Source organism: Xenopus laevis, chromosome 2L (assembly GCF_017654675.1).
Source record: "Xenopus laevis strain J_2021 chromosome 2L, Xenopus_laevis_v10.1, whole genome shotgun sequence".
Classification (NCBI taxonomy): Eukaryota; Metazoa; Chordata; class Amphibia; order Anura; family Pipidae; genus Xenopus; species Xenopus laevis.
The window spans coordinates 140,581,228-140,653,316 of NC_054373.1; the positions used below are offsets into that span (position 1 = coordinate 140,581,228).

The 72,089-nt window shown below is 36.4% G+C and overlaps 1 protein-coding gene across 1 annotated transcript; it reads right to left on the bottom strand.

Annotated features, from left to right (window-relative positions):
• Positions 1–2,684: 2,684 nt before the first annotated feature.
• siah3.L (siah E3 ubiquitin protein ligase family member 3 L homeolog) lies at positions 2,685–54,569 on the bottom strand. The gene is made up of 2 exons (XM_018247333.2): positions 54,103–54,569; positions 2,685–3,672 (listed from the first exon to the last, which is right to left on the bottom strand). The coding sequence occupies exons 1-2, from the start codon at positions 54,235–54,237 to the stop codon at positions 3,082–3,084; spliced, it is 726 nt and encodes a 241-aa protein (XP_018102822.1). The 5' UTR covers positions 54,238–54,569; the 3' UTR covers positions 2,685–3,081.
• Positions 54,570–72,089: the final 17,520 nt, after the last annotated feature.

Below are 72,089 nucleotides of genomic sequence, written 5' to 3' on the forward strand. Positions count from 1 at the left end.
ATGTATGTGGTTAGGTATGTGTTACTTGCAGGATATCTCAAAATTTCATCCACGTTCACTTGTTGATGGTAATCGACCTGGTTGTTGAGCTGCGTGATTTGTTTCTAAGTTTAGGAGTCTCTCAGCTCTAGGGAAGAAGCTGTTCCTGACTTCTTAACTTATTTTCAAGAATCTTTAATGCTGCCCTTTTCTTAGTGTGTGCTGGTAGCCCTTTTAGTTTAAGAGACTATCGGCAGGGTGGGTTGAATCACTTATAATTCATTGTAGCCTACTCTTGTAGCATGCTAGTTCTAGCGAAAGATTCTAGAAATCAAAAACTAGCATTTATTTGAAACTAGAAATGACCAGAGGAGAAACTGAATAGCAATAAAAGTTAATTGAGAACACAATGGTTGTGTAAATGTGGCAAACTATCAATATATTGATATCGCCACACAAAGGGTTGAATTTCAAATTTAAAAAACCTCTAAATCGACCAACCAAAATTTATAAAAAAAAAATTAAAAAAAATAGTTTTGCTGCTGAATAGTCCGTATTCATTCGAATTTGTCCGATTCAAATTCGTCCGAATTCAAATCATACAAATTGAATTACTAGCATATTCAAATCGTACGATTCAAAGTTTTTTCCAAAAATACCTTTGATTTTTCAAAGTCTACCAATTGACTCCAAATAGGAGATCCCTCATAGGCTAAAACAGCAATTCGGCATGTTTTAGATGGCGAATGGTTGAAGTAGAATTTTTAAAGAGACAGTATATGATAAATTTTGACAGTCAAATTTTCTAATTTTTTTCAAATTCAAATCGAATTTGGACTATTCCCTAATCGAAGTACACAAAAATTGGCTTGAAATTCAAATTTTTGTTGTATAGAAGCTACTTGAATTACCCTAATGGTATTTCATTACCAGAGGGTTATTCTAGCAGAGCTTAGAAGCTTATAATTTTGTAAATGCAAACATGTACAGTATCCTTTGGAATGGCAAGAAACAGGGAAAGAAAGATAGCTATTTCTTGGAGAATTCATTTTCAGTTGAGGCCAAAATTGAACAGGATGGAATCATTTCTTTTTAAAAGAATTTGCTATGAACACAACATTTACATACATTTAGAGGGTTGTTTAGTCCGAATTTATCTCAATATTTTCTGAAAAAAACTCAGACCAAATCTGCACAGGTTTTTTTGGGCTTATTTATTAATAAACTTTCCCGAAAATTTTGTTGAGGAAAAAAAATTCTAAGAAATCTGATTTTCAAGATTTTTTCAGATTTTTCACCCGGAAACTCGGAATATTGCACGAAAACTTCGGCGTGTTGCCAAAAACCCAGGGCACATCAAAAAATCATTGTTACTTTTCCCATTGACTTATATGCAACCTCGACAGGTCTTTTCCATCCTTGGGGTTAAATAAATTTTGAAAAAAAATCAAGATTTTTTAAAAGTCCGATTTTATTTAAAAAAATCACGAATTTTTCATGATTTTTGCATTCGGAGTTTAGTAAACAACCCTCTTAGATTTTTATACATTTTTCAGTTTACATATAAAATATTAGGTGCATGATAAAAATTGAAGAGTTTGGAGTCCATGAAAGAAGATATCTCATTTTGATTCTCAAAAAAAATATAAAATGTCAAGCATGCTGTAAAGCAGTGACATGAACTTTATGTACAACTACATAAGAGATGAAAAACTTTTTATTTTTTCTTTAACAATGAATCTATTAAGTAAATATTTCTTCAGACACCATCCAAGTGTTTGCTTCTTGCAATGCACAGTGTTTTTCCATAGTAATATATATTAATATCAATGATTTGTCATATGATATGTAATAGCAGAGAATGACTGTTTTTATATAATTACTTTTTATTACAATTTATCCCATGTAAAAGATAATTAAAACTGTAGAGAAAATTCTCTGCACAACATTGTTGAGTTCCCTATATACAATTTTCAAAAAAGTCAGTCCAAAATTCTTTAATTATTATGTGCAAACGTGTGTAGAAAATTATGTTTGAATGTGTACATATTAATTTTAATATTCATTATTAGCTCACATTTTTTATATTCATTTCCAATAGGCTTCTTTTCCATTTTGGTCATTTTAGGAAAATAATTTTCTTTAATCAGCAATTTGTAGTCCAACTATGAGTTTATTACATATGGGCAACAGAACAGCTCCCTGGTAGACACGAGAAGCAGTTAGGCCAGGGCCAGACAATGGCAGATCCACTGCCCCGCTGTGCTTCCACTCCAGGTCTGCCTTCACTCAAAAGCATTATTTCCACTCAGGTGCAGGCAGGCGCAGTGGATTTCCATGCCCAAACATGAATATTGCATTTTGAGCCGAAATGCACCCGCACTTGAAAAGGCAGGGGGGAGCAGCAAGACAGCCTCCGCTATCCTAACATCGTCTGGCACATCATCTGGCCCTAGCCTTAATAATAAAAACCCAAGTCCCACTGTGGCTAGTAGAAACAATAACTTGTCTGAAAGCAGTTGCATTGTAAAGTGTTGGCTCTTTCTGAAAGCACAGGATCTGGCACAATGACGTAAGATGGATGCCTACATACCAATATTACAACTAAAAAATATACTTGTTGGTTCAGAAATACAATTTTATTAAATAGAGAGAATTATTTGCAATGTAAACAGTGTAATTTAGAAATAACTACACCATAAAAATCAAGACAGAATTCCTTTTAATAATAAACATATTTTCAAATTAAAACAATATTTACCAGCCTGCTCAACTCACAGGAGTTTCCAAACATATGTTTATATACAGTATACACATATATAAATGTCTGTGTGTGTGTGCGTTCAGTTATATACATATACATTTATTCAACTTGGTATAAAAACGCAATTTGCCTTACTGTAAATCTTTGCACAAAAGAACTGCCATTTTCGTGAACATGAAAGTTGTTTATAAATGTTGTCAGGGCAACTTATATCTGAAAACATTTAAGTCAAAATGGAATTTCTTTTACAGAAAGACCCCCCCACAAGCAATAAAAAGCTCATATGACCCAAGACCAAGCATTATAAAATACATTTTGTATGGATAATGGGAAAAAAATCATTTTTCAGCTTCGACAGGACAAGGTTTGCTGGCAGCTATTGCAATTCCAATAGCCAGGCTGCCATTATCAGAAAAAAGCTGAGCCACTGAGGCATTAAGTATCAGGCAATCTCCATCTGTAATTACAGAGTCAACACAGTCTAAAACTGAACGGGGAGTGGATTCCCATGTCAATCTCCTTCTGTTTCTGTTCAGCTCCAGTTTGTAGTTAAAATTCTGTGCTTGAGCGGAAGTGCCAATCAGCATCATGGTAGCAAAGAATTGTGGGTAGCCTTGATATTTCTCTTGCTTCCGAAGTACCAGCAGAAAGTGGTGACCCAGGCAAGAATGTGTAATTATCCAATCCACCGGTGCTGGAAGATGCATGTCCGTAGCTAGGAATACAATCTCTGTTCCATGAAGAATGTTAATTGTGTGAGATTGTGTCAGATGAGAAACAATAACCTCCAAGTGGCCTTCCCATTTGCAAGAGTACAAAGGGCAAGTGCAAGAAGTTAACTGTGGGTCACTGACTGACTGATGGCAAATATATTGGTCCTTTCTTTGTGAGGAATCCTCCTTAGGGATGGCATTTCTATTAGAACCATTCTGAAAGGCACAAAATATAAGTGTTAAAAACAGGTGACAGTTATAAACTTAAATTAAGCTCTCAATTATATAAAATGCTGAATTAAACGTAAACAATAGTGAGAGGAGAATAAATTCGCCAGGCATGAATTTGTGGCAAATTTTTATGTTTCGCTGAGAAATTTGCACAACATCAAAAAAATGTTTGCGTGCGTCAGAATAGTTGCGTGCATAAAAATTGTTGCTCATAAAAATTATTCGGACACCCATTGACTCTTGGGCTAGTTGTAAGCTTAATGATATATAAAACTATATTCAAATGAAATATTTGAATCAATAAGTAAATCAGTTTGCTGTTGGTCTAAACCCAATGTTAATAAGTAATTAATATGAGGTATACCACATATTTACTTAAGAATTCATCATTTTAGCATAATAGTTCTTGAGTTTAAAATTAAAAAATGTACATTAAGTTCAACCTTCATTTATATGGTTTATAATTAGTTTTAGTTGGTAAAGTTAAGTCAGTCTTCAGTTTTTTCAAGGGAGAAAAATCCTTTCTGTATCCAAATTAGCAATTAAACCAGTCTGTGCTGAAAACTTCATTTTTTATACATTTCAACAGACAAATGAATCAGAAAGCTTCATATATATATGTATAGCACAGAACTGAAATTGATACGTTTATTTTCCCATTAGATTCTCAGGAGACACTCTAGTGTAAGGTTTTTGACTTAAAGAATTTGTGCATCATTGATGGACTTGAAGGTCAAGCATTGCCCATTGCAAGATAATACAAAATCAAGGTATTAGCCACTGGAGGTTTAGGAAATGGAAGTCTGCATACAAGCCAAGTAAGTACTTAAAGTGCATTATTTTCTAGCTAACACAAATCTGACAAGTACTTATGGTAAAAAATGTCATGTTTTTGCAAACAAATCTAGCAAATGTATGTAGGCTACGGAATGGAAAAAGCATCAAAGGTCTTCATGTTCCTCATTTGTAATACAATTATATTGATAATGCAAAGTGAGGCAAGCAACCCAACCTAACAAATTATTCAAGAATCATATATGAATGCTTTTACTTCCTTGGCTTAAAGTGGTGATTCACCTTTAGGTTAACTTCTAGTATTTTTATTTCAGACGGGGGTAATTGACACAGGCAGCCAATAAACTATTGCTCTGTGAGGCAACAAATGTATTTTTATTGTTACTTTGTATCACTTAATTTTCTATTCGGGCCATCTTGTTTTCCTATCCCTGTCTCTTATTCAATACCACTGCCTCATTACTAGGATCATTTGGAATTTCCAAAACTGGAGAGATGCTGACCAAAAGTGAAATTCTGTAATTCAAAAATGAAAAATAATAAACGAAGCCCACTTGCAAGTTGTCTCAGAATATCACTCTCTACATCATACTAAAAGTTAATTTAAAGGTAAACAACCCCTTTATAGAATGCCAGTTTTCTTACACACCCTGATTTGTATGTATTATATATCAGTCCCTTATTCTGGAACACAACGTGGCTCTTGACTTTTTCGATGCGGCTGATTAACTAATATATGTACCTCAATCTCAGACAATCTGAAGCAAGGAAACGAGAGAAAGAGATCTTAATATTGCTCATTTTTGTTTGCATTGATTGCTTCTTTTCCATAATATTTTTGTTTTTTAAATAAAAAGTTTGGCATTTAAAAAAAACAACTGTGGAAAAAAACTAATTGCAAGAAAAAGTGAGTGAGATTAAGGGGGTTACTTACTTAATTTGAATTTATCTGATCAGGCTTTTTGGGGCAAAAACTTGAATTTTTGTTGAAAAAAACCCTCAAATTTTTCAAGATTTATTATATCCTGTGCTGAAAAAAGCCAGAATCCAAAAATCTGTCATCTCAGACCGTTGAGGTTATGTAGAAGTCAATGGGTGATGTCCCTATCCAATTTGAAGATATCATGGTTTGTGCTGGGTTTAGCCTGATAATACACTAAATGAGGTGCTTTCTGGCAAAACCGCGAAAAATAAAGCGATTCAGGAAAAAAGTCAGATTTGGGGTTTTGCTCAATTTTATCTGTTTTTTCCCTGATCCAATTTATTTGAGGTATTTTATTAATAAATAAGGCAAAATTGGGCATGGGAGTTTGTCGAGTTTTTTTAATTTCAATTAGGAGATAATTTCCCCCTAAAATAACCCACTAAAATGCATTTTCTTACTTCAGATTGCCTGAACGCCAGGTACGGACATATATAAATTAGCCCATTAATGTGTATGTAAACATTCGGGATAATCTTATTGTTACCTTACAGGAATTCAGAAGAATACTCAGATCCAGTCAGCATTCACAATGTTTGAAGAATTACAATGAAGCCAGTTCAGCAGATTAGTACAAGGTACTTTGAGTGATATGCTGTATGATTCTGAATCAGTAAACACCATACACTTAATTTGCAAATGGAGATAATAAAAATGGGGGATTTGTGTGGATTTCAGTGAAATGGAGATCAAAAGCAGGCTCTTCGTTTAATTGACACATATGATACAGACAGTGGCCAGAACAGAATGAGTCTAAATACTGAGACTTGACACTGACCTTGGCTTTCATCCTGCCTTTTTAAAGTACGAATGCAGATTATTACACAAAATTAAATGTTTGCTGAGGGCCACCGAAATCTGATCATTTCATGTCAGAAATCGGTTCTATAAATGGAATAATGCTGGATGTGATTTTCAAATACTCAGTACCATAGAGTATGAAAGGAAAATTTAGCCTGACCATGGTGTTCAGAAAATAATGCTTTTCAGCTCTGCTATTTATTATTTTCTTTCAACATTCCATAGATAGGCTGTGTGTATCTTTTCCCCTACATGTTTCCTGATTTTTCTATATAAACAGAATTACAAAGCAGCTTGAGATACAACACATTTCACATGTCTGCTTAATACACGCAGTGCTTAGATTTCCTTTATACATTAGGATTTCAACTATTGCAAATCTTTTAATGTCGCTTCTTTATGTGCATGTGTTTTGACCTGACGTTTTCAAACAGTTATTTATAACCGTAGGAGCACCATGACCCTGCTGGGGCAGAACATTGTTTCCGTGGTTACAACTACATTTTTTTCATATCTCCTCCTCCTTGACCATCTTTTGAAACCTTCATTTGTGCATGTACCCCCTTAAAGGAGAAGGAAAGCTATTGAGGCAGTTTATTGGCAATAGATTAACCACATTAGTCCAAGCTAGAACACTATGGGGGTATTTACTAAACTCCAAATGCAGACATCACGAAAAATTCCTGATTTCTTTTTATAAAATCAGAATTTTAAAAAAATCACGCATTTTTTGGAATTTATTAAACCCCGAGGATGGAAAAGTCCTAATCTGAAAATCTGACATCTCAGACCTGTCGAGGTTGCACATAAGTCAATGGGAGAAGTCCCAATAATTTTTTGATGCGCGCTGGGTTTTGTGCAATACCCCAAAGTTTTGAGGTGAAAATTTTAAAAAAATTGTGAAAATCGGATGAAAAAATCCGAAAAAATCATGAAAATCTGATTTTTTAATGCAAAGCAAATTTTTGGGAAAATGTAATAATAAATAAGCATAAAAAAAACCCAAGCAGATTTGATCGGAGTTTGTAGCAGAAGACATCACTTCCTGCCTGAGTCTCTCCCTGCTCACTCATAGCTCTGGGCTCAGATTACAGCAGGGATAGGAGGAGGGAGAAGGGAGGAGGAGAGGAGCAAACTGAGCATGCTCAAGCCCATGCTTTGGAGGTTTACGCTGAGAGAAGGAAGTCTGATACAGAAGCCCATGTGTACACAATAGAAGGAAAGAAATGCTGTGTTTCTTTTGACAGAGGACTCAGCGCAGTATTACTTTGAGAGTTTACTGGTGTATTTATATAGATCTTTCGGATCAAGCTTACTTCGTTTTAACCTTTTTTTCTCCTTTAACACTGTGCATTCAGACATCCAAAAGTAGACAAGCTCTTTTGGGCAGGGCCCCTTTACCTCTTTTTTCAGTTATTGGTTGTTATTAATTTTTATGTTTTATGTAATCTGTATGATCATTGTATACACCCATTTATTGTACAGCACTGCTGCACTTTATAAAGGCATGCTACTACTAATTCTAGTAATAAAACTAGGTGTGAATCCTGCATACACTTACATAATTGTTTGTACTGCGGTTTCTTATCCTTGTCTGTACTAATATGCTAAGTATAAAGACCACTGGAGGATTATTATTTGACAAGTGCAGGATTACACTTATTACATGGGCAGGCTATGTTTGTAACTGAAATCTTCAAATGCTCTTATTCATTTAATTTTCTGTTCCTAAACACTATGGGGCAGATTTATTATGTAATATAAAAAAAACGCAGAATACTGTCACCACACATAGCCTGGCATCACCATGTAAAAAAGGCGTAACGTTTTATGTACTTTTTCTTTGAGCAACTTCTGCTAGAACTAACTACAAGCAGTGTAAAATAATGGCAGCAAATTTGGCATTCGAATGACATAAAATAAAAAACACCTTTATATATTCCACATTTATTTTCCTCATCTTTTTACACTGTTTTACACAGCATATTAAATAGGCCCCTGTGTCCATATGTTTTGTGTTTTTATAAATTGCACTTACAGTGGTCTTGCATATACAAGCAGGGACCTTGTTAGAGCTTTATAAAGATAGACAAATACACTTATTGCCTTAATTTTACACAGATATGGGATCCGTTATTCAGAAACCTCAGAATTACGGAATGTCAATCTCCCATAGACTCCATTTTATACAAATAATCCAAATTTTTAAAAATTATTTCCTGTTTCTCCATAAAAATTTAACAGTTCTTGATCCCAACTTAGATATAATTAATCCTTATTGGAACCAAACCCGTACTATTGGGTTTATTTAGGGGGTTACTTACTAAACTCCAATAGGGATTTTTGGGGCAAAATGTGAATTTTTTCGAGATTTATTAAAGCCAGTTGCAGCAAAAAGACTGAATCTGAAAATCTCAGACCTGCCGCGGTTGTGTATAAGTCAATGGCAGAGGTCCCTATACTATTTTGATGTTTCTGTGGTCTGCGCTGGAATTAGCCACAAAAACCTACCTTTTTGGACAGAAATTGGAAAAAATTCTAAGCGATTTGGGAAAAAAATATATTTTATTGAGTTTTTACCCGAACCAATGAAATTGAGTGTTTTTAATAATAAATTAGGTTAAATTGTGGATTTTAGTTTGGTCTGACTTTTTTTATTTTAATAATTAGCACAATTTGCATTTTAGTAATAACCCTTCCCATGTTTACATGATTTTCTAGTAGACTTAAGGTATGAAGATCCAAATAACAGAAAGATCCATTATCCAGAAAACCCCAGGTCCCACACATTCTGGATACCAGGTCTTATACCTGTACCTGTAAAGTCAAGGCAATCCTTGATGTCTCTAGCTACAACATTCAGTATATGCCTCATTCTGCAGTACTGCTGCATGATATAATTAAAGAGTCGCAAGTTGACATTGAATCGTACACTCTGGGTAGATTCATAAAGATTAATGGGACAGATTAATCTTAATACAGAGTTTACAGTGAATGCTAAGGGCTATCCTATGCCAATGCTTGACATTTGTAGGAGACAATGGTATAACTAACACTGGAAATGGATCAACTGGATGTCTGCACAAGGCAAGCTGCACCAATATGGAGAAAATCAAATTAAACTGTGTCATCCTTTATCTGGTGCCAATATCACACTCACCCAACATTGTCATTTGGCCAATTCACCAATCCCAGATACAACACCCCAAGCAGTAGGTTCAGACCTGTGGCTACAGGGCACTCGTCAGGCTTATTACTGGTACCTAGTACAATTCTGGCAGATAATTTCCAGTTGGTGAATTTTATATGAAGTCATTTAAGCCTATTAATAGGCATTGGTGTCTCAGGGTTGCACAAGATTTGACTTAGTGCTACGATAAATATGTAGGTACAGAAATATGATTCCCTTTGAATGCATTATTTAAATCAGTGCTGAATTTGTATTGTCAAACAAATCACATTTTAAATATAAATGTAAAGACATTTGCAAAGCACAATATACAGTGGAAATAATTGTACAAATAATGTCAGTCTGAATGCACCGTCCTCTGAATGTGGATTTTTTTCTATATATGCTGTGCCTGACCCAATCGATTTATCATAAAAAGAGCAGTAATGCATTTGGAACGTCATATTCTTTTAATTCCATTTCAATATCCAGCTTCTACTCTTCTTAAAGTTTTATATTAGTAGTAGCCTGGATGTGTCTGCATTAGTAACATGCAACAATATATTAGGGGAGTCTGTTGTAGCAGACAAATAGCCATTATACAAATAGATGCACTTTGTTTCTAATTCAGAATGTAATTTGTAATCTGTAGATGCAATGTGCATATCTGCCTGTAATTGCTGGGGCAAATGAACACAATCTCATGTATCATTTATTTAGGAAAGAAAACAGAAAACATTATATGCTTCTTTTAAATATATGTTAATGAGGCTAATTTATCATCCCTGGGCAGTAACCCAAGGCAACCAATCAAAATGCTTTCATTGTCCTGCTTGCAGCTATTTGAAAAACGGTAATCACTGAGTGGATGCTATGGGTAAATGCTCAGCTACCTCTTAGCCCAGTGTTGATAAATAATATTTTTTTAACATTATACCCATCAATTGTTATTGGCCTATTCCTCTCAATGAAACTTGTATGAGATCGAAAAGCAAAAGAGGACATAGCTTTTTTCAGAACCCTGCTGAGTCTGTTTTTACAGTTTCTCGCTGTGCACAAATGCCAATTTCTCTGAGATTTTTTACTACTCTACTACTCATACATTTTTATCTGAAATATTAAGGGGCCGATTCACTAAGGGTCGAATTTCGAAGTTAAAAATACTTCGAAATTCGACCCTCGGATTGAAATCCTTCGACTTCGAATATCGAAGTCGAAGGATTTAGCGCTAATCCTGCGATCGATCGATCGAAGGATTTTCCGTTCCATCGAACGATTAAATCCTTCGAATCGAACGATTCGAAGGATTTTAATCCAACGATCGAAGGAAAATAACATTGACTTCGGTAGCTTTTAGCTGCCGAAGTAGGGGGTCGAAGTTTTTTTTAAAGGGGAAGTACTTCGACTATCGAATGGTCGAATAGTCGAACGATTTATCGTTCGATTCGTTCGATTTCGTTCGAATTCGAACGAATTTAACCAATTCGATGGTCGAAGTACCCAAAAAATACTTCGAAATTCGAAGTATTTTTCATTCGAATCCTTCACTCGAGCTTAGTGAATCTGCCCCTATATGTCATGGCAGAAAAAAAATGCACAGAGCAGTGAATTATATAGTGAATAAAGTACCCCCTTTTGTAAAATATAGGGATATTATAAGTTACCGAGGAGTTTCATGACCATATAAAAACACGAGGCCGAAGGCTGAGTGTTTTTATACAGGTCATGGAACTCCGAGGTAACTTCTAATATCCTCATATTTTACAACTGGGGGTACTTTATTTATTATAATACACAAATTTCAATGAGTCATGTGACAGAAATGACATCAGAACTCACCGTTTATAACTGATGACATCAGAACTCACCGTTTATAAGGATATAATTTACAGGATATTCATGGCTTTTGTGTATTATATAAAAATAACTGATAGTTTACTCCCCTGTGACACCAATAGCAAATATGCTAAACTGAGATTGAGGTCATTTTTTCTCATCCTTTTTATTTCATTCTTATTCTATTTACACCAACGAGGAACCAGTTAACTAGCATTTTTTTTTAAATAGACCAACTCTGCATTTGGGCAGGGGATATTTGAATTTTAGTGTTACATTGGAACTGTATTGGTAGCATCTTTAATTGAGAAAAAGCCTCTTTATAGTTCCCTTGTAAGAGCTCACCTTTAGTATACATAGTACTTTGGGATATTAATGACCTGGGAAAAGTGCAGAGATGTGTAATTAAACTAGTAAAAGTAAAGGGTTTTTAATTCCCTAATGCCTTTATGATGCACTTTTATATTCTTGGACAAGCAAAATATCCAGGGCTATAGTTAACATATGTATATATAGGTGTATTGTATATGTGTGCATATTTATAGTGATGGGCTAATAAATCCGCCAGGCACAGATTCACATTGAATTTCCACGTTACGCTACCGGCAAATGTTTTTGCTGAACTACAGTGAAAATTCGCCGGTGAAAAATCCGCTGCATCAAAATTGTTGCATGCATAAAAATGAACGCTCCTCAAAATTATCTAGATGCCCATTGACTTTAATGCATTTGGACAAAATAGTCGCACATGTAAAAATTTTTGCTCGCGTTAAAATTGATGCACGCCAAGATTATTTTGAAGCCCATTGACTTTAATGTGTTTTGTGAATTTTTTGCCAGATTCGCCCATCACTACATATTTATATTACTACATATTGAGAAAGAAAACAAGGAGGGTAGAGTTGGCAATAGTGGTGGGGATTTCTTGCCTGTTGTGATTCAATGATGTTAGAGAATACAGTGGTGGCTTGAACTTGCTGGATAAATGACTTTTTTCAAGCGTGTTACTAACAATTTTTCCTCATTTCAACTGGTGAAATATTTTTTAAATAAAAATTGACAATCCACTATTATAATCCCATTATAAATGGTTTAAACAGGAGTTTGAGAAAGGAATAAGAAAAACAAAACCAGTACTGACAGTACCAGCTTGTAGAACCAGTAGAGATCCCACTAGGATTGGATCTCTTTGGCAGTTGTAAGACAAAAGCAATTATGTGCTAACACATATAGTAAATGTCTTGTCCATACAGTCTCCCCACCATTGCTTTGAGAATTCTCAGCTCCTGGCACCTTCTTGGTCCTTGTCAAATTTAGCATACGCTGTAATGTCCAATCAGTAGATTATAGTAAAGCCTTTTATTACAAGAGAAGCTCAATAATTGGACTGTAAAGTGAACAACAATTAATTGATTATAAAACCTTTGTATTATTAATCTCTTCTCTCCATATTTGCATGATATATGAATGAAGTTTCCATGCCATTACAAACAGACAATAATAGTTAATTGGGAGCAACACCAGTATTATTGCAATAGCATCAACATGCCAAGGTAGTCCTGATCTAACCAAGTGATATCATTAGTAGATTATAGTAGTCTGTGTGTTATCATCCTTAGTTGTGCAGACTTCAAATAGGCAACTCATATGTTTTTAATCTCCACTTAAAAACATTTTAAAAAAATCTGCCCATGTTAATCCTACCCTTGTATGAAAACAACCGCAAGAGTAGTTTAAAATGGCGTTTTTGGAAAATGTTTGGCTCTGCTCACGATGTAAAATCATTCAATGGCCAATATTATATCGCTCATTGTTTGAAAAAAGGCATGTGTTTGCAAACTTTGAGAGGAAGTTGCTGAGATCTGAAATCGGTCAAAAGGGATGCAAACAGTGAAAATCTTGCCCGCTAAGGTTCACAATCATCTCTGTGAACGTTTTTTGGACACACAGCGTGGTCCGCTGCACGGTTTTCAAAAAAAGATGACCGCTGCATAAATACGCTAACGGTTTCAAGCTTAGGCAGTGGCACCTTACGCTAGTGTATTTACACAGTGGCCGGCTTTTTGAAAACCACGCCGTGGACCGCATCTGCATGTGTCCATAGAATAAGAATTTTTATAAAAACAGCTGTCCAAGAAATATTATTCAACCAGTGCTATGTCAAAAGAAATACCCTAGCCTGTGCCCTGGAAACATGTCAATACACATGAGGTTCTCATGCAAAATCGAGCACTACTCCTATTAAAGAACTGCCAGTTTTGAAGATTGAATTGTATTATTTTATGCATGTTTGAGTTTTCTGATAAGGACAAGCAAAAAAAGAACAAACCCTCGAAGCAGTGGCAGACCTGCTCTATTAATAAAGATAAATAATCACCACAGGAAATATCCACCTTAGACATTTCATATACAAAAAGCCTTGCTGGGGTATAATTATTCTTTGTCTGCTCAGTGTGAATTGAAGATATAATTAATTTAACATCCTTAGGTAAACAATGTAGAGGCTGCAAACCTTTGGGGATATTGACATCTCTAACATTTTAATAATGTCACTATATGAATACCAATTCTCACATCTAATACACATTCTGCAATGACTTACTCTAACCAGGCTCTTAATGCAACATTAGCAATTACACTAATTAAAAATAATGAACTTTCACTCGCATTCTACTAAACCTCTTAGTTGAAGTCATGGTCCTTAAGCTCTGTCCAACCATAAATGCCTCTATTAAATGGCACATTTTGAAATCTCCTTTAAAATGATGTTGAATATTGGGAGAGGAAATCTGAAAGAAAAAGGATAGGATTCAACACTCTCACTTAGCAAGCCATTAACTGCGGTAATGTCTTCAGCACATTACATTAACCTTTCACAGCTAATAGTAAATAATAACAAGGTTAGGCTGAAAGTTGCTTCACTGCATTTTCTAAATAGGGCTATCATTGGAATTAAATATCTGAACATATGGTTGACTCAATGGAAGCCCCTGATAATTACATTGCAGCAGTTATAAACTGTTGAAATTACCATATAAGAATATATTATGACTAATAGCCAATTCTTATGTATATGATGCAGTTGATGTTAACTACAATCCTAGGACAATAGCACATGGGACATTTTGTCCCTGCTACAAAACCTTAAGAACTTACTTTCATTGATGACATTATCGTCAAATGTGTTAGCTATTTAGCACGAGTGGGATTCTTGCCCTAAAAGACCCAAGGACATCAAAAGAATTAAATTGCCATTGCTTGTGCCATTACCATTAAACAATGTGGTGCTTATGTTGCTGACCATTTCTCGGTAAGTAATACTAAGCGAAAATAAATACAGGTATGGGATCCATTATCTGGAAGCCCGTTATCCAGAAAGCTCTGAATTATGGAAAGGCAGCTTCCCATATACTCCATTTTATCCAAATAATCCAGATTTTTAAAAATGAATTCCCTTTTCTCTGCAATAATACAATAGTACCTTGTATTTGATCCAAACTAAGATATCATTAATCCTTATTAGAAGCAAAACCAGCCTATTGGGTTTATTTAATGTTTACCTGATTTACTAGTATTTAAAGAGATACTGACACCAGAAATTAAACTCTTTTTTACATCTTTCATAATATTGCCTTTGAAAAAATGTATAACTTTATCATAAAGTATTTGCTCAATGCTTTTACATTACCTTTCTTACCCCCTGTTCCTCAATGAGGGGCTGCCATATTTGTGCAGCAGTAGCCCGTTAGCATTAGAATCTCAGGTTGCCAAAACAGTCAGGTTTAGAAACTTCCACTAACAATTGCTTACAAAAACAAACCTCTCAGCAAAAACGATCAACATGACCTATAGGTAACTTTTAATGTACATTGATATTTTAAAAAGTAGTTTTTTTAATGTCAGTTTCACTTTAAAGTGTTAAGATCCAAATTATGGAAATATCCATTATCCAGGTCTCGAGCATTATAGATAATAGGTTCCATACATGTAGTATAACAGTGGCTTAAAAATATTCATTCATTTACAGTAGGGGTCCCCAACCTTTTTTACCCGTGAGCCACATTCAAAAATAAAAAGAGTTGGGGAGCAACACAGGCATGCAAAAACTTCCTTGGGTGCCAAATAAGAACTGTGATTGGCTATTTGGTGGCCTCTATGTGGACTGTCAACCTACAGGAGTCTCTGTTTGGCAGTACACATGGTTTTTATGTAAAAAAAACTTGCCTCCAAGCCTGGAATTCAAAAATAAGTGCCTGCTTTGAGGCCACTGGGATCAACATCCAAGGGGTTGGAGAGCAACATGTTGCTCACGAGATACTGGTTGGGGATCACTAATCTACAGTATTTTTTTATCAAAATTCATGCAGCCGCTATAGAGTGACAAGCAGAAATAAACTACACATTTCCATAGAGTCATACTGTATCATCTTCCACTCTAGTTAGTCTATCATATTGGGTATCGTGCCATAACCTAGGCACACAGTTTAAATGGTCAGCACTTTCTTTAGGCAACAGAGTTGCAAGTATGGCTAAACTGTGGATATTTGCTAAAATATATTCTACAATTGAAAAAGTTCTTCCGCTATAAAGAACACATGTTTACATATACAAGATAGGCATGAATATCATGTCATATCAAATGAATAGCTTTTATTTCTAGTATAACTGGTCCATCGCGTGTAGAAAGGAATGCTAAGGATTTAGTTATCCAATATGACTAAAGCACTGGGAAGCATATGTACACCAGGGTGTATTAAAATAAAAAGTGCAAGGCCACCTCTTTTTTGTGTTTTTTTTTTTTTTGTAAAAAGAGTTTACATTGTGCTTTTCTTCTTTGTCTCTCTAATTTACAGCAGATTAATTAATTCCTCACTGCCACTATATTTGCTAGCCCAGTAACCCTTACTTCAAAAGTTCTAGATGTAACCTGATCAGAAGCAATTGCATTGGATACTTGGGGGTTATTTATCAATCACAAATAATTCAGACTTTTTTTTGGAATTTATTATACCCCAAGTCTGAAAAAAGTCAGAATCCAAAAATCCACCATCTCCCAGCTGTAGGGGTCCTGTAGAAGTAAATGGCAAAGATCCCATTTCAATATCATGATCCACACTGAGTTTTGGGCAAAAATCTGATTTTTTTGAATTTTGGCACTAAAAGTAAGATTTTGGTGGGAAAATTGGACTTTTGGTGGGAAAATTCAATTTTTTCGGATTTTTTGCCCGGACCGATTTTAGTGAGCTTTTTCTATGATAAATAAAGTCCAATCAGTAATTCGGAGTTGGTCGCACTTTTTTAATAGAAATAATGAGATAAATTTGGACTGATGAATACCCCCTTTGAGTTGGGCTTTAAGAGGTTTCTGGATAAAAACATATTGATATAACATTTGTGCATTACACACTGCACTTGCGTTAAATGACCCCTTCAGTGATGAGCGAAACAAAATGATCAACGAGTGGCAAAAATTCGTGAAAAAATTCTCAGATAGCAAACTGCGGTTCTTCACCACAAACCCGTGGCTGGAGAAAAAATTAGCTCATCACTAGACCCCTTAAGTTTTTTTGATTTTGCTATTCAGATTCGAAGAGAGATTGTACATAATTAACAGAAAGCATGGATACTACTGAATCAGTTTTGGAACTGATAACATTATTCACTTCTAACCTTTCTGGCTGGAAAAAATGACTGCAAAAATAGCCAAAGAATACATTTAATCTCTAGTGTGCGGAGAAAAAGAATGATAATATCCAGACTTGCACGTTAAGAATAGAAAGATTATTTCCCAGACTTACCAGAGAACAGGATTTATTTTTCTTTATTAAACTTTGAACACTTTTGCTCTGTAATTGTGTTTTCTAACTTTTAGATAGATGACACATAATTCTGTTCTTTCTAGAGGAAGTGTTTCAATATGCGGTGAGCATTTATCTATTCTGTAGTTATTTCTGTGTTTAAATTTACAGTACCTGTACTGAGAAGTTGAAACATTTGAATTTCAGTAGAAGTGCTTTTATTAATCATTACAATAAGCATTGTTATATGCAGTGTCGGATTAGTCCACCTGGATACCTGGAAAACTCCCTGTGGAGTCAATGGGCTTTCCTACTCATTACCATTAGGCCCTCCAATGAACTTTATGGTCTTTCCCTATTTCTGTATGGGAATTAAGAAATAGCTCTGAATGAAGCTGTTAAAGCAAGCATTTCAGCTCAAGGTAAAATGAACCTAGTAAGCAACTGTTTCATGTACAGTAAGCAGTTAAAATATTGAGAAAAATGGTGAATGATGTTTGATGTATTTATATCTAACTTTATCTGAAGACTGCATTAAAGTTGTGGAACGTTTGGGGTCTTTTAAATAGCCCAATATTGTAATTGTGAACAGTATAGATTGGCTGCTTTTTATTCTTAAACATTCTCATGCACTAATTCCTATGATATTCAATTGGGGTTATGCAATAAAAGACACTACGTTTTCCAAGGAGCAGTAACCCATAGCAACCAATCAGCAGGTAGAGTTTATTAGTTACCTGTTTAAATGCAAAGTAATTAACACAACAAACTCATAGCTTTTCCAATCATAAAAATATTTCGGATGGGAGTCCTGTTTTAGAAAAATTATTCGATCTTGCCAATACGTCACTAAATTAGGAGTTATGAATGGGATATATATATATAGATATAAAACATAAATGTTGTATTTATAAGTAACAACACACCTATCTAACAAAACCAACACACCTATCACCAACAAAACCAACACACCTATCTAAAATGTAATGGCAGGACACTACCGGGCTATGATATGTCATTTTTACTAGGGATGCACCGAATCCAGGATTCGGTTCGGGATTCGGCCAGGATTCGGCCTTTTTCAGCAGGATTTGGATTCGGCCGAATCCTTCTGCCCAGCCGAAGCGAATCCGAATCCTAATTTACATATGCAAATTAGGGGCGGGAGGGAAATTGCATGACTTTTTGTCAGAAAACAAGGAAGTAAAAAATGTTTTCCCCCTTCCCACCCCTAATTTGCATATGCAAATTAGGGTTCGGATTCGATTCGGTTCGGTATTCGGCCGAATCTTTCACGAAGGATTCGGGGGTTCGGCCGAATCCAAAAAAGTGGATTCAGTGCATCCCTAATTTTTACCCATATAATCATCACATTCCTTCATTGAAATTTAACTGAACTGAAACCTACCAACTATCTCCTAAAGAAAGCTTCTACATGCAAAATACAATCATGAATAGGAATATAGAATGGGGAACCCATGGACCTATTTTATTGTCCTTTTTAAAGTCCAGGCTTGAAGGAAATCATTGTCTTCTGTGCCACAATGTTTGACAGTATGGGACGTATTCTTGACCCTCTACTAGTTAATGTTCTCCCCAACTGTTACTCAGTAATTGGTTTCATGCATATCATTGCTGATCGTCTGTTTCAAAAATGGTTTCACAATGCTAAGCTCAGTAAATGAAAAAAAAAAAGAAAATGAAACAAGATTTTTTAAAGATCATGACACTAGTCAATAGAATGGATTTACATTTCAGGGACAAGGTGTTAGATAGGAGTTCAGGTAAAGTGGCAATGAATTATTGTTATAAAACATAGCAACTAAAGCTAAATCTCATGCTAAGTTAAGTTTCTGTTTAAGGTTAATTCTGTGGCATCATGCAGTGTGTGAGCGTGTGTAAAATAATAAATACAGCCTCTAAAACTATGCACTGTCAATATGGTTTATAATGCATATTTGCTGATACCTTCAGAAATGAACTTCGCAACGTAACAAAGGGCATAAATGCATCCTTACATGTCTTTATTATTATTATCATTTGTTCAATGCTTTTTGTCCATTTTAAGGTATACATCAACATTTCACGTAATGAAAAACTACATAAGGTCAAGAAATGATTAATTAACAATATCAGTATATTGTGTTTCCTATAATATTTCTTCTTGTTTTCAAAACTAGATTGGGCTCTGGGATTGCCTGCAAACTGCAAATCCGATTTTAATTCTTACTCTTTTTTATTTTGATGTTTTTGGCTCAGAAAAAAAAACCTCAAATTGAAATTTCACATAGTATACTACATCTAACTATACCAATATAGTAATCTATGTAAAGCTTTAAAATGTTAGATAATGCAAAATGCATTGTATTTCTTCATTTACTTGAGTCCCCATTGACATAAGATTTACCACAAATAGTTTTAATGCTCTCAATAGGAATTTAATGCCTCCAAATTATACCTACGAGCTTGAAACTAAAGATCTAAGATAAATATTGTGCCAAGAGCTAAGACAATTATTTATCATATATTTAACAAGAAATGAAAATGCTTCAGCTCCTTCATATTTTCTTTTCCTACATATGCTAATAGGATTTAGTAAAGTCTCTTGGATGAAGACAATCTCTTTGACACAGCCAAAGTATCCACAGCTGAAAATTAAGTTATCAAAACTAAAAGTGTCTGTGTGAGAGATTTGCTAACATCAGTATCACCGGAATCCTTTTCATTATGCAGAATTCTCCTGAAGCCTAATTCATACACTGCCGTTATATCTTCATGACAACTCTGAGAGCTATTTTTGCATTCATTAAATACTAGTAGTGTATAATAGTGGATCTCAGATTGTATCCAAATATCATATTATTATACAGAGTTTGAATAGATTTGCATTTATACTAATAGTAGAGAAAAAAAACATATAAAAATAAGTGACATAAAAAAAAAACACTGGTGTGGTTTCAAGATTTTCCCTTTGGGTTTTAGGATGAAATACTTTGATACAATTCAAAATATCTGTTTTTAGAAGCAGGAGACAAAACAAGTTAAATTATGAGAGTAGATATCAGACTGTTAAATGTTAACTTTTACTTTGCTGCTTGATGAGTATTGATAAAACTGCCAATTAAACCCATGATCCTCTTCTTGAGCTTAATAACGAATAGGCAATAGTGATTATTATATGGCACCATTGTTTTCTGCAGAGCTTTAAAGAGTAAGGCGACAAAACGGTTTACATACAAACATTTTACCATTTTGTTAGGGTATAATAGGTGATGTCCATACTCAGAGTTTGCAATCTAAGACAGAGAGGAATGAGACATGTAGTGAATGTAAACCAATGTGGTTGTAGACATCCTGTTGGTTAGGATAGAAATAGTATGTGGATAGTGCATAGTTAATAATGGAAAACCAGTAGTTAGCGTGTGTGTGAACAGCAAAGGGGTTATGGTTACGTTTCTGATGGCTTCTGTGGTCTGGAGGTTCTTGGATTGTGTAATAGTATGGGGAAAGGGTGCAGCACAAAACATCTTGGATGCTGAAGTGAGAAGAAGTAGTGAAGTGAAGAAGAGAGGGGAAGAGAGAAGAAGGAGAGAAGATGTGCAGACCATGTTTTGTCTGGTGATAACATGACATCATTATTTTATCTCTGGTGTTTTCTTAATAAAGGGTCATTTTGTTATTTTACATGCCATCCAATAAGGCTATTAAAACTATTTAAAAATAAAGATAAAACAACAGAATTACAAGCTAGTACCTTATTATAATTAAAAAGCTAACCAAAAAATAAAAAAATTACAATTTGTTTTAATATGCATTTTTTTGGAGCTTCTTGTACAATGGGTTTACAGATAATAATAATTTCCATACACCATATTAAAAGGAACATATTTTTTTGTTTACTTTTAAGTCATTTTCAATAGTAGTTTTTTCATTAAACCTACCGTGATTTACAACTTACTTGGCAGCCTACTTAACACATTTCAACACTTCAGACTATGCAAATATCATCTAATGGAATAATTATTTATTTTATCCTTTACTTCTCCTCTATAGTTATAATCCCACAGTTATGAAATTCTATATTAAATACAAGAGTAGTCATCTATACTTCAAAGACATTCACATGATTTTACTTTTTATATTTTCTGCAAGTATAAAAACCAGGCTTCATTCTAAATTCTATGTCAGGAATTATCAACGATTTTCTTCTGAAGGTCATTCTTAACATTTAATTGCTGCAATTCTTTTTATTTTTAATGCGATTTTTGCAATTTTGGAATTCTTGCATTGTTAAGTATATGTCAGTCTAGTAATGAGTCACTGGTTGTCAGATTATAGACTTGGGGGCCCATTTACTTAGTTCGAGTGAAGGAATAGAGGAAAAATAGTTTGGATTTCGAATGTTTTTTTTGGCTACTTCGACCATCGAATGGGCTACTTCGACATTCGACAACGACCTTCGACTTCGAATCGAACGATTCGAACTAAAAATCGTTCGACTATTCGACCATTCGATAGTCGAAGTACTGTCTCTTTAAAAAATTCTTCGACCCCCTAGTTCGCCACCTAGAACCTACCGAGGCCAATGTTAGCCTATGGGGAAGGTCCCCATAGGCTTCCTAACAATTTTCTGATCGAAGGAATATCCTTCGATCGATGGATTTAAATCCTTCAAATCGTTTGATTCGAAGGATTTAATCCTTCGATTGAACGATTATTCCTTCGATCGTAGGCATAGCGCAAAATCCTTCGACTTCGATATTCGAAGTCGAAGGATTTTACTTCGACGGTCGGATATCGAGGGTTAATTAACCCTCGATATTAGACCCTAGGTAAATGTGCCCCTTATAGTTATATAGATGTGGGAAGACAGGACAGAGAATAATGGAAGCGATTAAAAGGGTGGTTCACCTTAAAGTTAACTTTTAGTATGTTATAGAATGGCTAATTCTAAAAAGCTTTTCAATCAGTCTTAATTTTTTCATAGTTTTTTTTTAATTATTTGCCTTCTTCTTCTTCTAACTCTTTCCAGCTTTCAAACGGGGGTTCACTGACCCCATTTAAAAATAAATATATGGTTGCTAGAGTAATTTGGACCGTAGCAATCATATTGCTGAAATTTCAAACTTGAGAACTGCTGAATAAAAATTTAAATATCTCAAAAACCACAAAAAATTAAACCAATTACAAATTGTTTCAAAGTATCACTTTCTACATTGTATTAAAAGTTAACTCAAAGGTGAACAGCCCCCTTTATAGAGATACTGATATCAGAAAAGAACCTTTTTTATTATCTATCATAACTAGTGATGGGCAAATTTATTCGGCAGGCACGAATTTGCGGCGAATTCCCGGCATTCGCCACCGGCTAATAAATTTGCAAAACCGCTGTGAAAATTCACAGGCGTCAAAAAAATGGACGCCAGCATCCGTTTTTTTGGACACTGGCGCATTTTCGCCAGTGAATGTGCACTGGCTTCCAAAAACTAGACGCCGGAGCCATTTCGCAAATTTTTCTGCGAAATGGCCCAAATGAAAGTATTTGCCTGATGCTTTTCCATTACCTTTCTTACTACCCTGTTCCTGTATGAGGGGGCTACCATATTTATAACAGCAGGAGTCCGTTAGCATTAGAAAATCTAACTGACAGGTTAAGAAGGGACAGTCAGGTTGGCAAAACAGTCAAGTGTAGGAACTTCAAGTAACAATTACCTACAAAAGTAGAACTATCAGCGAAAAACGATCAACATGATCTATAGGTAACTTTAAATGCAGATTAATATTTTCAGAAGAAAATTGTTAGTGTCAGTATCACTAGGATCAAAGTTAGCCACACACTGATCTTTAATACTTTTTACATTTTACAATGTAGATACAAAATTGTGAGTAAGTAAGCAAATAAGAACCACCATGTAGAAACACATGCAAAGAGTGGTTTGCCAACCTTTACACTTTAAAATTGGTGCAGTAACACATGCTCTTTTGCTCAGCCTCTGGCTAAGTGTCCTGGCAATTGCCATTACTTGGATGGCTACAGGCCATTTAGATTTTAAATTTAGTTTTATTGGCACTTGCAATGTTCTCATCTTTTATTTGGCTGCAGTTTAATCTATTGAGGAAATTAAAATTGTTTAGTACTAGTGTTCATGGAATTCATTATCATTTCAGCTGGCAGATGAATAACTGCTGATCCATTATTTCTTTTAGAGAAAGTGCCACGAGGTCACCATTTTGTTTTCTTAACAGAAGCGATTTCAAGGTTGCTGTTGGCCTGTCAGGGAATAGAATTTAAAAATAGCTAATGTGACGTCTCCTCTATTAGATGATTTATTTATTCACAGTGTGAACTGTAGGTGCATACATTATAAAGGACAATGTTTCTAGCATCCAATTGCAGGAGTGCATTACTGGCTGATCTATTTCAGTATTTTGCCTTTCTCAAAATGTGGAGATCTATTTTTTTGAGGTTGAATTTTAGTGGTTTTAGATGTTTTTGAAACCACAACTAAACTCACTTTTTCTAAATCCACAAATCTCGTGATATATATTAAAAGCTCCCAACAAAAAAGTACGAAAGGAAAAAAATGCTGAAGGATCTGAAAGAAATAAGAATACATCTAAAACATCTAAAATTCAAGTTTTTTGGACAATTCCTGGTGAAAAACAAATCCAAAACCCTCTAAAATCCAAACTGATTTAAAATGGCCCAATAGGATCAGTGCAGCTCCCACTGACTTTTATTGGACCTCAACAACTTTTAACCTGGCAAAGTTTTGTATTAGAGGTTTTTGGGTTTTTAAACGTAATAAATCTCAATGCGATATTTGCCATGTAAAACCCATTTTATGTCTAGTTGACAACCCCTTTTATTTAATTTAATTTATTCCTAGTTAATGTGAGTATTTGGACATTCATTTATTATTTATTATATGTTACTTTTTGACTGTATGGGAAAAAGAAATACTAAAAAGTAAAAAAAAAAATATATGCATTCAAATTAACGTATTTTTTAAAGGATCTGTAATGCGTACAGGTATGGGATCTGTTATCTGGAAACCCGTTATCCTGAAAGCTCCAAATCATGGGAAGACCATCTCCCACAGACTCCATTTTAATCAAATAATTCTAATTTTTAAAAATTATTTTCTTTTTTACTGTTATAATAAAACAGTACCTCGTACTTGATCCCAATTAATATGGATAATAAATCCATATTGGAGGCAAAACAATCCTACAGTCTACAATGGAGATCCTCATTACAGAAAGATACCTTTATCCTGAGAGTCCCAGATCCCGAGCATTCTAAATAACAGGTCCCATAATTGTATTTCTTTTCGTGGTTGTTTCCGAGCATCTTGCCTCAATGTTTATAAAAGCTTTAATTCTGTCCAGATTGCATTTGTGTATTTAGAAAGTTAAGCAAAATGTTTTGGTCATTATCCATTAACTAATAGGAAAATTTAAATAAATGTGTTCATTTTACAGTGTATTTTTTCTTTTTTTAGATTTGTATTACTTTTTAATATGGGCAAATGCTCAGTATGGAATTTATATATAAGCTGTTCAAGCAGCTTACACGATTACTGGCAACATAATCATAAACCTAATCTGCTAAATTGTGTGCCTTTTATCTCAGTATTCCTAGCCCTGGTCCTAATGCTGATAGCTGATAGCAATCTGGAATCTTTTATGGTGAATTCTAAAGGTTAGTGACATTTTGTTATAGTAAAACCAAGCTCTATGGAGTTGGACAAGCCAAAGTACCTTCTCATTATGTTATTTTTTTGGGAAGTGGGATCTTGGACATCTTCCATTAACCAACTGAACTGTTGTGCCGCTCATTGTTTTGTACTGATAAAGACATCCGTGCTCTGAATTATATTACTGCTAAAGTCTGGTATGAAAGATTTGATGGTTAATTGCCCTTGCTGGTTGCTGCCAACATATACAACATCCACTGTCTTACATTATGGGGCCGATTCACTAATTTCGAGTGAAGGATTCAAAGTAAAAAAACTTCGAATTTTGAAGTGTTTTTTGGGCTACTTCGACCATCGAATGGGCTACTTCGACTTTCGACTACGACTTCGAATCGAACGATTCGAACTAAAAATCGTTCGACTATTCGACCAATCGATAATCGAAGTACTTAAAAAAAACTTCGACCCCCTAGTTCGCCATCTAAAACCTACCGAACTCAATGTTAGCCTATGGGGAAGGTCCCCATAGGCTTTCCTAAGTTTTTTTGATTGAAGGATATTCCTTCGATCATTGGATTAAAATCCTTCGAATCGAACGATTCGAATGATTTAATAGTTTGATCGAAGGAATAATCCTTCGATCCTTCGATCGTTCGATCGTACTATCTGCGCTAAATCCTTCGACTTCGATATTCGAAGTCGAAGGATTTTAATTCCCAGTCGAATATCGAGGGTTAATTAACCCTCGATATTCGACCCTTGGTGAATAGGGATGTAGCGAACCGCCGATAATGTGTTCGCGAACACCGGCAAAAATTGCGAACAGTTCGCGAACAGTTCGCGAACTTCGAACATCCGAAAATCGTTCGATTCGAACGATCGAAGGATTTTAATCGTTCGATCGAACGATTTTCGTTCGAATCGAACGAAAATCGTTCGATTTTAGCAATCGAATGGTCGAATGGTCGAACGATTTTGACGCGAACGCCTATTGGCGAACGTCGCGCGACGTTCGCGAACTTGCGGCGGACGCGAACAGCCGATGTTCGCGCGAACAAGTTCGCCGGCGAACAGTCCGCGACATCCCTATTGGTGAATCGGCCCCTTTGTGTGTGTACCTAAAAGACATTTGTTATTCAGCTTTGAATGTACAGAATGCAATTCTGTTCCTGCTGTTTCAAGTTGTTCTCTGATGTCTGAAACCTGTGCTTCTTGTACATCATTATCAATCAAGAATTATGGATATGTTTTAAAGGAATGAGCCTAGGACTAAGAATGGTGATATGTATTCAGAAGAATATAGCCTTTGTCTTCAGTGCATATGAGTTATTTCTCCCCTTTACTGTGAAATGAAGTCACCATTACATATTTGTCTCCTGAGACTACACCGAGTGTGTGAGACAGAGAAAACTGCTTGAACCACATTAATGCCTGAACTTAGATATTATTTAAATATATAGGGAAAACTATGCTCCATTTGTAAAATGTTAGGATGGCATATAAAGGGCAGGCATGTGACATATACTCATATAGGTCATGGGACTCCATGTTGATTTCTTATATTCTTATAGTTTTAAAGGGTACATTTTTTTTATACAATTTATAGGTTTAATGCCACAGAAGAATTACAAGCATCATGTGGCACAATTGACATCACAAAACACTGATTATAACATCACAATACAGTTATATTTTTCAAGTTATTTATGGTTATTGTGTTTTATATGATATTTTATCAAATTATTCTATTATGTACTGATTTTGAAAGTAAGTTTAGGATAAAACTCATCTCTGTTGTAAATGATAAGGATATTAGAAGTCACAGAGCCTTTCTGTGACTGGACAATTTTCTTTATAGTGCTTGTGGAACTCCTCTGTGACATCTAATATCCTTTTATTTTGAGGTTTATATTATCCACAAGTTTTAGTGCATCATGTTGCCCAAGTGATATTAATAAGCACTAATTTTAACTGATGACATTGCACAGTTCATGTAGTGAATAAAGTATTATCTCTTGTAAAATATAAGTATATTATAAGTTACCGAAGGGTTCCACGACCATATAAAAATAACAGGTCATGGAACTCCCAGGTGACTTCTAATATCCTTATATTTTGCAACAGGGGGTACTTTATTTATTATAATTAGGGATGTCGTGGACTGTTCGCCCGCGAACTAGTTCGCGCGAACATCGGGTGTTCGCGTCCGCCGAATGTTCGCGAACGTCGCGCGACGTTCGCCAATTTGGGTTTGCCTTAGCTGGCGCTTATTTTTGCCCTCTCACCCCAGACCAGCAGATACATGGCAGCCAATCAGGAAGCTCTCCCTCCTGGACCACCCCCACACGCCCTGGACCACTCCCCTTCCATATATAAACTGAAGCCCTGCAGCGTTTTTTCATTCTGCCTGTGTGTGCTTGGAAGAGCTAGTGTAGGGAGAGAGCTGTTAGTGATTTGAGGGACAGTTGATAGTAACTTTGCTGGCTAGTAATCTACTTGATACTGCTCTGTATTGTAGGGACAGAACTCTGCAGGGATTTGAGGGACATTTTAGGTTAGGTAGCTTTGCTGGCTAGTAATCTACCTTCTACTACAGTGCTCTGTATGTAGCTGCTGTGGGCACTGCTGCTGATCTCTCATCTGCTGACTGCTGCCTGTAACCCAATAGTCCTTGTAAGGACTGCTTTTATTTTCTTTTTTGTTTTTTTACTTTGCTACTATAAGAGCCCAGTGCTATTAGTCTAGCTGTGTTGGGGAGTGGGACTGGTGTGCTGCTCCTAGTAGTTCAGCACCAACCAGAGTAATTTTTTTTTTTAATATATATATATATTTTTTTATTTTACTTATCTCACTGTTCTTTAACGTGTCCAGTGCTGTTTGCTGTTCTTCATAGTAGTGCACCAATAGTAGTGCACTTGCAGGCATTATTTGCCCAGTGTGTTCTTCAAACAACTGCCAGCTAGCTGTGTGAGCTTGTTCACATTCTGTCTAAATATCAATAATAATACCGTCTCCAGAAACACCACCTGAGTGACGTTTTTCAAGCAGCAATAATATATTCCGTATCCACTGCTGTAGTGTATACGTTGACCTTGCAGGCATTGTTTCAATTTGTTTGCCCAGTGTGTTCTTCATTTTCAAACAACTGCCACCTAGCTGTGTGAGCTTGTTCACCTTCTGTCTAAATATCAATAATAATACCGTCTCCAGAAACATCACCTGAGTGACGTAGTGGGATTTCTGCCCTTTACAGCACAAAACACAGCGCTGTGTCAACAATGTATTTTTCAGAAACATTTTTGCCCTTGATCCCCCTCTGGCATGCCACTGTCCAGGTCGTTGCACCCTTTAAACAACTTTAAAATCATTTTTCTGGCCAGAAATGTCTTTTCTAGCTTTTAAAATTCGCCTTCCCATTGAAGTCTATGGGGTTCGCGACGTTCGCGAACCGTTCGCATTTTTGTCCGGAAGTTCGCGAACATTTTTTCCGACGTTCACTACATCCCTAATTATAATACACAAGTTTCAGTGAGTCAGATGACAGAAATAACATCACTAAGCTCTGATTATAACCAATGACTAAGCACCAGGAGTATTCATGGTTCTTGTATATTATATATAGGAAATTATGTACTCCCTATTGTAAAATATAAACATATTATATCAGGTATGGGACCTGTTATCCAAATGGCATGGGACATGGGGTTTTCTGGATAGCAGATAATTAAACATTAATTAAACCCAAAAGGCTGGTTTTGCTTCCAAAAGGGATTAATTTATATCTCAGTTGGTATCAAGAACAAAGTACTGTTTTATTATTATTATTATTATTATTATTAAAGAGAAAAAAGGAATTATTTTTTTTTTTACATTTGGATTGTGGAGTCTATGGGAGATGGCACTTCTGTAATTCAGAGCTTTCTGGATACATGTTTTCAAGATAACTGATCCCATACTGGTATAAGCCTATTTAAAGTTAGTGCGGAATTTTATGAACAGACAATACATTTATACAGGTCATAGGACTTCAAAGTGACATCTAATATCCTCATATTTGACATTTTACGTAATTTATAATACAGGTATAGGATCCCTTATCCGGAAAATTTTACTTATTTATTTATTTAGTATATATGCTAATCACTTAAAGGTGTGTGTACACATTTGGAAAATACTACACCATATTGACGGAAATCTCTCTTTTCTCTTTTATTCTCTTTTTCTGTTTTTCGTGGATCTGACCTCGTGCTGTGAGCGCCGGTTTTCCTTTGAAATTTTGAATCCTTCCCTTATCCGGAAACCCGATATCCAGAAAGCTCCGAATTACGGAATGGCTCCCATAGACTCCATTTTATCCAAATAATCCAAATTTTTAAAAATGATTTCCTTTTTCTAATAAAACAGTAGCTTGTACTTGATCCAAACTAAGATATAATTGATCCTTATTGGAAGCAAAACCAGCCTATTGGGTTTATTTAATGTTTAAATGAATTTCTAGTAGACTTAAGGCATGAAGGCCCAAATTACGGAAAGATCCATTATCCGGAAAACCCCAGGTCCCCAGCATTCTGGATAACAGGTCCCATACCTGTACAAACATTTCACTGAGTCATATAACACTAAGCACCAGTTATAAGAATATAATTTACTGTATATTCCTGGCTCCTATTATATAATACATTATAAGGATATACTACAGGGGACTCATGGCTCTTGTATTTTATATATAAAATAAGGCACATTCTCTGACAAAATGATTAAATATTATCATCAACATTCCAGAGAAAACAATTGAATATTCTGTATTAAAATGATTATGTCCATTGGCATGAGAAGACCTTTAATTGAACATTTCAAACCATGGTTTACTTTATTAGGAAAAAGCATGAATCAGTAACATAAACAAATAATCAAAAAGCAAAGAAAATATTATTGTTGATGGGAATATCAGACATTCAGAGTGTTAATGATTCAACGGCACTGAAGGCGATGGTTGAACTTCCCTGGACAAGTACGTGACTTTCAGACAAACATCTATCACTTCCTATTAATGGGTTAGTTGTATGAAAGGCCTCAATTGGTATGCCACTTACAGTGGAATCCATTTACAAAAATGATTTGGAAATACATTGCCAAAAGCCATTCTGTCACTGGGGATGTTATGTATATCTCACTGACTGCACTTTAATGGGATAACAAAGTTATCCATAAGGATCATTATCATAAAAGCATGACTGAAGCATTTGCTTCTGTCACTCATGATTCTTGATTAAAACTGGGAGGCTCTAGCACGTGTCCATCGCTTTGTCTTGGAAGCAAAATCAAATCGTAGATTTCTGCAGAGTTGTCAAGTTGCTGTAAATGCTTTAGCTCAGATTGACAGCTCTCTGGTTCCAGTTCCACACTACTAGACAGGAAGAGATATGGCATATAGCGAACTGATGGTGCAGAAAGAAAACAACAACCAGCAGAGCCTCTAACGATAAACTTTCATGGAGAAAGTCCCTTCATTTATATGGAAACTCAGGATGCTTGGGTGGCTCTCCTCTTAAATAAAATGTTATGTAAACAAACTGTCATTTCAGAAGCCATCATAGCAGGCTTACATTTAGCATGACACTTATTAATATTTATGGCATGCTTAAAAATTGATCTGCCTGGAAAGCCAAGTGTGACAAATTGCTTTTTGGACATGTTAAATTTGCCGACAGAAACAACAATGAATTTGAACTTCACATGCCACTAACAGACATACATATAGGAACAGAACTATAGGTACATTTACACTTTGATATTAAGTCAAAACCTGTATTTTCAAAAGACAAAGCAATATTTTTCTCAAACTTTGGGACACACATCACTGGCATCCTCCTTTAGATCTACATTGGAAAATTAGACTTTATCTTACTGGATTGTCAGCACTGGATTCACTGAATGGACAAGAACTTTAGTCTGGGTTCCTTGTGCAACAGTAATAATATGGAAAGTTATATTTCCTACAACACTTAACTGCTTGTATCTGCCTTGAAAAAAGTCCTACTTTGTATCATGATATTGGAAAAATAAAAGGATAAGGTGATTTATTGTTGATATTATTATTAGTGCCTAGTTGATTCTTACTCCGGACACCCATATCAATAGTGCTGTGCCAATGCCCGAGTGTTTTTATACAGGTCATGGAACTTCGAGGTGACTTCTAATATCCTCATATTTTGCAACAGGGGGTGCTTTATTTATTATAATACACGCGTTTCAGTGAGTCAGGTGACAGAAATGACATCACTAAGCTCTGATATAACCAATGACATCACTAAGCACCGTTTATAAGGATATCATTTACAGGATATTCATGGTTTTGTGTATTATATAGGAAATAATGTACTCCCTATTGTAAAATATAAGCATATTAGAAGACAAATAAAAAGGTATGGGACCTGTTATCCAGATGGCATGGGATCTGGGGTTTTCTGGATAACAGATCTTACCTTTATTTGGATTTTCATACATAAAGTCTACTATAAAATTATTTAAACATTAATTAAACCCAATAGGCTGGTTTTGCTTCCAATAAGGATTCATTTTATCTTAGTTGGGATCAAATACAAAGTACTGTTTTATTATTATTACAGAGAAAAAAAAGATATTTTTTTAACATTTGGATTATTTGGATAAAATGGAGTCTATGGGAGATGAACTTTTTCAGAGCTTTCTGGATAAATGTTTTCCAGATAACTGATCCCATATGGGTATAAGCGTATGATAAATTTATCCAGGGAATGGGACTTCGAAGTGACATCTAAATCCTCATCTTAAAAATAAGAGTATTAGGTGATTTATTGTTGATATTATTATCAGTGCCTAGTTGATTCTGTCTCCTGACGCCCATATGAATAGCGCTGTACCACATTCTAATATCTTGTTTTTGGGTCCCTGGCTTCTCAGATACACATTTTTGTGAATGCTCAGTGGTCCCCAACCAGTGGCTTGGGAGCAACATGTTGCCCTCTAACCCTTGTATGTTGCTCCCAGTGGCCTCAAAGCAGGTGTTATTTTTGAATTCCAGGCTTGAAGACAAGTTTTGGTTGTATAAAAACTAGGTGTGCTGCCAAATAGAGCATTCTTTAGACTGCCAGTCCACATAGAGGCTACCAAATAGTCAATCACAACCATTATTTGGTATCCCTCAATTATCAAGAATTTCACTGGCAATCAGGTCAAATCCGAGCAGGGACAAGCCCTTGCTACATTTATTTGCGAAGATGCAATGTTTTGGGGGTAAACCCCATTTGTTAAGCATGACAAAGGGGTTTACCCCAAAGCATTGCACCTTCGCAAATTGACGTAGTAAGGGCTTTGTCCCTACTCGGATTTGACCTGCGTGCCAGTGAAATTATTTATACTTATGAATTTGGAGGTTACAGAAGCCTTCTTCACCAAGCACAGGGCATTCGCTTTATGCAGAGCCAGTGTGTGCAAGTGTGGTGACTTTTCATCATTCTTTGGTATCCCTCAAGAACATTTTTCATGCTTGTTGTGCTTCCTAAGTCAGTTTATATTTTAATGTGGCTCACAGGTAAAAAAGGTTGGGGACTCTTGCTTTCCCTTTTGCTTTCACTCATCCCAATCATTACTGTTCAATTCATTTGGACTGCTCTTAATGTGTCCAAAAGAAGGCAGCTTCACCCTCCTTATTTGTGCTTTAGGAGCAACCCAATGAAAATCAGCTAGGCCGTGATCCGTTTAAAAGCAGTTAGATTGTGGTCTTGTGGCTTTCTATGGCTATAGAACAACTTAGTGATTTCTTATATTTTTATAATCGACAAGATAGGCATTTTACTGTGTCCATATTATCCTTATGAATGTGGCTCTGAGAGCAATGCTGATAGCTCTGTCAGCACTTCCAAAGCGGTGCCTGTCAGCATTACTGTGGATGCAGCTGGGCCTGTGTGCCTCTCCGTACCTCTGACACCTCATATTTCAGTACCTTTGACAGTTCATCCATAGAGACACCTGTCAGCATTGCTATGTCTTCTGTGACAATCACCCATATTGGTGCATGAAAAATATTCCTCTTTTTTTGTCAGCATTTTTAAGTGAGAGAAACCACAGATCACTAAAATCCACAAGGATTTAAAGGGATGGGCATGACTGAAAATTGAATTTTGGTTCGACAGGGCAGATATTTCAGGTTAGTGGCTCATAAATGGCTTCTCCAGAATTAATTTTTTTGATATAAACATTTATCTCCAGTATGAATGCAAGAATCCATGAGAAAACAAGATTTTCAAGAGATCCTTGTAAATAAGGAAAAAAGTTAAATCTATTTCACACAAATGTGGTATGTGGAAATGTCAGTAGTAGGGAGATGTTGATCTGTGGTTGGCCACTAGGACGGGTTATGCTGACTTATAAATAGGTGGAACACATGTTAAATCATAAGCACTTGTGAAAGGGTGGCATATGGCGACCGTAACTGATTAAATAAAGATATTGATTGGTGTGACACACATACCAGCTCTTTGGGAGTCCTTTTCTAGAACAGCTTTGTAATATAACTGTTTTGAAAAGCAATCAGCAGACTTTCTACATGCAGGAATGTTTTTCTTATAGTAGTAGGGAGCAGTCCTGGTATCGGAATTCTGTGACTTGTGTACTACAGCATGGACATTGTGCTGGGAGTTTAACATGGGAGAAGGGCTGCTAGGAATTATACATGACACTGAAAGAACTAAAGGGGAAAATTCCTGGTATATTGGAAATAATTTAATTAAATCATATTGCATATAATTTACTTTAACTTCTTCATACAGTATATGGCCCTCCTAGAGCACTACTGCTGTTCTCAACTGATCTTGATTCCCAAAAATTAACAGTGAGCTCTCAAGAAACAAAAAATATCACAAACCCCATTATAGGTTTAAAAACCTAGAGCTATAGCCTTGGGGCCTCTTTGATCATTTAATACGTCTAGCTGTAGATTGAATATGCTGGTAGATGCAAGCAATGCTGTAAGTGTCATCATTTATTATTCCTTCCTTTACTGTGAGTGTAACTTATGCCCTGTGGGAAGTAGGTACTCCTATTTGGCCCAGGGGTAGTATGGGCAGTCTGTTCCTTCGTTTATAAGAAGGTAAGGGGCCTGGGATAGGAGGCGTCAGTATTGTCAGGACCCTAAGGTAGGCCTAAGATCTTAGGGGAATTAAGGCATAGGGATCCCCTGTATGAGGGCTTCAGACATTGCCAGGAAGCTCCTGTTATATTACACTTGTGGTGAGCAAGGAAGAGCAACTCTGTGTTCCAACAAAGATATTTTAGTGTGGTTAAGTGTACTGTGTAGGCTGCTCTGGACTATTGGCTTGCCATGATGACTTTGCTGCTGTTCTATGTCATGGGCAGTCACAGCACCTATGCCAGGACCATGTCATGCTGTACTCAAGGGCGTGAAATTCACACTGTTGCCAGTGTTCTTTGAATGTTCCTGGGTTCTATTCCCCATTGATGACTGACTCTAGTAAGTGCTCCTTTTGCTGCTTTGTTCCAGAATTGACCCATTCCTACCTGACCTTGTCTGCACTCTGCCAGCCTGACCTATTGCCTGAGCATTGGACTTTGTATTGCATTAATTATTTCTCCCTGCCTCACCTTGTTTTCTAATTCAAGTACCTATTTTTAGACAACCCTTATTGTGCCTGTACTTGCCTCTCTGTTTGTCAGTCTCCTCCTAGATCTCTACTTCAAACAATACAACCATTAGCCCCTGTTACAACATTGGTCACAATAGTACTAACTGGACTCTAGCCATGACAGTGGACTTTAAAGGTTTGAAATAACATTGATTAATACAGGAATACATTTATAACAATATATGGATTTTCAGCTATGGTAAACCATAAATGCAAAACAAATTTCCGTTATCTACCATTTTTGAAGCTAGGCAAAAAGCAATCAAGTGTAAAAGCTAAGTGTATTTTTTTTAATAAGGATTGATTTATATAGTGCTAAATATACTTAGAGATTGGCGGATAAGGATATCATATATGAGATGCACATCTTATTCCCAGTTATCTATTCCATTTACTGTTAGTCAGCACAGATTCCCCACATTTTTTTTGCTCAAATCACTCATTCTTTTTTTTTTGTCCTTTATAAGCCAGTATTATGTAAGTAGGTCAACATTTTTGCTGGAAGGTTTCCATTATGTGCACAATTGATTTTGCTCCACCAAAGCATAAATATCAATAACTCTGAGCTTCTACCTAAACCTTAAAGCAAAGAATGATTTATGAGAACAATCCGTTTAGGTTACAGAGAATTAATCTTAAGTATACTGAACTGGTGTTTGTGAATTTTTATGTACGTCGCATGTCATCAAGTGATAAGTGTTAATAGACCAAAGGTCAATATCGAAAGAGTTTTGTTAAAGAGACAAAAGATCAGTAAATGTGAGATATTGAAATTTATATGCACAGTTCATAAAGATTATGATCCAAGTGTAATGCTTATACAGATACATTTGGGTGGTGCATCTATAACTCAAGTGTGTTTGTCCAACAGCCCTCTACAGCTGTTGGAAGGCTTTATTATTTTTTTTTGTAACTTTTTTGTAAAATATTTATTGAGTTTTGGTTTTCCAGAGTTAAGACCAATGCATGTTAATATTGCATAATGAAAGGTGTAGTATAGTAACCAAAATGTTATATCACAATAAACCTTTAAAGCAGATACATAGTCATTACAATGTGCCAGCAATGAATGCATCAAAACATCTGGAGATCTTAATACATTAATAAAAAAAAAAAGCAAAGAAAAACAAAGAAACCACAGACAAACACAGTTTCTGTCATTAGCTATTATTACATTAAGTCTTTAACAACCCAACATTTTTGATGCCGCAAGAGTGTCAACCTATGGATGCGATCGAGGCCTTTTTAAGTTTCTCATGTTCATATGGCTTATTTTTCAGATTTGCTATAGGTTGGGGAGGTTTTGCCTGTAGTTCGTAGGGGGCCCAAGTGCCTAGAAATTTACGGGTCTTATTCTGAATATATACAATGGTGCTTTCAAAGGACATATTTGTAGTACGTTTTCTGTGGACCTCCAAAATAGAAGGTATCCTAGCTGACTTCCATATAGCTACTAATGATAATACCAATGATTGACCAATTTCTTTGAAGAGTTATGGATCTCTTCGATAGGTTTTCCCAGTAGAAAAGTTAGTGGATCTTTGGTTATGTCATTGCAAATGACCCTTGTTATTATACTGTGGACTTCATCCCAGTAGGAAGTGATAACTGGACATGTCCACAGTAAGTGGTACAATGAGCCCGGGTCAGGGCACCCCCTCCACCACTGATTAGAAGTCAGTGGATATATTTTATTCAACTTAGTAGGGGTTATATACCATTGCATCATGACTTTATATATGTTTTCTTTCTGTTTTACACATGTAACCCCTTTCTTAGCATTCAGCCATATGGCTTGCCAATCTTCCAATGCCAAGAGTGTTGGCAGAGTGTCATATATTTATGTTTTGTAAGATCTGTAGATGGTAATGCTGCCAGAATTTTATAGATTTCCAACCACCAACCACATCTTATTATATTCTCAAAAGGTGAGAGGAGAATTCTGCCTTGGGGGGGACAAGGAATGGTTGTATAAAAATATCTTACTTGTAGGTACTCATAGAATTTTATTGGGATCTCGAGGGCATTTGGCTTGGAGATCTTCAAATTGGAGCATCTTATGTGTCTAAGGGTAGGGACACACTGGGCGATTTGGGGAGATTTAGTCGCCTGGCGACTAATCGCAGCGACTTTTCTCCCCGAATGCTTCCCCTCGCTCTGCGCCTGGCTAAAATGAAAAATCGCCTGCGCTAATCACACGCGGCGATTCGTTTTCCGAAGTCGCCCGAAGTTGCCTCACGAGGAAACTTCGGGCGACTTCGGAAAACGAATCGCCGCGTGTGATTAGCGCAGGCGATTTTTCATTTTAGCCAGGCGCAGAGCGAGGGGAAGCATTCGGGGAAGATTGGTCGTGGAAAGATGCGGCGATTAGTCGCCAGGCGACTAAATCTCCCCAAATTGCCCAGTGTGTCCCAGCCCTAATGGGTGATCACATCGTAAATTTTAAACAGACCCGCGGTTCCCCAGTTTTTTGAAGTCTTTATTTATCAACAGATGAAGGATCAAAGGATGGACAATCTACATCCAAATATTGTTTGTTTTTACATTCAAAGTATTATTTTCTCCCATTAAGCTAGACTGTAGAAGCCCTTGAATGTCAAACACAAGTTAAAAGCATGCTTGATGAATCAAGAGCTACTGGGCAGGGAGGCACTAGAGGCATGCTAGGCATAAAGGCTAAAGGTTAACAAGAGCCCAGTGTCAGCTGCAGGTTTAGTAATTCCAGTGCAGGGTACAAATGGAATACAGGGATGCACCTCACTTTCAAAAAATAATCCTTAAAAAAGTATCAAGGGAATGTAATTAAAGTTGAAAAGGGAAAAACAATTCACAACAATAAGAATAAAAATCCACATCTCGCAATGTAACATTGTTCCTTAAACTGTTATTGCATTGCGAATTTTAATTGCGCATGCAGGTGTCGTAATCTTTTGGAGCAAACATAACTTTTTCAGCAAAAAGTTTCATTACATTTACTGCGCATTGGCGCAAACTATACAATTTGCAAATGGTCTTCCACTGTTGGAAGTGGTCACTAAACAGTTTCCGGGGTGGCAAAAGCTATATTAAATTCATGCAAAGCAAAATTTGTTCCCGCAAAGGCGAATAGTTTTTCCGTTACTGACTTTTATTACATTTCCCCCTTAAATATGTTAAAAAAGCTTTGGATGAGAAGCATTTCTTGCACATCTGGACCTCCAGTGCTGCTAAAGCTATCTGGATCTGATGTACTAGGCTGATAAATTGAACCCAAACAAAGGATGGAAAGAATTCAACCAACACTCAGGTTCAAAACATTTTAACAGACGAGTAAATGGAGGAGATGCCAGATTTACAGAGGTTAGAAGCCAAATGGGTGGCAGTACCCCATAACTGCACCTGAAGTTCCACAATATTTAAAGATTAGAACACTTGGAATGGTGGGCCCAGCAATGCAGAGTGGTTAATAACCACTTCTAGTCTTACCAATAGTGTTTTGCATATGGGTGGGTACTTTGTTGTTTACCCAGTCTGAGGGGGTAAAAAGAGGGTAACCCAATATTAGTGATAGGAAGACAAACTGATATGCTGCACAAGTAAACCAATCAGTAATACCAGCAAAGGAAAAGATACACTAGGGCTCATTTAAAATCACTAGGCTCAACACTGGGTGCTGAAATAGCAGCAGGTGCCACAAAAATGTCACAGACATAGCACTTGTCACAGCTAAGCATGCAGCAACTTGCCATTTCTACCTTCTTTAAAGCAGAAGGCACAATGAGCAAGTCATGCACTTAGCAAATAAGCTTTACTGTAATGGAACACCATCAGTTTTGGCTTTCGTAGTTTAAAAAAAACAAAAAACAATACACTTTGAGATGTATATATGTTATTTCATGGCAACAAAACTACTGAATTGTTTCACAGTTATACTGGAAGCATATTGTACTGGTGACTATAACCCCAAACCTAGCATTACAGGGGATGATAGAGACAGTACAACAGACCCCTATGTTTTAAATACCTGTGACAGATCTCTGTGTGACATGAGGCAAATTTGTAAATGTTGGCTTATCTCCTGACGCAGGTTGTTGTTTAAGCACTGGGTGGTATAAAAATCCTTTGAGTTGCAGTAAAAGGTTTAACAAGATTTAAGTTTAAATGCTAAACATACTAATTTCTATACTTCAATGATTCCATGAACCGGTTTCACTTCAACTGGAAAAGACATTTTTCAAACATTGCAATCACATTTGTGGTCAGTTAATTCAGCCTGGTGAAGGAACCTAAACCTGATTTGGTTTTTAAATGGTGCAGAACTACTGTCCAGACTTAGACAATTCAATCTCATGCCTCTACTAGATAATTTTGGGGGGCATATACCTTTTACATTTTCAGTTTGACCATCTGTATGACACTTTTGATTTGTGTCAGTTTATTTCAACAGAGGCGGGATATTTGTCTCTGTGCACCAGCAATATAGTGTAATAAGATTTTAATGATGTAGGCATTCAAAAAATAAAATGGCTTGATAATCAGATAGATAGATAGATAGATAGATAGATAGTTAGAGTTGCCCCAGGTTAGAATTCAACAAAATAGTGAGTGACATTACCATGTGGAACAAGGGGATATACTGCTCCTTTCTGTAGACATGAAATATTTACAGAATAAACAATGGTAATTTTTTTGTTAAATTTTAACCTGTTTTCTGAGCTTAGTCCATACGCTAAACATTTTTATGTTTGTTTAAGATTTAAAACAAATGCATAAAATGTTGTTCGCTCAAACTTTTATGACAATAACACAAATGCCCAAACTGTAGGAAGCTTTTGCTGAATTTCAAGAATTCCACAATACCCTGAGGATTGTAATTCACTGCATCTGGGGGATGATTGTGTTCCCTTGCCAGGTATGAATACAAAGAATAAAACTACAGTAAATCTACTGAGGAGGTGGCGTGTAGTAAATCTCTCCGTTGCAAAATGATCTTACATTCGCAAGAAGACTTGCACTTGTAGTATTGATATTTAGTGGCTGATTTAGAGCTTTACCTGCTGTGTTGAAAATCACTAGCTGACAAATTTCCTTCTCCTGGGTATTAGGCATTAATCACTCAGCCTTTTGTTTACTTAGCTAAGAATAAAGCGTGTATAAATTATACATGTTGAACGTTTAGATAGATCATCCATCAGTAAGACAATTCACTTAATACAAGGACTGTCACTTTTTCTATTCTACTCCCCCAGAAGATACAACGCTTATCAGGGCAAAAGCATTGTGTAATATTATGTTTATTTAGAATGTACACTTGAAGCACCTCTGGTACTCTTTATTCTGTCCTTAAAGGCACATGATGAAAAAGTCAGTATACTGAGATATACTGAAATATTCTACTCTGTTTCTCCAGGTTCTTCCTTTTTATTGTGCAGCCTACTGACTCTGGTAAGGTTCATTCTACATTGGACAGACATTGGAGACCAGCTCGTTCTGCATCTGCAGTGAGTTACTACTTATCCGTATGACTGAGGGAGTATACTGGAAGCTGTAGTTTCAAAAATATTGAAAGTTGTGGATTCAGCTTTCCTTACCACATGGGATAAAAAGGGGAAGTTCACTTTATGTGTAAAAATGCTAATACAATAAATATAGGTGGGTCAATGAGATGATGTTCAAGTTAACCAGCCTTACACATTTTCCCCCAATGTATTAAAACCTTGGATAATGCTAGGGCTGTTATTTCTTTAGTAATTAGAAAAATTATAAAGAGCCAATAACATTGTAAATCCCATAACCGATCTGTCTCATAAAGAGGATGATATGGCCACCTTCTGATATATTACATGTAATTTATTTTTCTTCAATGTTAGTTCAGAAAGACATCAGAGAAATCATTGGGTTAATCACAGGTCCTCCGTTATTGTCCAAAACATGCACAAGTACATCTTTAACCTATTATTACCTAAATACACTGCTACAAATAATGCCAAAATGCAGCATGTGACATAGTATTTGTAATCTTATAAAGTTCTGTGTCATAAAGGGGGTGAAACTTCTGTTAAAAGCATCATATGCAATTTTGTAAAAGTGTCCAAATAAACTGAACAGAGATAAGAGAGGGGTCAATTAGTAAAACACAGGGAAGTACACATCGGCAAGTTATGAAATGGGGATGGCTATTGATTTTCCTCTGCTCTTGCAATTATGCTAAGAACATTTGGAATTCAATAACGGTTTAATAACCATATGAGAATAGTGACAAACTATCTTTCCTTTTGCCAGTTACAGTTAACGATGGACGAACTTATTCACCAGGCATGGATTTGTGGTGAATTCCCGCGTTTTGCCGCCTATGAATGTTTTCGCGAAAAATTTGCTGCGACAAATAAAAATTGTTTGGACTCCCCTTGACTTTAATGCATTTGGACAAAATAGTCACCTGTCTAAAACTTCTCGCTCGTGTAAAAATTTTCGTGCATCAAAATAATTTTGACGCCCATTGACTTCAATGCATTTTGTCAATAGTTGCAGTCCTTTTTGGTTTGTATATTTATATATAATCCACATCTGCATCAGGGGCATAACTACTGCAGGGGCAAAGCCACTGATCTGCATTATTTCTAATAAAACTAAGCTAAAATAGATAAATGTAAAGCAAGCCTGCTTATTAATATATAATGTAATATGGCATCACCAGAGTCAGTGCTGCTCAACTTGTAGGTCGGGGTTCATGTGAGGCTGGGGTACAGGAGATGTGCTATCCTTGATCATGTTTGGGTAAGGACATTTATTATTTGTGGCAGTTCACTACTAATGTTTCGTAGACTGAATTAAATAATCACTAGAGGGAATGTTTGAACTGAATTATATGTTTACCTACAACAGATTTTGGTTAATCTTGTGACCTTTGATCCTATAATTTACATTTGTGGGAAGGGAACATTGTAATGGTGATCATATATAAATCTCTGTACAGTTAGGTAGGGCTTCTAGAGAATAATGGAGCCCCTAGCTGTAGAAAGCATACTCACTGCTGGCCTCATTCACCCCTTAGAAAGCACACTTTGGGGTCCGTTTACTAAAGTGCGTAAATCTGACTTTAATTTTCCGCATGTTATCGCTGAGAATATTTTTACGCCAGAATATTCGCAGGGACTAAGTTTACTAAACAGCGATGCGCTCAGAAGTCATTGCGATCACTTGTGGTAACTACGTTAATAAACCAGCTTACGTTAGCGTTAATTTTAGCGAGTTGCGAATTTTCTGGCAAAAATTATGTTTTTGTAAATATTTATGCTATAAAATAGTCTTGTTTTATGGCGGTTATTATGGCAATTTTTACTGTGACATTTATGGCCAGAAATGCATCTTCAAAACTCATAAACTTTATTGACTGATGATTATACCATCCAACAACATCACCAGAGTAACACCAATCAAACATGTCTGCATCATATAAACCCTTCTGCCAATAGAATCATATGAACAAGAAATCATACCAGTCAATCTCTTTGCTTCATAGAAATGCACAGTTTAATGTAGCCAATCACAATGAAACCAAAAAAGCGTAGAGGCTGTGATGGCCGCTGCCAATAATACGACTCTGAGCTGAAACTGCTGCTGTTGCAACAGATAGAAGCAGAAGCCAAAACATCCTGTCAGCAATAGCTACAGGTCTCTCTCCTGTCAGCAAAGAATGATGGGTAAAAAAAACTGTATTATGGGATATTTCCTGCCCCTTGAGAATTTTCTGGCGAAAAAAAAATACTTTTACGCCACTACATAGGTGGCGGTAAAAGTTTGCGAATATTCTGGTGTTAATTTTGTCTTTAGCACATTTTGCTGTTTAGTAAACCGGCCGTTAATGTGTACGTATCGTAATTTTCAGCGAATGCGATAACAATTATTCTTGTGCAAGAAAATTTATATTTACCGCAGGTTAGTAAACTGGCGATAATATATTTGGCGAAAATTCTATCTATATATTGTGCGAATATTTTTAACGCACTTTAGTAAACGGACCCCTTTAATCACTTGGCACAAAAACCACAATTTAGGGAAAATATCAGTATTCTGGCTTCATTATTCCATTTCCAATATGGCACTCAATAATTTAGGGAATAAAAAGTTATTTCTGGCAAAATATGAAAGTACTGACAAAACAAATGTCCATTTGAGTCAATTTCTTCATCTGTTATAGGCAGCCCTTGGTTGAAGTGCATTAAAAATGGATAGAGAAACTGATTTTTTTCTGGGACAAACTCTGCATTGTTTAAGACTCCAGTCTTAAAAATCATTTCAAAAAGGAGCAATAAATGCTGAGAACCGCATACATTACAGCAAGGGAATACAGAAAATTGCACTTAAAACTATTTCATTATCTGAGTATTAAAGCCATCTCCCTAAGTAACTGTGATCATCATGTCACGTTAGAGCAACGAGCTCTTAAGAATTTAATGTTACTTCTGCACTGCTTAGCTTATGCAAAGGGATGGCTACAGTAACTTGCTAATTATTACAGTGGAAACAAATGCACACTTTGAATTGATTCAGAAGTGATAAGAAACTGATACTGAAAGGGATGCTCGGGGGGGGGGGATGAATACATTAAGCCAACCTCTTCCTTGGGCAGCATTATAAATTGTAATGTAATAAAGCAAACACAAGCCTCCGAAATGTAAATATCATGAGATGAAATACACAAGCAGACTGCAAGTTAATAAAATTCTGTACCCTGTCACAGTTGGCCTGCATAAAAACACTCAGATATGAGAACCTAATGCTAGTAAACATGTCAAATGTGTAGGCCAATTTATCATGAGACCTGCTGTTCCACAGATAAGATGTTACCACTGCCCCAGGCAAGATTCCTATACTTCGCACTGTACTAAAACAGAGGGCAATGGGAAACTGCCATGGGAAAGACTGAAATCTCCTGTGCACGTACGCAGAAACATTCACTTTTTATTATACTGCGAGAGAGAGAGAGAGAGAATGAATGTTAAATTATGGTAGTGAAAGATCCAATAGCTCCAATAGTATATTCACCATCATTTGTATTAAAGTGTTCCACTGCTCATGGGAATAATTATATTAAAAAAATCCATCCCAAAAGCACTGATTATTGCAATATTATTAATTGTTTTAGAAGCATTTACCTGGGATATTATTGGCTGCAGCTTTGAAGAACTAGATAGCAGCCGGAATATTAAAAAAATTTAGACATCTGAGTAATTCTAATAGAACAAGGGGGGTTATGTAGTTAAGGGGCAGATTTATCAAAGGCCGTCTCTTTAAAAATTCAATTTCGATCATTTGCCATCTTAAACTTGCCGAATTACTGTTTAAGCCTATGGGGGACCTCCTGGAACCTATTTGGAGTCAAATCAAAGGTTTTTTTTGGGAAAAACTTTGATTCGGATGAATTTGAAACGAATATGGACTATTCACCCACAAAAAATTTTTTTTTAATGAATTTTGGTTGGTCTTTTTTAATTAGAATTTCGAAGTTTTTTAAAATCGACCCTTGGTAAATCTGCCCCTAAATGTGCAGAGTTTGCTACAGGCCTAATCTTCTATAGCAACCAATCAGCAGGCAACATTTTCTGGTCACCCATTTAAAAGTAAACTTCTAACTGGTTGCCATGAGTTACTGCACCTGAGCAAACTTTTTGTGTTTGTTATATATGGGGGAAGTTTTTTTTTTAATGAATGCAACTTGTATCTGCAAAGCATGATTATAGGGCCAATGTATTATCTGTCATTATATTTACGGATTATTCAGTAAAACATTACAGAGAATTAAGGATTTGTTCATTTTTTTTTGTACTGGAACAAATAAAAAATAGTTAAAATTCTTCCTCCCCACATGCAATGGTTTTACTACTAAATAAAATCAATTATGCCATCCAGCATGCATGGGGATCACTTCAGGTCCTGTCCAGCTTCTAATCTTGTCCCATTTTGCATTCATGGCTCTGGCTGAGTTAGTTTTGAGAATTCATGCTTATAAAATGTGCATCTTGCCGCACTCACTGTTTGCTTGTATGTATGTCTGTATCTCTGTTTTTATAACTCTGTATATTTATAAAAACTGGCAGAAAAATAAAAACTGTTTTAAGACCAAGAGGGGAGCACAAAGCTCTTTTTATGATGAATTATGTCTTAAGGCTGTGTGAATGGAGTCTTAGGCTGGGTTAGTGTCTATAACAGGCTGGAAACAGCTGTAGGCATAAAGAGGAGAGTAGCTGGGATATCAGATTAACAACATGCCTAAAAGACTGAAACTGAGAACAAAAAGTGCTCATAGCAAGTCACAAAATACATATTTACACACTCAGCCTACACAAAATAAGAAGTATCACTTGATGGAAAGCTTGAATGTATTTTCTGGATGCAATGTATATAATCCTGGCTGGCCCCAATGTTTTCAGTAGGTGAGTTTGCGTGCAATTCATCAGGACTAACTGGATGGACACACATGTTTAGAACAAATATATGGAAATGGTTCAAGTAGCTTTATTAAATTGCATCAATTTGTGCATTTATTTATGCACGACTGTGATCATATATGAATCCTAAAGGGCCCTCGCTGATAGGGCTATTATCAGTGAGTGGGAGCTGGGATGACTGCGCTAGTTGTTACACTAAATTTTTGTTTCAGGAGGTCCCACACTGCTACACATTTAATCCTCTCTCTTTTTAGCAGGACCCCCTCAGACCCTTTTCCTCCTGGGCAGGCAATCCAGTATAAAATGCCCATTGCCTTGGTCACAGTAGACCACATGCATTTATAATATATATGGGAGTCTCAATACATCTGATTGTGAGCCTGGTTTTCAACATATTTTCAGCCTAAATATGATTCCTTAAGTCATTAAAATAATTAATTAATGTATAGTCAAAAGTCACAATCAGATACACCACAACAATCCCTACCCCCATTCACATACTATGCTTTTAAGGGGTTGTTCATCTTTCAGTTAATTTATAAAATAACGTATATAATAATGTAGTGACTGATATTTTTATTTGCAGTTGGTTCACTTTTTATTATTTGTGGGTTTTGAGATATTTAACTTTTTATTCCGCAGCTCTCCAGTTTGCAGTTTTAGCAATCTGGTTGTTAGGGTCCAAAATGCCCTAGTAATCATGCACTTATTTAAATACTGGAATATGAATAGAAAGATTAGTAATAACAAGTAGCAATAACAATACATTTGTAGCCTTACAGAACATTTGTTTTTTAGATGTCAGTGACCCCCATTTGAAAGTTGGCAAGAGTCAAAAGAAAAAGGCAAATAAGTCAAAAACTATAAAAAAAACAGAAAAAATGAAGGCCAATTGAAAAGTTGCTTAAAATTGGCCATTCTAGAATGTACTAAATGTTGACTTAATGGTGAACCACCCCTTTAAAGATTAATAATATTCACAACTACAAAAATTAACAGAGCCACTCCTGGCCTTTATTGCACAACAATGATACTTCCAAGAAATATAAATGTACCCAATGACAAAAAGTCACAGTTTTAAATATATATATATATATATATATATATATATTACAGTCTAAGGGAATTTTTTGCTGACAGATGGAAAATTCAAAAACCATAATTACCGGCCATATCACTGAAACATAATTATGGTACAATCATTTTTCATTACTGGAAATCTTATTTCCACATAATTCAAAGGGTCACAGGAGTTGGATTACCCACCCAGTAGAGCTATATATTAACTTCAACAAACTGCTGAAGCGCACACAAATGCATTTACAATAAGTCGTGGCCTCATTTAACTTATTGGCTATTTAAGAAAAAATTTAAACTAAAAGACAGGTATGTTTGTTTGCTGTGTTCCATAGCTATTCACTTTGTATAAAACAAAATACGTAATGAGATGTATAATGAGTGTTAGAGAATATTAGTAAACAAGTTCTAATTAAACCACTGTGTATATTATATGGAGCCTGAATTCCACTATTTTGATGTCATAATATTACATAATAATATAATAATGTTCTACACAAGAACATTCGATACAGGCCCAGGGATCTTCACAGGTGACCTATAGCTTTAACTGATGTTAAATGTATTAATTGATGTAAATGCGTTACATTTACCCAGTTACTCTTCCACTAACACTATAAATATGGGTGGACTAAAGAGATTATTCAGCTGTCACATTGTAATATAGGGGTCGCAACAGGAGAAGGCAAAGGTGATCGAGTTTACAGAAAACCTTACATGTACTGGATAGTGATAGTGAGTACAGAGGCAAAGTGAAACCCAAACGAGTCCACAATATATTTTTATGAATTCATATCAAAGGCTACAATGTAATTTTTTAAATTTAATAATAGTAAATACTGATTGGAACCTAAATCCTAATGCTTTTCAGTCCAGTTATATTCCATAGCTTGCATGCAAGGACAAGTGAATGACATACATAAAGGGGTTGTTCACTTTTTAGGCAATAAAGCTAATTTAACAGCCTGGGTCTTTAAAAATGTTTTTGTAATTTATCTTTATTACGTAAAATGTTTGCTTTCAGAGATACATACCACAGAAGTGGATCATCTCTGCAAAAACTCTCAGTTCTTTCCCCTGTGATCTGTGATCATGGGACACGCTCTGTGTAAGAGATGCAGGTTGCCAAATAAGTTCACGACTGAATCTGCACTGCGCATGCACTCTCTCTCCTGCTTCATTTGCATATTGATCAGTTTGGCTGAATCTTGGCAGCCAATGGAATTAAAGGTATGCAAATGAAGCAGGAGAGAGAGAGAGCATGTGCAGTGCAGATTCAGTAGTGAACTTAATTGACAACCTGCTACTTTAAATTAAGGCAAAATTCCACAGATTTGCTCCTGAACATTCATTTTCTCTGGTGCCTGTTTACTAGTTATTTCTGGGCTTGTCTCAAGATAGCAGTAGCATAGCAAGAAGTAACTGTGCCCCAAAGTTAAATCTCTTTAGAGTCCCTCAACCCTTCAGAAAGATTCCTTCATAAACATACTGTACAACCAGTTTTGAGGGCTCAAACTTTAAACTAGTGAGCCTAACAGCACTTGCTGGATCTAATGGAGTTGGTATGGCCCTGTGGGAGGCAGGCAATGGATAGCCAAATACACAAGTTCACAGGAGCCGACTACAAATGTGCCAAGCCAAATAATTTGGAATGCCATAAATTACAAAGAAGATTACATGTCCTCCCCATATTATTTATTTCTCACATTCTTGGCAACTCAATTTATTGTTTATGCTCCATGGATACAATCCACTTACATAAACTTAGATAAAGATAGATAAAATAAAATAGATAAAATAGGAAAGAGAACATTTTCTTAGGAACATGATACTAACTGGTAAGAGTTATAAAGAATAACACAACACAACACAAACTTGTTTCAGAAATGGAAAATATGTAAAGCATATGCCCTATATTTTACCAAAGCCAACGGCTAACCAGAATGTATAATAAATGCTTCATTTTCTAAATAAATATGAACAAGTACATTATATACAAACATCCTGTATGTCAGATTAAATGTCCCATTTAACTGATTCATAGAAAATAAATTATATAAATTATCCAAACTTAGTGAAATGCTCATGGTGTAACCTATAAATCCTTCCTATGCTTTTCTGTGAAAGGGTAACTAAACGTTTTCTTAATGTGCTGATGGCACCAATTTAATATGACAGTGGATTTCTATAGCTCTTTACAAGAGACCCAATGCTTTTCTGACAAGTCAGGTCAGATTTTTGAAGCTACATCAAAATCAGTCATGAATATATTGGTAGAACTTCACGTCAGTTCATGTCAGAAATAGCACAAGCTGTGGTATGGTAATGATGTGATTAACTTTAATATGACCTTTTGTCTAATAACAAATAAATATGTAAAAAGGTTGAACCTGAAATATGAAACCATTGTATTTGCAGACTGGGGGAATGGCCAATACTTATCTCATTTTTAAAGTGAGAATTTTGAGGTTATGCATTATTAAATGGTGAGTCACTACATCAGCATAAGTCTTTGTGGTCATTATCAATAAAATGAAACCAAAAGGGGGAACAGTTGCTATTAGTGATGATCAAAAGTAACCAGTTGCACTTTTCTGAAACATTTTTTGAAACCACGGAAAAAATGGCAGAATTTCACTAAATACATTGGTGTCAGTAAGAGGCAGATTTATCAGTGGTCAAATTGAAAATTCTAATTTGAATTATCACATTTTTTTATGGTCAAAACTGTCACTAGGGAGTTATTCAGATTCGATTCGAATCGAATTCGATTTTAGAGATTTATCATACTCTTTCGAATAAAAAACTTGAATCAAGTTGTTAAAATTCGAATCGTATTCAATTCGAATTCGATTCGAGTTTTAAGGTCGATTTAATTCATCGAATTTAAAACATTTGATTTTGTTAATAAATTTTGATTGGTCCAATTTCAAATTCATGGGTGTTTAGGGGAGTTTTTAAAAACTTTAAATTCGACCTTTCGATAAATGTGAATCTACATGTTTTTTATTATGGTTTTAAAAAAAGTTTTTTTTTCTGGGAAAACAAATTGCATGAAGAATTCTAACAACGCCATTTTTCTGCATTTTTTCACTGCAAAACCCACATATGGTAAAAAAACAAAATTTTACCGGATAACAAAACATATGGTGAAATTCTAGGGTGGATTCATGAAAACATTTACCACTGGTGAAAATAAAAATTGTGAATTTTGCTGCATAAATGTACAAGGCTAAAAACATTCATTCCTAGTTGCTGTTATTAAAATTAGATGTTTCTTGAATCTGTTTCACTGTGCACTCATTGTTAGAGTTATATATATATATATATATATATATATATATATATATATATATATATATATATATATATATATATATATATATTTAACAATTGATTTGTGACTTCTAAAACCCAACTTTTTACTTTTTTGCAGCTGCAACCAACACACTCATGCTGTGAGTCACTGACAGATTTCCCCCTGCTCTGACTGGCTAATTCCAGCAGAAGCCAGCAATTTGCAATGAACTACTGGCACACAGCATGGCTCAGTTGTTTGCAGTAGGAAAATAGTATAAAGCCGAGGAAGCACAATAATAAACCATTATGTATCACAAAATGATTATTATTATACTGGATTTTTTTAATATAGCTGCAACAGTTTTTCATTTATAATAATTTTTTCATCTATGATTTACATCTGCCATCTGCTTCATCAAGACATCCAAAGACAAAAATGTTCGGATATGTTCTGAAACATGGCAGATGCTCATCAAACTCTATTAGAGCAAATGGGAAATGTTAATATATGCTACATTTGATCTAGTTCATTGGATTATTTGGTCCTATGAGAGCATAACTTTATATTGGCACAGTTCTACCCACGCACAATAAGGGGCAAATTTATCAAAATGTGAGATTAGAAATCATCACAGAAAACTTCAGTCACTTTCTATTGATTCCTATAGGGTTTTTAAAACTATATTTATCGCATAAATACCCATTGATAAATACAAAATCCCACAGGAATGAATAGAAAGTGAAATAGAAAATTTTTCTGAGGTGATTTCACATTTTGATAAATCTGGTTCTAAGAAGAGTTCTACTTTTAGGAGCATATTTATCAAGGGTTGATTTTCAAGTTTATGGGAGTTTCTAAAAACTCCCATAAACTCGAAACTAGTAAATTGCAGGTAAAACTTAGTCCTTGTATAAAATGTATAATGAAGCAATTGAATTCTTAATGATTCAGATGAAAATTGAGTGTAGGACTGGCCAGATATGGGATGAGTTTGACGTAGTTGGCCAGATTAAATATATTGCAATATATGGACAAACAATCCCTGTGTTGTTTAAAGGGTAAGGCATTTTTTAGTAGCAGTATGCACAAAATGTCGCTGTCTTAAATATATTGATAATGGGTTGAGTGCAGAGGAATCTTGTATTTGTTTATATGTATTTTGTGGTCACAGCCTCATTGCACCCCCGCCTAATGGTTTTAAAAAATAGTGGTGAGCACAACTTTCCCTTGTTTGTTATATATATATATATATATATATATATATATATATATATTTTTTTTTTTTTTATTATTTATTTATGTTTTTGAGTTACCCACACCAATCCTCATCTGCAGGACTAAAAAAACAACAGTGTTCTTAGGCCAAATAATCTAACAGACAATGATGAGAGTTATAGTTCATCAGCATACATAACAGTGTGTAACACTATACAGTCAGTAAGATTCCTTGGCAATCAGATCATTGTCACTGTCACCATCATTTAATTATATAACGCAAGCAAGTTATGCAGAACATGAAATTAATTTATAAGAACTAGATTCTGCCCTGTCCTTCACTCCTCATTTCCAGTCATTTATTCAATGATGTCACTTTCACCTAAGGAACATATCTAAAATATGATCATTTATCACCCAAGATGCTGCCAAAATTCTTATTCACTCTCTCATCATATCATGTCTAGACTACTGTAACTCTCTCTTAATTGTCATCTCCAGCCAGAGACTATCACCTCTCCAGTCCATAATGAATACTGCCACCAGGCTTATACCCTCCCTACATCTCTGAACTAATCTCTCAATACTCCCAACCAACCCAACTGCTTATTATGCTCCTCAACTCCTCTCTTATTACCTCCTCACATGCTTGCATTGAAGACTATGGGGCAAATTCACTAACCTCCTGAAAATTAGCTAGCGACGGCTCTGCTCACATCGTAACACTTCGCCAGGTGTAGAATCGCCAGGACAATGCTAATTCACTAAAATCTGAAGTTGCGTTCAGGGCGTCGAACGCTGGCAAAGTTGCGCTAGCGTTGGCTAATTTGCATATGGCGGGAAGTTAAAGTTCAATGGACGTATATGTTGCAGCAAATAAATTACACTACACAAGCCCGGGAAACCTTAATAAAATAAAGTTGTTATATTGCCCGACACATGAGCCCAGTGTATAGTTTATGTGCCATATGTCTGAGGTGGCGAAGGCAAGTCTGGCGCAAGAGGTAACGTTCAGTAAAATCCGCATCTTAGTGAATTTGCGTAGTTACATCCATTTGCCAGAGCACAAATTTGTCAGGCGTTAGGGAGCGAAGTACCGCTAGTCTATCTCCTTTGCTAGCAAAGTTACGACAGCGGCGAAATACCGAAATGATGTCACGCTGGCGAATTTTTGCCCGCATTAGTCACTTTGCCCTTTAGTAAATTTGCCTCTTTGTAAAGATTGCACCCCTCCTCTGGAATTCTCTCCCACAGTCTGTCTGACTTTCTCCCAACCTTTCTGCTTTCAAAAGATCGCTTAACACACACTTATTTAAAGAAGCCTACCCTCCTGCATCTCTCACCTGCTTGCCCAATTCCACACCTTGTGTCTCATTCCGTTCTCCTTTAGATTGTAAGCTCTTTTGTACAGGGCCTTCCTCACCTATTGTACCGGTACTGGTCATTATGTTTGTAATATTTTCTATAGCTATAATCAGGACTGTGAATAGTGGGGCAATCTAAAGCATTCAGCTTTAAACTTCTGCAGAAGGCCAGCGGAACACCGGAAAAAAATCCAGTGGCCCCCTCCAGCCCAGCTCCCCATGGCTGGCAGAGCGTTTGCTCCTTCCTGACCTCCCCCTCCGCATGAAGAAATAACGCATGTTGAATAAGGTACACGCTGGGGGGGGAGGAAGGAGGGACAGAGGGGGATTTGTGGTGGGGATGCATGTGGTGGTGGAGGGGGGGGTTGGGGGACTTGATGTGGCAGCCCCGATGGGCCCAGACCCCCCCAGTCCGATGCTGGACACTTCTGCAAGTTTACTACCTACCCCAGCACCCAACTCCCTGAAACACAGAAGGATACTATTTGTCAGTGTGCAGGATACAGGGGACAGGACTTAGAACAGTTCCCAGATCCCCCTTACCGGCTTGACCGGTCACTCTGATAAATAGATAAATAGATCTATATCAGCTAAACCACCTACAGTATTTAACATTTATGAATGGTGTTGTTATTTAAATGTGTATGGGAAAAGCCTTAGTTGAGACAAGCAAAATGGCAGCTCCCATACAAATAAAAACAAATGCTTTGGCCTAATACTTTATTCATCAATATAGAGAAAATGTAATAGAAGATAACAGCTACAAACAGACATATTCCTTTTTTTATTTTGAAACTCAAATCAATAATATTGATAATAATAAGAGGAAAAAAAACACAGTGGTGCCATGAATTTGGAGTCATTTTGCAACATTCCTGGAATAAAATCTGGCATGTAAATCTACCTCTCCGAAGCAAGCGTAGAGGAGCCTGACATTGGAACTGCAAAGGATTCCTCTGTGCTTGCTCATTCCATACATATTTGTGTACATTCCCTTGCTCCATCCCACACACCATACTTCCTATGAATGCCAGTCATTGATCAATACTGTGTCAGACTCTCCCCACCAGTGCCCTACACTTGTATGTAGCACCTCTGAACTACACATTTACTAAATTTATATTTTTTATACACAAAATTATAAAATGCTTGTAATTCAATGATTCAATAAAAAATATTTACGTAGAAAAAGAAGACCTGTCACTTAACTGATTATGTTACTTTCATTACTATACATATTGTTTATTTTTTAACTTCAGCAGAAGTATGCTACAAACATGTATTTGTAATTGTGAAAAATCACACTGATAACCATATAATCTGAAGATATTACTCTGGAGAGTAGCAATACTATGGTGAAAACATAAACACAGTAGTGATGGGGCAGAGTTGTACCCGCTTTGAGCGTGTGCATACATATTATTTGTGTACGCTTAACAATGCATGAAAAACACAATTGTGACAGCTGCTTCCATACGAGCAGATATATTCAATCCATCTGGCAATCAGTGCAACCAAAACAACAAGTTAGAGCCACAGTCTTTCACGCAATCACAAAAGCATCTGAACGTGTTGCTAGGCTTTCCCTGGACAGCATTAGAACGTAAGAATTTGACACAAGGTCATCACAGCACAGGTAACAGTTGAGCAAAAGGTATATCTCTCACTTTATTAGTAAAGACCCCTTTAAGTCTATGTAGTACGGATGTTTGGGGTGTCAGCTGCAGCTGTACACAATTCCTTTCAACTGGAAGCCCCTTTAATTTAACCCCTTCTGTACTCCTCATTCATAACAACAGGTAATAAAAATCAACATCAAGTTAGAGGGTCTTAATAGCAACTCCAAACCTGGAATGAAACATTTTAGTGGCTTTCTAGTCCAGTACTATAATTTATGTGTAATACGACTTCTTTAAATAGTACACATACTGTCAGCATGTTGATGATAGAAGTCAGTACGCTGACATGTACAAATAAAGTGGATATAGATCTATTTCTATATCATCATAACAAATGTGCTCTCATGCATCAGGGAAATATCATGTAATTGCTTTTGCCACATTATAATGTATTTTCCCTGAAGTTACTCATCACATGCAAATGAATGTATGATTTAGATTACTGGCACTTCCATAGCATGCAGGTAGAAGTGGCCCAGCACGAATCAGATGCACAGCACAACCAATTATATGTGATTTAAAAAAGCAGGCTACTGTTAGCTTGTAGACATCCCCTGTAGCTGCCTGGAGTCATTCCATACGCACCTGTAAGTTTTGTGTTGGGTTAACCACACAGACTAGTTGCCCTGCTGAAGAAAATACCCTCTTAGCCTGGTAGTGCTGGAACCTAAGGTGCAGAAGATCTAACACAGCCCCAAAGCACTGAGTGAAGAAAAGCATCACAACTTTCTGGTATTTTCCCTTGTCTCTGCTCAGTTCTGGGAAAGACAGGCTGCCAGTCCTTGAAAGCACGGAGAGAGCGGAGCAGTGTGTGAGCACTACACTCCTGCACAGCTTAGCTTCATATTTATCATCAAAATAAGATGGTTAGAATCTTGCAGCAGTGAGCTGGCCAATCAAAAGAGCAGGAATGTTATCCTTGAGGGCCAGAGACAGCCAATAACAAATGCCCTCCCCCTACTGAAGCTCCCTGATGAATTGAGGCAGTGCTAGGGAATGTACTCATGCACATTACCATACATCAGGATTCAGCAGCACATTGCATTTATCTTACCATTACAGCCTGTCCCATCCAGCATTGCAGAGCATCCAAGTCAAGAATTGATTGCTCAATGTCTTCATTTATTAATTGACTTACTTTACTCTAAAAGCTCTCTGTGGTGTTGGGGGGAAATCTCAGTCATTAAAAAAAAAAATCAGTAAAAGTTAAAAAAAAGATGAATCAGCCGGCTTTTTCCCCCTCTCTTCTATAAAGCAGCTCTGGCAGGAATCAGATATTTCTGGGAGACTTTTAACATTGGTGATGGGAATTTGATAGTAGCTGCTAAATGAGATTTGTGTTTCCATTACATTTTATGTGCTCTTCATGATGCCTTGCCAATCGTATTCCAAATGGCTTTTCACAGCAAATGCAATCCATGCAAAGAAAATGCATCACGGCTCTATAATTAGAGGCAAGGAGCAGAGCAAGGTATAATGTACAGTTCAGCAGCTAAAAATAATCACAGGCAGAGGATGATGAATGGCAGAAAGCGGAGCCATGGATTCGGTGAGCAATTGTTTGGAAATCAAACACAATGTCCGTCTATTTGTACATGTGCAGATACAGAAAATATAAAAGAGGTTTTCAGACACTAGTTCACTGGGGCTTTAATTAATTTTCTGGAAAGTGGCTTTGTATATGAAGCACAGGACTCACAGTTGTTCATACACAGCAGTTCCTGCCCCATAGAGCTTACAATCAATACTTAGTGTCTGAGGAACAGAGTTTAAGACCGTCATATACTTACCACAAGCAATTACCCTGTTTTTTAACCCACATTTGTTCCCATAATACCAGCATAGTTGCAGTCACGAGGGTGAGAGGAGCCTGGTGCAACTGTGGCTTGTGCGTTTTAAAAGCATGCACCACATCAACATGAATCAGATGCAAATTATGAACCCAAAAATAATTACAACTAGCAGTGGGAAGTGGAAAGAATGGTATCCCTTAATCCTATGCTATAACATAACTGTGTCTATAGACATGTATAAATCCTCTGCCAAAGCATTCTTGTGGCTGGGATTCTGCATGCCTGGTTACAACCACATCAAAGCTCATATAAACAGCTTCTCCCTACATTGTATGTACAGGCTCCTAATATATTCATGTATGCATACACCTACTGTTACAGCAAGGACAGAAAACATATGTACTTACATACAACAGTATAGTGTGTCATGCATGAGCCAGTCTGCAGTACCAGAGGTGACTTTCTGAGCACTGCCATTAACATTCTATACAATGTATACAGTAGTACAGAAGATGCTGCTTTAAACATTCTCCACTTAATATTTAGTGAAAGAGTCGCCTCTTCCACTTATTTATAAAATGGACCCTGTACAACCTAAGACGCTGCTTTACAGCATGTAATGTTCTGAGGATTATTGTTCCATTGTCAGCATATAGGAAAGAAGAGTGTACTGGGCATTCTGTACTTAGGACAAATTTAGTAAATATACAGAATAAGAGAAATGAGCTCTCCCAAAAAAATGCACGGTCTCACATATACACCATTTAATAACACAGGATGCTCCAGGTCATCCTAGACTTATAAATCTTACATGTGCTCTTACTAAGAAAGTGATGTCCGACTGGAGACCCATCTAGCCAATGTAGCCCTACAAGACATTTCTGTGGTCCCCAAAACAGTGTAAAGGTTTCTCAATGAGGCAACATTTACAGTAAATTACATTTTGATTCCCTAACATAAATATGTATGTTTTCCCCTCTGGGCAGTAATACAATGGTGCTACATTTTTAGCTAAAATGCTATGCTCTATGCCCAGAATCTGAACACTGATGTTGATTATTTTACTATATTCTTTATTGGGGTACATCTAGGGGCAGATTTACATATGGTCGAATATCGAGGGTTAATTAACCCTCGATATTCGACTGCCAAATATAAATCCTTCGACTTCGACTTTTCTTCGACCAAATAATTTTTAGAAAGCCTATGGGGACCTTCCCCATAGGCTAACATTGCTCCTATGTTCGAATCGTTTGATTCGAAGTCAAAGTTGTAGTTGAAGGTCGAAGTAGCCAATTCGATGGTCGAAGTAGCCAAAAAAAAACATTCGAAATTCAAAGGTTTTTTTTATTCTATTCCTTCACTCGAGCAAAGTAAATGTGCCCCCTACTGTACTTTTCTTAACTTTCCCAGTTTTGTGGTTGTCCTGGTCAAAAAAGTTATAGCTTTATGTTTTGTTTCAGTTTACATGTGTTATTACTTATGGTTTGTATGTACATATATCATTTTGTCTATGTCATCTACATATTTTTTGTTAGGATTTTTTCACTTGATTTGATGCTCCATACAATTGTAATAATTCTAATTTCTGTGTCTAAAGATATAGTATTATATTAAGGATGTTACCAGTCCATTGTGTGAACTTAATATTCTTATCTCTACCTGTAATAGCTTTACCCAAATACTTGAACTACTTGTTGCCATCTGGTATTGTACTTTTGTTCTCTTCGCCATTTTTTATTTCATTTCTAAAGGTGCGCACGTCAAGTCACAATATATTATTGTTAAAACTTTATTTTTAATGTTGCAGTATTCCAGTATTCCAGTTGTTAACACTGTTCAAAATGGAGGTATGTGTGAGCATGGTAAAGTAGAGAACATTGCTATTTGGATTGTTGTGTTTATCAATAAAAAGAAAAAGTTGCAGCAGTATCATGTTTTATTTCTATAAATGCGCAGGAGGAACTTTAGTGGAGGGTTGGATAAGATTGGGAGAAGGCTGAGCTTTGGTAGTGCTGAGCATACATTTTTTAAAACTGTTTCATAGCTTTTCTTCATGTACCTTTTAGGATTTTAAGATTAAAGTCTTCTGGCTACAACAGTCTCCCATGGGTCTGGCTATTTTGGTTCCACCAGGTCTTACTGGGTAAGATAATCACCTATTATCCAAAAGGAAGATAATAAGCAGGACCAATACTTAGGGAAAGCAATGTCAATGTCTCATTCTGATTATAAACGAAGTCAGGGAAATGGATAAAGATCAGGAGCATAAGGAAAAGAGAAGCCTGTAAAGACGTGAAAGATATCTGTATCTGCGCTAAGTGCAGCACAACTAAGGAGTAACAGCCTACATGGAAATCATTTACATCCATAACATGTAGAGGCCCATTTATCAACATTGTCATTGTAGCAGTAAGAGTTTTTTTAAAACTATGATTATACTCTATTGTGGGAATGTCACATGTTTCATTAGCACAAAAAATGTTCACAAAGACCATTGCGAATGAGACTATGTTTGTGTCCTTTTTGACTACAGACCTCAATGACTTCCTCACAAAGTTTGTGACTTAATGGCTTGTGCGAACATTCACAGTGTATGTAAAAAAAATTCACAATCACAAAGCGTATTTTGTGAAAAATATTGAACGAAACTCCAGAGCGGGTGTTAACGCTAACCTTTGCTGAGCGATGTAATATTCGCCAGCGAATGATTTTTCATTGGCAAGCAGTGCTAAACATTCACAAAAACGACATTTTAAGCATTGCTTGTGATTTTAATTACATTCCCCCTTATTTTTCTAAAAATCATGAAAGCCTTGTAATATATTAAAATATGCAAATAAAAAAAAATGGAAAAAAACACTGAATGATATTCTTAAAAATACGAAAATATCTAAACATTCTAAAAAATTGGACAATTACTAATGAAAAACCCCAGAAAGTCTGTATAACACTGAATGGCTAAAAAAAAAGTCCAATAGGATCAAAGCAGACCCCATTGACTCCTATAGGATCTTGATTGATTTTACTTGTTGAAGTTTTATATATGCGTTTTGGGTGTTTTTTATATTTTGAATTTTTAGAGTTTTAGAGAAATAGAAATAGAAAAAATACAATTTTAGTGAAAAATTAATTAATTAAATAAAAAATGTGAATGTTACTAAATAGTCTACAGCTAAGATTAGCTTGGCTGGATGGAGGCAGGAACTAATAAATAAAATTCATGCTATAGTATTTGTTACAAGCAGGGATCATAGCCTGCTGCATCCAGCACATATCCTTTTGCATAGCATCTGAATGCAAATCCACCACAGTATAAATATATGAATAACAATAATGGGCTTGGAAGGGACTATATTAAAATGGAAGAAATTGAACAAACCTACTTATTGATGGTTCACAGTTCCCTTTTTTGTTTGTACACAGCAGTACAGCAATACCTTGATCATGCTAGTAAGGATATTGTAAGGATACTGAGAAAAAGGCACATCACAATTATCTGCACAGTTATCATTGCATTGCTCACTTTATTTACTGGATCAAAAATCGAATTACTTGATATATGCAGTTCTTTCTACCAGTAGGCTCATACATAAGAAATGAGCTCTAGAACAATCTGAAACGATATTCACATTGGTATCTATTGTAAACCTGTTTATTCTTTATGAATAAAGCTTTCTTGAAAGAAAAAAAAGAAAAAAAAAAAAAAAGAAATGAGCTCTAGATTATATGATTTTATTGAGCCCAGGATGAATAACCTCAGAAGACCTTTCCAAGACAGCAGCCTTGGAATAAAGATTCTGTTTGGCTTAAGTCTGGAGAGGGAGCTCATTACATGGTAGTTTGTCATTGTATTGTTACAGTGACTGGTCCCTAAAGCAAATCAATAGAGAAGTACTTCTGCCTTCAAAAGAATGGAAATTTTAGTGTAAGAAGCTTAGCTTGTATTGCATCTGTTTATATAAAGTGTGTACTAAATATTAGATAATGCAACAAGAAATAAAGGGCATGTATTTGTTCTCAGTACACAAGACTGTGCTTGTTTATTAGACAGCACCATTTTATAAATACTGTATATATCACTGAGACTGACTTTGCCCCACAGAGATTATAGCCTGCAGTTTATTATATGAGCAGCAATCGAGTAAAGCGATACTCAATCATACGATGCCAGTGCACAATTTATCAAAAAAAAATTTACTTTAGATTTTGCTGATAATTTAATGACCAATAACATTTTGCTTACCCATAGAAACCATGCATTCCTCATCAAGCTCTAGCTCTTATCTGTTCATCAATGAACCAGTCTGTCAATGGGATAGGGTTGCTTACCGACCAGTCTCTGACTGGCCTAGCCGGTAAATATCCAGATAGAGCTGGGGCCATTATTACTAATATATTGACAATGTAATTACCGGTACATTTGTGATTGCCTATCTTCTCCTCCCCTCCCTAAAGCTTTTTTTGCTTCTAAACCCTCCCTTTTAAACCCTTGCTATCTTCTGGCTTTAGTTTCCCCAACCTGCCCATTTCCCAGCCCTCAACACCATCAACCCACACATTACCACCATGACATCACAAGCCCGCCCATTCCCCACCACATGACATCATTGATCAGCACATCTTACCGAAGGTTGGAAAAAGTTTTGCAGAAAGGTGACAACCCTACTATGGGAACAACTTACTTTAGTGCACTGTATGTTTGTGGTGCTTACCTTTAAAAATGTCATACATGCCAAAATTCTGTTGTTTGACAAGTCACCAAAAGAACAGCTCTATGACTAATTTGACCAATGATCTGATCACACAACACTCTGGCTAACAAATGTATAACATGGATTTCAATGTAGACCTTTCAGTTGTAAACTTTATGTACAGCTTAAATGATACAGTATGGTATAATCTAAGATCTAAATAATATGATAAAAGACTACTGAATGTGTAGTCTAGTCTAAGGCTAAAATATGGGGCTTAGCAAACTTACTAAATGACTCAAACTATATATCCTTTGCATATTAAAATGAATTATCACCACCTTTGCTATTGAGCTTCGTGGATGACCCGAAGGCCTTTAGGAAATTGATGTGGAATTATCTGTCCATATAATTAAAGTTAATGAGAAGCAGCTATCACACTAAAACAGTCAGTCTATTGCATTAGTGTAATATTAGAACACAGTAGGAGAACTATAGCAGAGATGAACTGCTCACAATCACTGGATTCTATATCAAGAGCATAACATAATCTGCAAAAAGACTTCTTATTTTCACCCAATATAATTGTGTTTTGGGAAAGTACCCTGATCAGTTGACATTTGGAAGCATATGGAGGAGATAAAAAAAGAAACATTCAAAAACAGAAAAACTGAATTGAACAGGATTTAAAATTGAGTCAAGGTACTACAAAATATGTTGACTGACATTATTAAATGTAACAGATATCTACAGGAGCAATAACAAGGATTGACTTATTAATTTTTTTGGAAGCAAGTCATTATGGGCTACTTTAACAGTACAATGGACAAGGACACATTCTAAATATTCTAGGGGGGCTGAATGGCATTTAATTGGTCCTATTATTATAAAGTACCTTGGAACCCAATAAGAGAAAAGAAATGAGGTGATATCTGAATGGAATAGTTTGCCTTGAGGATCCTGATTTAGTCAATCATTTGACAAGGTAATGCCCTCCTGCCAACTGACAATATATGTGACACTTCACCTACATTTTATCATGTTACATAACTATCAAGAAAAATAAAGGTACTGCAGCAAAGTTTATTTACTAGCCACAAGCCCAACTTCAGGCATCCAGTGTAACTCTATAAAACATATCTTAAATGGCCAAGACAGCACTTTAGAGAGTTTAGATACAGGTGAGAAGTAAGGAAAACCAGTTTGGTTGTTGTAGGGGGTGTTAGGAGTTAAAGTAATGTACATTGTGGGAAATCCCCTAGAGCAGGGGTCCCCAACTTATTTTACCCATGAGACACACTAAAATGTAAAAGAGAGATTGAGAGCAACACAAGCATCTTGGGTGATGCTAAATAAGGGCAGTGACTCACTATTTTGTAGCCCCTATGTGAACAAAACTTGTCTCCAAGCCTGGAATTCAAAAATAAGCACTTGCTTTGAGGTCACAGAGAGCAACATCCAAGGGGTTGGTGAGCAACATGTTGCCTGTGAGCCACTGGTTGGGGATCACTTCCCTATAGGTTTTAAATGCTTTTACATTTTTGCTACTCCCGAAGCCATTGTTCTTCATCTTTGAACTCCACTCTAAGGATGGGGTACATGCTGCTGGAGAGCTTGAATCAGATGACCTTAGGAAAGGCAACCTGGGCCATAAGGTAGGCCAGACACCATAGTGAAAGTAAGGAAAAGGTACCACATAAATGAGGGCATTCATAAGTGACAGTATAGCTACTCTCATAGCATAGTATACAGTGGGTAGGGTTAGCCAGTATGAACAGCTGTGTACTTTACCTATAATGTGGGCTACTTACCTAGACAACACCCACCAGATTGTAGGGTGTCCAGTAGTAATCAATTGGCTTCTGCTACATGGTTTAAATAGACCAGCAATGCAGAGAATAGCAAGGGATGTACTTATCTCCCTTGGTAAGTTAGATACAGTCAATGGTATTGTGTTTAAATGACCACAGATGACCTGCATACATTCTCAGCTCAGATTTACAGACTTTTTGCTCCTCCTGAAGAGTGTAAACCTATAGATATATATACACGACAGGAATGGGACTTATCCCCCTGCCCATGTGACCCCAAATTGCTCAGTTGTAAATAAATACTTCCAAGTATATAGTATAAGGCAATATTTATTATTCAACACTATGCCAGTATCAAATTAAAAACCAATTAAAATAAAACTAAGCAGCGCTGCATGTGCAAAAAGGATCCCTTGTAATGGTCTCTAGGTATACCACAGCATGGATAGCAATTTGTATGCTGTAATGTAAAAGTAGCGTGTCTGGAACCAAACCGGAGCGCTCCAATAATGAACCACAATCTCAATTTTTGAGAGAGTAAGCAGTCCCAGACAATCCGGTATTAATATTCAATTAGTTGTAGCCAAGACATGGTGTTCATATATCCCCAGGTCTGAAGTGTGCCAAAGTCGCCAAATATGTGTGGGGCATCACTCTAGCACAAGTCTCCTCAAGATGTTGGTGTGCTTGCACCGTTAAATGTTGAGGGGGATGCACCTGCAGTATTAACCAGAACCTTCACGGAGGACCCAATCATTAGGGATGTAGCGAACGTCGGAAAAAAAGTTCGCGAACATATTCGCGAACTTGCGCAAAAATGCGAGCGGTTCGCGAACGGTTCGCGAACCCCATAGACTTCAATGGGAAGGCGAACTTTAACATCTAAAAAAGACATTTCTGGCCAGAAAAATGATTTTAAAGTTGTTTAAAGGGTGCAACGACCTGGACAGTGGCATGCCAGAGGGGGATCAAGGGCAAAAATGTATCTGAAAAATCTGCCTGTGTGTGCTTGGAAGAGATAGTGTAGGGGGAGAGCTGTTAGTGATTTCAGGGACAGATGATAGTAAGTTTGCTGGCTAGTAATCTGCTTGATACTGCTCTGTATTGGAGGGACAGAAGTCTGCAGGGATTTGAGGGACATTTTAGCTTAGGTAGCTTTGCTGGCTAGTAATCTACTGTTCTCTTTAAACAACTGCCATACGTTGACCTTGTAGGCATTGTTTGCCCAGTTTTTTTGGACGCAGCCACTGAAGCACAGTTGCCAGAAAAAATATGCCATATAAATGCTGAAAATAGTAATTTTTCGCCATACGTTGACCTTGTAGACATTGTTTGCCCAGTTTTTTTGGTTGCAGCCACTGAAGCACAGTTGCCAGAAAAAATATGCCATATAAATGCTGAAAATAGTCATTTTTTGCCATACGTTGACCTTGTAGGCATTGTTTGCCCAGTTTTTTTGGTCGCAGCCACTGAAGCACAGTTGCCAGAAAAAATATGCCATATAAATGCTGAAAATAGTAATTTTTTGCCATATACGTTGAGTCAACGTATGGCAAAAAATGACTATTTTCAGCATTTATATGGCATATTTTTTCTGGCCTCTGTGCTTCAGTGGCTGCGGCCAAAAAAACTGGGCAAACAATGCCTAAAAGGTCAACTTATACACTACTACAGCGGTAGTAAAATAAAAAAAAGTAAAATAAAAAAAAATGAATATTAAAAAAAAAAATTAAAGTTGGTGCTGCTGAACTACTAGGAGCAGCAGATTAGCACACCAGTCCCACTCCCCAACACTGCTAGACTAATAGCACTGGGCTCTTATAGTAGTAGTAGTAGTAGTAGTAAAACAACAAAAAAATAAATAAAAGCAGTCCTTACAAGGACTACTGTTATTGCAGCAGTCAGCAGATGAGATCAGAAGCAGGACAGCTGCCCACTGCAGCTACATACAGAGCACTGCAGTAGAAGGTAGATTACTAGCCAGCAAAGCTACCTAAGCTTAAATGTCCCTCAAACCCCTGCAGACTTCTGTCCCTCCAATAACAGAGCAGTATCAAAACGATTACTAGCCAGCAAACTTTCAACTGTCCCTGAAATCACTAACAGGCAGCAGCTCTCTCCCTACACTATCTCTTCAGCACACACAGGCAGAGTGAAAAAACGCTGCAGGGCTTCGGTTTTTATAGGGAAGGGGAGTGGTCCAGGGGAGAGCTTCCTGATTGGCTGCCATGTACCTGCTGGTCTGGGGTGAGAGGGCAAAAAAAAGCGCCAACAATGGCGAACCCAAAATGGCGAACGTCGCGCGACGTTCGCGAACTTCCGGCGAGCGCGAACACCCGATGTTCGCGCGAACAAGTTCGCCGGCGAACAGTTCGCGCCATCTCTACCAATCATATGTAGGTGGATGCAGACATTTGGATTAGCCAAAAAACGCCTGAGTGGCGTGTCTGAAGATATTGATATCTCCCAGCGTGACCCGCTCAATAAATGTAAAAATATTACCGACCAAGCGAAAGTCCAAGAGCGGCCCCACTATGTGTCCGTGAGATGGCGTGTGGTGGTAACCTATAGATATACATTTGCCTCGCCCCATTCACTCTTCAGTCTTTACAAAAGAATGTCATCAAAATGTAATGGAATCTCTAATTCAGACTTTAGTGCAACCTACTCTACTGCAGCATTGGAAAAGAGGAGGATGTGCGTTCCCATCATTACTTACTAACACCTTTTAACTTTATAGTCTACCCTTTCTTCAGATCGAAAACCCCAGCTAATCCCTTTCTCCTCAGACCCAAGGTCAAGGGCCTTCTATACAGTTACTTTTCTTGCATATTTTTCATAGTGGTTTTGGCATTTTTAACATGGCTATATTTCAGTCTAATAAAATATTTTTTAATTTTGAAACTATTTTCATAACAAAATAAGCCAAACAAATAGGTGACATAGATTCCTGTCATCAGGTGAAAACATTTGTTAGTTTCCCTCCCCTGAAATCCAACGCAGCCACTTCTGCTACGGCTAATGCTAAACTACAGTATGAGAGACTAATTTCAAAGTTGAAGGCCCAAGATCAGTAATAGTGTTCCCTGTATTATGTGCTTTCCCTATTGTATTTGAGATCACATTTGTCTTGATCAGTAAGGTTATTTTATATTTACTGCCATACAACAACAAAAGTCTTTGTTATATTCAGTTATAGAGCATAAAGGCCGATTCTTGTCTAGGCCTCCCACATCAGCTGGCTGACAGAATTCTATTATCTTCAGCAAGTAAAGACAAACCACTGGTTAATGCAGTAACAGATTCAATTTATGAAGCATTTGTCTACAGTAGCCATACTTAACAGAGTACCAATAATCCGCATTATTCTTTGCTACAAATGTAATTTTACAATGCCTTCTTAAGTACCATGATAAGTATGGGCAGCCATTAGGTCCCAGATGCAGCAGATAATGCAACAATCCATCTAGGTTATGGAGCTTTCCAATCCCCTGGTGCTTTATTGGTAAGGACAATGGAAAAGATTAAAGCTCTATTGTTTAAATCACAGACAAACATTAAAAATAATAATTTACCCTGATATTCTCATGATTAATTTCTTTTAAATACTGTATCTGAATTATTCTCTTGAATTCCATAGAATCCAAAATCCTTTAAACTTCAAAGCTCTGTCATCTTTCACAAATAGTAGTTGTATTATATTATAAGACTTTGGTGTTATTGTTGTAATGGGCTATGTTTGCCAGTTTACACCAGGGTCACTGGAAATTTGTAGAATAAACCTGGTAGTGTCCAACTGTACCCAGAAGCAGAGTTGATGTGTAGATTGCACAAGAATAAATACTGTATAGCCTTATACTGGGTCTGTTGCAGCCTTTTTTTTGGAAAAGAAATTTACTTACAATCAGGAACTTCCAAGAAATCTTTGGGCAGGTGTAGTTAGATATAATGGAATTAGACAGGACGTCCAACAAGTATTTAGAATTACTTTTAGAAAACAAGAGAAAACAATTCAGCCAGAAGTGCTGCTACAGTCTATGGTCCCAATGCAAAATGATGTGCAGAGACCCCTATCTTATTATTATTAACACATATATTCTCAATAATCACCAATTTCTCCATCCCAAATGCAGTAGAGTCCATTTATTAGAGACAGCTGATCAGTGAGTGCACTGCATGGGGATGGATGGATCTTAGCATGTATGGCCAACTACAAGTATCTTTATGAAAATATTATAGAAATGGTACATCATTTTCAAAAGTGCCCTTTAATGATTTGTTGCCTAATGTATTTGAGGTGGTACTTTACATTAATATAAACAATGAGGCTGCTCAGGCATATTGCACAAGTGACTGAATTACTTCCACCGCCATCTCTGACACATCCAGTTAAATAAAGTAGTTAATGAACACAGGGTTTCTGGTAGGCTAATGGTTCAACCACATGAGGCCACAGGTCAAAGGATAAGTAGAGATGGACTGCGTGACAATAAATAGAAACTGTCAGACAGGAATCAATAATAAGCCTGACATCTGCCTGAAGCAGCAGCTAATTATTTAATCATTGTCCCGAGTCATCTTTACACCTGATACGTCCCATAATGTAACTGCTGGTAATAAAAGAGTAACTGAAATGGTAGATGAGAACGCAGGTGAAAGTGATATTCATTTTTATACAAATAAATGTATCTCCACACATACTGTATCAGATATATATACATATATACACATCCAAATGTAAGTAAATTCTTTGTCAATCAGTTATATATAACAATGTGCAAAGTACAATCATACAATTTTACCATATAATACTTTTTATTGACTTAAATTTTTTTTTTATCATTGTGACTAACCTACTGATCCAAGGAAGATGGGTTTCTAGGTAGATGCAGACCCGGATTAGTGGAGAGGCCACCAATGCCCGGGCCTAGGGCGGCAGGATTTTAGGGGGCAGCGTGCTGCCCAACCACACCCACATCACATGGTTCAAAAACACTGGGGATCCGCAGGAGATACAATAGTTTTTTAAATTTCCAGTTCTCCAATCCCCATTGCGCTGGTCCCCATGATGAAAATTTGAGTGGAAAAAAAGGGAGGGGGTGACGAATGTCAATGGGCCTAGGGGGGCCCGCTATGTAAATCCAGCCCTCAGTAGATGCACAATTCTGTAACATACACCAGGATGAGAAATATGATGTTTGTCTACTCCCAGTTCATGTAGTAATTATTTGAACACTGCCACTGCAGAAAGTCATGGGATAGATGGAAGACGGTTCTCTGTTCCCTATGACCCTTTTTGGTCCATTAATATCATTAACTGGTGCCATTTATGAACTCACATAATTGTCTCCTTATCTCATTTGGTGGGAAAAAATACACTAAGAACTTTCTGCTCTTCCTTAAATACAAGAGACATGGTCAACATAGCCCACTGTCACTTATACATCTAAATATCACTTTGGTGCAAGTGCTAAGTGTATGGTGTGTAGCCCTTCAAAAAATATTTCTTCATTGATTTCAAATAACTTCTTTAGTATTTACCAAACTGCCCTCACACTAGCTTTGACACACTACTTACTTTTAATGCACTGGAAAAGCCGGAAGCAGCATTTTCTTCATCAGCTATCGAAAATCTTAGAAGTGAAAAGCTTATCTTAGCAGACATCAGCTGTCGTTTTGTTCAGATAGTCAACATTTGTTACAAACCTCCATCTATAAAAAAAGAATAAATTGTGCCGGCTCTGCAGTATCAAAGACATGTGAAAATAGTTTTTTTTGCAATCTTTGTTGAACGTTTGCGAACAAGGATGAAAGAACAAAAAACAGACATGATACATAAAGTAGTGGAAAAATATGTGCCAAATTCAAGAACAACTAAAAAGGAGAAGCATTTGAAATAGCACTTCTTTTTACTGAAAAGCTGGTATTTTTCATGTAAAATAAAAGCCTTTAGAAAGGACAGTTACAAAACATTCAATGTATTTACTATTTAAAGAGGCAGAGAATGGAGTGGATATTAAACATTATAGTTTAGATGTAGATTTTGTAGATTAATAGGCAAATTAGTTGTCTAAAATGCTCAAAATGATCTCTTCAGCAAGGCTATGCTTGAAACAAATGCACTCTTTATACAGTAAATGCTAACATTATGCTGGCCTTTGCAGCCACTGTCTGGCACTGAGTGCTAAAATCAAGTTTGCCATCTGCTAGCATTCATTTCCATATCTTTCAGAATATAATTTTTTTTCTTGTACATATCAAAAGACAGGGTCTGACATAACTACACACCGTACGCTGTTAAACTATTGTTATGTTGCAACTCTGAAAACATTGAAGGATTGCAAAACAATAGTATGAAAATCAAATGAATATTGTTTGTTATCAAAAAAAATAAATGGAAATGAATATAAATACATCTGACTGTCTTGGACACATTTATTATGGGAATGAAATAGGGATGCACGAATACACTATTTTGGATTCGGCCGAACCCTCGAATCCTTCGCGAAAGATTCGCCAAATACCGAATCTGAACGCTACTTTGCATATGCTAATTAGGGGTAGGAGTGGGAAAACATTTTTTACTTCCTTGTTTTGTGACAAAAAGTCACGCAATTTCCCTTCCTGCCCCTAATTTGCATATGCAAATTAGGATTCGGTTCTGCTGGGCCAAAGGATTCGACCAAATCCGAATCCTGCTGAAAAAGGCTGAATCCTGGACGAATCCTGAGCCGAATCCTGGATTCGGTGCATCCCTAGAATGAAACACCTTTCTGTCCTGACTTTCACCCTATTTCATACCACAAAAGCCATGTACTAATCAGTGTAGATGATACATTAGACAGGGGGATTATGAGGCACTTGCCACAGGTATAGGACCTGTTATCCAGAATGCTCTGGAACTGGGGTTTTCAGGATAATAGATCTTTCCATAATTTGGATCTTCATACCTTAAGGGGCAGATGTAAGAAGGGTCGAATATCGAGGGTTAATTAACCCTCGATATTTGACTAGGAACTAAAATCGTTCGACTTCGAATATCGAAGTCGAACGATTTAGCGCAAATCCTGCGATCGAACGATCGAAGGATTTTAATACAACGATCGAAGGAATATCCTTCGATCAAAAAAACACAGGCAAGCCTATGGGGACCTTCCCCATAGGCTAACATTGACTTCGGTAGCTTTTAGCTGCCGAAGTAGGGGGTCGAAGTTTTTCTTAGAGACAGTACTTCGACTATCGAATGGTCGAATAGTCGAACGATTTTTAGTTCGAATCGTTCGATTCGAAGTCGAAGTAGTAGTCGAAGGCCGAAGTAGCCCATTCGATGGTCGAAGTAGCCCAAAAAACACTTCGAAATTCGAAGTTTTTTTAATTCGAATCCTTCACTCGAGCTTTGTAAATCTGCCCCTAAGTCTACTAGAAAATCTTTAAACATTAAATAAACCCAATAGGCTGGTTTTACTTCCAATAAGGATTAATTATATCATAGGTTGGATCATGTACACGGTACTGTTTTATTGTTACAGAGGAAAAGGAAGTAATTTTTAAAAATTTGAAGGCCTTTTCTGGATAACAGGTTTCCGGATAACGGATTACATACCTGTACTACTTTCGAAGGAGACTGCCCATAGCTCATGAACGTAATGACTAGATGCACCGATGTGAAGCCATATATTGTGTAGGCATTATGCAGATCACATCTTGTGCTTTATTTTATTCACCTTGCTCCTGTGGCTCCCACAATGCCTGATTAAAGAATCATTTGTCTCCACGTGCAGTATCCAAGGATGAAGCATTCCATCACTAACACAGAGCAGGAGACTAGCAGACTTGGTTTTTTAATAACAAATGAATATTTATTCCTTTTTTTAAGAAGCAAAATATTGTCTCCAGTGTTGCTACAGCAATTACAAGAAAAATGAATCATCTTTGAGCCTAACACAGTTTGTCGTTTATCTATTTATGCTGACAGCTTTCAAACACATTAGCATTTAATTTTTCTACATTTTAGCAAATGATTTTCTGTGGCTGGTCAAATTAATTTCCTCAGTGTATATCCTTCTTACACATGTTGAATACTTTTCATAGCATGACACAAATTAAAAATAAATACAGCAACCAGGATTTTAGCCGTATTTTTGTGTAATTACTAACTGAATGTATTTTTCATTTTTCGGCTCCTTCTTTTACTAGCTTCCTTGGGCTTCATTCACATGAGTGACTTTGATGCAGTGATTAATAGCAGTAAAACTGATGCTCTAAATCTCATTTAAAAATGCTCCTTCTTCCTGAAAGAAAGGGTAGTGATAGTGCTGGCCAAGATTCTTAATCCCTTTAATGAGGGATTAAGGGGATTTGAAGAGCCATTGGATTATTTACCAGCAGTACTGGGTTTGGATAACTTTACAATAGGCTTGGTGTTTATGGATAGGTATTGACAATTACAACCCCCTTGTCTGGAAGATGGCTGCTTTTGGGGTGATTCTATGTACCTGGGACAATGATAGCCTGTTTATGTGACTTTTAGATGCCGCTAACTAGCAAATCCAGACCGGGAAAACGTACCCCCATATATAGAACCTCATTCTCTTGAACCAGAACCCACTTGATTAGAATTAACAGATATACTGCTTCTTATGTAATAAAAATAATGCCTTTAAGGGAATGTCATCACCAGGCCCATGTACAAAGAAGGAGCATGGTGCAAAATGCAGAGTGGAAAGCACTTTAGCAGCAAAAAGTTGTGAGTTTTCTTCAAAAAAAAAAGACCAAAAATTATAATTAAAAGTTCAAATCATTTATTAGGACATACAGGTAACCGCCTAATGTGTTTCATACCTACTGGGGCATTTACTCATAGGCTCATGGGCCTAATGCGTTTTGTACCTACTGGAGCATTTACTCATAGGCTCATGAGCCTATGAGTAAGTGCCCCAGTAGGTACGAAACGCGTTAGGCGGTTACCTGTATGTCCTCATAAATGATTTGAACTTTTAATTATAATTTTTGGTCTTTGCTTTCAGAGAAAACAAACAACTTTTTGCTGCTTCAAAATTTTGGACCCATGGACTGGGGTGAACTGTGAGTATTTTTCTCCCCTTATTATTTGCTTATTTTCCTTTTGATTAACAATGGTACGGTTATTGGCATTGCGCACCATATTTCTAATGTTTGGAAAGCAATTTACCCCTGTGAAATTTGTTGCCATTATCCATAAACTCTTTGAGACCCAGACTAGAGTGCAAAGCCATAAAGGAAGAAAGGCACATCCCTAGGTGCCCCTTAGCTCTGTATGATTTAGAGGAGTGCCAAGAGAATGATGGTGCTAATGTGCCTTTTCCTTGCTGTTTATGGTAGACATAAAGAAATGAGCCTCTTATAGTTTTTCAGCACTTTATTGTCTTTCTTGGACTTGATTTCTAATTGTGAGCAAGATGAAGGATGCAGATAAGCCTGCTGGAGGAATAGAAACAAATGCTTTGTGTACGGAGTTATAGGGATGTGATTTAGCTCCTACACCTGCATATAGCCCTTTAAATGTACCCATATGTTTAACAATCGCTCAGTGAAGGAACAAGAAAGTAGTGAGGGTTTCTTTAGTTAGCAGCCTGTAACTGTACTGGGAATGTGAGTGGGGTTAGCCCAATGTGTGAATAAGTGGGTTCCCTGTAAAGGCTACAGTTGATACCATGCTGTTGAGTGTGGGGGTTATTTATTTAAGGTTGAGTTGTGTTTTCTCAAAAAATTAGCATTTTTGAAGGTAGTTTCACTACCAAAAAATACTCTAGCTTAAACCTGTCAAATTCACGTAAAAATGAATGGCAGAGGAACCTTTTACCATTTGAAGATGTTTTTTTCCTTCATGATTTTCAGTTGTTTTAGGCTGGTTTGTGCTCGAAAACTCTATAGATTTGAGGTATTCGAGTTTTTCTCCAATTGCATTCAATAGAGTTTTTAAATTTGGATTTTTACATAAATAAGCAAACATTCGCGTTGGTATAAATTGTGAGCTTATTCAAGGTAAAAAAAATCACAAATTTCACAAACTCAACCTTTAATAAATAACCCTCTATGTGTATAGGTATGGTATCCCTTATCTGAAAAGCTTCGGACAACTGGAAGGCCATCTCCCATAGAACCCATTTTAATCAAATCATTTTAAAAAATGATTTCCTTTTCCTCTGTGTTGATAAAACTGTACAGGTATGGGATCCGTTATCCGGAAACCAGCTCTGAATTACGGAAAGGCCATCTCCTATACCTATAGACTC

What these genes read in the sequence shown, in the direction of transcription:
- siah3.L (XM_018247333.2), bottom strand. Translation starts at nt 54,237, where the DNA reads ATGCTTTTCTTCACTCAGTGCTTTGGGGCTGTGTTAGATCTTCTGCAC. An exon ending in ACCCAACACAAAACTTACAG is followed by an intron (nt 3,673 to 54,102) that starts GTGCGTATGGAA and finishes TGTGCCTTTCAG; the next exon opens with AATGGTTCTAATAGAAATGC.